Source organism: Schistocerca cancellata, chromosome 2 (assembly GCF_023864275.1).
Source record: "Schistocerca cancellata isolate TAMUIC-IGC-003103 chromosome 2, iqSchCanc2.1, whole genome shotgun sequence".
Lineage (NCBI taxonomy): Eukaryota > Metazoa > Arthropoda > Insecta > Orthoptera > Acrididae > Schistocerca > Schistocerca cancellata.
The window spans coordinates 899,372,452-899,444,540 of record NC_064627.1 but is presented as its reverse complement, the minus strand read 5'-3'; the positions used below and the strand labels follow the sequence as shown (position 1 = coordinate 899,444,540).

The following is a 72,089-nucleotide window of genomic DNA, read 5'->3' as shown; positions in this document are numbered from 1 at the left end:
GTTCAGTTGAAGAGGAATGGACATCTCTAAAAAGGGCCATCACAAAAGTTGGGAAGGAAAACATAGGTACAAAGAAGGTAGTTGCGAAGAAACCATGGGTAACACAAGAAATACTTCAGTTGATTGAAGAAAGGAGGAAGTACAAACATGTTCCGGGAAAATCAGGAATACAGAAATACAAGTCGCTGAGGAATGAAATAAATAGGAAGTGCAGGGAAGCTAAGACGAAATGGCTGCAGGAAAAATGTGAAGACATCGAAAAAGATATGATTGTCGGAAGGACAGACTCAGCATACAGGAAAGTCTAAACAACCTTTGGTGACATTAAAAGCAACGGTGGTAACATTAAGAGTGCAAAGGGAATTCCACTGTTAAATGCAGAGGAGAGAGCAGATAGGTGGAAAGAATACATTGAAAGCCTCTATGATGGTGAAGATTTGTCTGATGTGATAGAAGAAGAAACAGGAGTCGATTTAGAAGAGATAGGGGATCCAGTATTAGAATCGGAATTTAAAAGAGCTTTGGAGGACTTACGGTCAAATAAGGCAGAAGGGATGGATATCATTCCATCAGAATTTCTAAAATCATTGGGGGAAGTGGCAACAAAACGACTATTCACATTGGTGTGCAGAATATATGAGTCTGGCGATATACCATCTGACTTTCGGAAAAGCATCATCCACACAATTCCGAAGACGGCAAGCGCTGACAAGTGCTACAATTATCGCACAATCAGCTAACGGCTCATGAATCGAAGCTGCTTACAAGAATAATATACAGAATAATGGAAAAGAAAATTGAGAATGCGCTAGGTGACGATCAGTTTGGCTTTAGGAAAAGTAAAGGGACTAGAGAGGCATTTCTGACGTTACGGCTAATAATGGAAGCAGGGATAAAGAAAAATCAAGACACTTTCATAGGATTTGTCGACCTGGAAAAAGCGTTCGACAATATAAAATGGTGCAAGCTGTTCGAGATTCTGAAAAAGTAGGGGTAAGCTATAGGGAGAGACGGGTCATATACAATATGTACAACAACCAAGAGGGAATAATAAGAGTGGACGATCAAGAACGAAGTGCTCGTATTAAGAAGGGTGTAAGACAAGGCTGTAGCCTTTCGCCCCTACTCTTCAATCTGTACATCGAGGAAGCAATGATGGAAATAAAAGAAAGGTTCAGGAGTGGAATTAAAATACAAGGTGAAAGGATATCAATGATACGATTCGCTGATGACATTGCTATCCTGAGTGAAAGTGAAGAAGAATTAAATGATCTGCTGAACGGAATGAACAGTCTAATGAGCACACAGTATGGTTAGAGAGTAAATTGGAGAAAGACGAAGGTAATGAGAAGTAGTAGAAATGAGAACAGCGAGAATCTTAACATCAGGATTGATGGTCACGAAGTCAATGAAGTTAAGGAATTCTGCTACCTAGGCAGTAAAATAACCAATGACGGATGGAGCAAGGAGGACATCAAAAGCAGACTCGCTATGGCAAAAAAGGCATTTCTGGCCAAGAGAAGTCTACTAATATCAAATACCGGCCTTAATTTGAGGAAGAAATTTCTGAGGATGTACGTCTGGAGTACAGCATTGTATGGTAGTGAAACATGGACTGTGGGAAAACCGGAACAGAAGAGAATCGAAGCATTTGAGATGTGGTGCTATAGACGAATGTTGAAAATTAGGTGGACTGATAAGGTAAGGAATGAGGAGGTTCTACGCAGAATCGGAGAGGAAAGGAATATGTGGAAAACACTGATAAGGAGAAGGGACAGGATGATAGGACATCTGCTAAGACATGAGGGAATGACTTCAATGGTACTAGAGGGAGCTGTAGAGGGCAAAAACTGTAGAGGAAGACAGAGACTGGAATACGTCAAGCAAATAATTGAGGACGTAGGCTGCAAGTGCTACTCTGAGATGAAGAGGTTAGCACTGGAAAGGAATTCGTGGCGGGCCGCATCAAACCAGTAAGTAGACTGATGGAAAAAAAAAAAGCTCCACTTCTGTTTAAACCTTCGGCCTCAGAGGTGGCCTTTGATATATGAAACTATTCACAGACGTTTCTGCAAGAGGCATCTTCTGACGTGTATCGGAAACTGTATCGAAAGGGGGTCAGAATTACACTGAGGTCACAAAAGCCATGGGATACCTCATAATATCGTGAAGGACCTCCTTTTACCCGGTGTAGTGCAGCAACCAGACGTGGCACGGATTCAAAAAGCATTTTGATTCTTGATGCTATTGACAATGATAACGCTTCCGCACACCACATCGTGTTCAGTGATGAAGCGACTTTCCATGTTAGTGCTCAGGTAAACAAACACAATGCTCGAATTTGGGGCCTACATAACCCACATGCAGCCACTGAACATGTCCGAGATTCGCCCAAAGTCAATGTGTTATGTGCGATATCCCGATCATCTGTTTACAGCCCAGACTTGCTTGATGGAAACAAGGTTAACAGTCAGCAGTATCTCGCTATGTCACAAAACTGGTCTTTCCGAGGCTGCATGAAAGCAACTTCATTTTTCAACAAAGTGGGGCACCGCCTCACTGGAGTCGCCAAGTGCATGAATATCTGCATGAAACTCTACCGAACCGTTGGATTGGTCGTCAAGGACTGGCGACTTAGCATGTCTCAGCTGGGCTCCACAGTCACCGGATTTGACACCCTGTGACTTCTTCCTGTGGGGTTTCGTTAAAGACAACGTTTTATGTACCACCACTCCCATAGAACCTGGAAGAGTCGAAGAACCGGATCCGTACGGCCATAACATCAGTGACGAAGGACATGGTTGCCCAAGTATAGGGGGAATTTGAGTATCGATGTGATATTGTTCGTGTCGCTGATGGAGGACATACTGAATATCTGTAATGTGAACTTGAGAGGTTCGTAAATATGTGCGTAAACTTTCATATTCATATGTCTTAAAATTTCATAAATATATGCATTAGAAATACGTACCGTATATTCTTTTTGAAACACCCTGTATTATTCTTGTCAGCAGCTTGGATGCACGATCTGTTAAGCTGCTTGTGAGATAAGGTTAATACTTGTCAGCTCTTCCTACCTTTGGAATTGTCTGGATGATGTTTTCTCCAAAATCCTGATGGTATACCGCCAGTCTCATACATTCTACATGCCAAAGTAAATAGACATTTTCTTGCTACTCCCCCAATGATTTTCGATGGAATGTTATGCAACCCTTTTGCCTTATATGATCTTAAGTCTTTCAAAGCTCTTTTAAATCGATTCTCATACTGCATCCCCTATCTCTTCCGTACCGACTTAAATTTCTTCTTGTATCGTGCCATCAAACAAGTTCTCCCCTCATAGTGGCCTTTCGTATACTCTTTCCATCTATCTGCTCTCTTCTCTGAATTTAAGAGAGAGATTTACTCTGCACTTTTAATGCTAGCATCATTGCTTTCATCTTCTTCAGCTAAACAACCTTCAGCATCATTCTCAGCAGAAAAAAAACGAATATTAGGAGATAATTGTTCGTGTCCTAGCGAGTTTCTTCAGATCCCTGGAGAAATACTGAGGCACGCTGCCTCTCTAGAAAGTGTTTCCTGTGCTGGATTTTGTGCACGAACTGACGTCTCGATTATGTCCCATGAATGTTCGATGGGATTCATGTCAGGTGATCTAGGTGGCCAAATCGTTCGCTCGCATTTCCCAGAATGTTCTTCAAACCAATCGATAACAACTGTGGCCCAGTGAAATGGCGCATTGTCATCCATAAAAAATTCATCGTTGTTTGCGAACATGAAGTCCATGGATGGCTGTAAATGTTCTCCAAGTAGCCGAACACGTCCCGGATCCAGTCCGTTCCCTATAGACACAGGGCACAACTTTAAGAAGCCACTACCGCCTTGCACAGTGCCTTGTTGACAAATTGGATCCATGGCTTCGTGGAGTCTGCGCCACACTCGAATCCTGTCATCGCTCTTAACCAACTGAAGTTGGGACAGATCTGTCAAGTTGTAAGCGTATTGTCATGTCGCTGGCTTAGTTGTGGAGTATCTTTGCGGGCAGCCGCGTCTGTAGAGAGTCGAGCGCGGGACACGGAACTGTTATGTTGTGTAGCGTGTAGCTCTGCATGTGCGAGGCATTGTTAGTATGGAAATTGAAGTGTTGCTACAAGTGCTATTACAGTAAAATAAGTAAATGATTCAGAGGAAAGTGCGCCAAGAAGTAATTTTAAAACGAGCAGTGCTGCTGATAAAGTATTTGTGTATCCTCTCGAAGGGTGTCGTACCGTACTGTATCAATAATCCGCGCCGTGTTCGGTCTCCGAGAATTAACTGATGTGAATCAGCAAAAAATTAGTTACCATAAAAGAGTTCAGTCAAGTTCAAGTGTCTTGTAGCGAGTCTGAGAACGTGCGTTCGGTCATCGCGTTCCGCATTATCAACAATCAGCCGCGCCGCGACGGTTACGCGCGCGCTCGTACAAGTGAGAACTGAGAACTGAAAAATTAACTTTACGAATAGTGTTATATCATTACTAGTGTCAAGGAGGACTGGTACTAAATATCTGTGTATGCGTGACGAGCGTAAGAACTTTCGTGCGATCATTCGGCTTCCGCATCATCAACAATCACCCGCTTCATGTCGGTTACGCGTGCGCTCGTCCGAATGATATTGTGGACTGTTAATCAACCATTAATTGGGATAACACTTCTGAATTAGAATGTTAACAGTGCAACCTGCGACTTTCTTTTATCGTCTCAGAATATAGTTGTTCATACCAGACGTCGGACAGTGTTGTGTTTTAACGTTGAGTGGCTCCCCTAAATCCGCTTGCATGTTTCGAAAATTTCAGGCAAGCCAGCAGCAGTGTGGAGCAGAACAGTACGACCGCCGCGGGATTATCAGGTACGTGTTGCGGACAGGGCGCACGGTCAAGAAAAGCAGAAACGACAACCAGTTTAAAGGTACCCCACCCGTTTGTACCCCCGGGCGTGTTGCAAAGTCAATGGTTTCCAGCCGTCTAGGGTCCAGTCGGTATGGTCACGAGCCCAGGAGAGGCACTGCAGGTGATGTCGTGCTGTTTGGAAAGGCACATGCGTTGGTCATCTGCTGCCACAGTCCGTTAAAGCCAAATTTCTCTGCGCTATCCTGGTAAAGTAGTCCCCCATTCGGATCTCCGGGCGGGGACTACTCAAGAGGACGTCGTTATCAGGAGAAAGAAAACTGGCGTTCTACGGATCGGAGCGTGGAATGTCAGATCCCTTAATCGAGCAGGTAGGTTAGAAAATTTAAAAAAAAGGAAATGGATAGGTTAAAATTAGATATAGTGGGAATTAACATCGAGTATAGATTTAAGTGTCAGGAAGTCGTTTGTGAAAGTATTTGTATGGAGTGTAGCCATGTATGGAAGTGAAACATGGACGATAAATAGTTTGGACAGGAAGAGAATAGAAGCTTTCGAAATGTGGTGCTACAGAAGAATGCTGAAGATTAGATGGGTAGATCACATAAGTAATGAGGAGGTATTGAATAGAATTGGGGAGAAGAGGAGTTTGTGGCACAACTTGAAGAAAAAAAAGGGATCGGTTCGTAGGACATGTTCTCAGGCATCAAGGGAGCACAAATTTAGCATTGGAGGGCAGCGTGGAGGGTAAAAATCGTAGAGGGAGACCAAGAGATGAATACACTAAGCAGATTCAGAAGGATGTAGGTTGCAGTAGATACTGGGAGATGAATAAACTTGCACAGGATAGGGTAGCATGGAGAGCTGCATCAAACCAGTCTCAGGACTGAAGACCACAACAACAACAACATCCTAATGAGTACGTTCATCGTACATCTCACATTGTTTTCGAGGTTATTTCACGTAGCGTTGCTTGTCTGTTAGCAATGACAACTATAGACAAACGCCGCTGCTCTCGATCTTTAAGTGAAGGACGGTGGCCACTGCGTTGGTCGTGGTGAGGAGTAATGACTCACTGCGCCGGCCGGAGTGGCCGTGCGTTTCTAGGCGCTGCAGTCTGGAACCGCGCGACCGCTACGGTCGCAGGTTCGAATCCTGCCTCGGGCATGGATGTGTGTGATGTCCTTAGGTTAGTTAGGTTTAATTAGTTCTAAGTTCTAGGCGACTGATGACCTCAGAAGTTAAGTCGCATAGTGCTCAGAGCCATTTGAACTTAGTAATGACTCAATTTGGTATCCCCGGCACATTCTTGACACTGTCGATCTCCGAGTATTGAATTCCTTAATGATTTCCGAAATGTAATGTCCCAAGCGCTTATCTCTATCTACAATTTCGCGTTCAGAGTCTGTTAATTACCACCCTGTGACCATAATCACTACAGAAATCTTTTCACATGGGTACAAACGACAGTCCCGCCGATTCTCTGACCTTCTATACCTTGTGTGCGCGATACTACTACCATGTGTTTGCACAATGCTCTCTCATAACTTTTGCCATCGTAGTGTAATGTAGCTTTTTAGAGAGCAGTACCATTCGTCACTTGAAGCTGAACGTGTGATAATCTCCGATTGTTTACATTGTTCTCTATTTGGAACCACAGACAATGAAGCGTTTGGCGCCAAATGACGAATGAATGTGTTTGCTCTGTAGCTCTACAAATTCTGGGCCCCTTGAGCTTCGGATGCAGTTTCCGATGATCCCTCTCGCAGGTGAGAACGAGACGTAAGTAAATAATTTTATGCATCGACCACGGCTTGGTCGTCTCAACGGTACGGGACTACAAGTCCCACCGTCACACCTTCACCTGCCCATGTTAGGCAATAAATTCTGCCTGACTCATGTAGTACTATCACCGTCAGAGGGTGGTACGGGACTACAAGTCCCACCGCCACACCTCCAAAGTGAATTGCAGTGACGCAGTCACTGCACAGTGGGAATTTACTGGCTCACCAACACAGTTAGACCGCAATAGACCGGTGATGCTGTATTGTAATATATCACCCCGGACTACAAGTCCATTTAAAAAAAAAAAAAACGGCTTGGTCGCGTAAATCTACACTATAGTACAATAATTCAAATTGTTAGAAAGAATGTAGTAATAATTTAGTACCAGTCCCAGTAAGAATACTTATCACACCACCAGGTAACACGGCATTGTAAGTAAATACAAGTCTGATGAGCAATATGGCTAAATACCCGGAAACGATACACGTGTACAGTTCAGAGGCACTGAAGAGGAAGTTCTGTTTACGGCCGGAATCAAATCACCTGAGGGGAAAATTTAGTATGTTTGATAGTTGCCTGTTCATTCATCAGTTTCGTTCCTTCTCTTTGTATTCTGCTTTTAGTAGATTGCGACATTTTCCTTTGCAATACTTTACGCGTTTCTACTATACTCAGCTTCGACTGATCGACATAAGCTTTTCAGGCAACCTCTTTACATGGTCACTAGGTCAATTTTACGCTTTTGGGCAGTCAGTTTGTCTGTCAACCTCCGCTGGCCAGAAGCCACGAGGCCATCTTTGTTTGTAATGGCATTCACAATATTCTAGTCCTGTGCCGTGCTCTAATGCGGAGATGCTGTGTTCTGGCTGCGGAGGAAGACAGGCAATCTGTGCTGGTGTGGAGATTCTACAATTATGAAAGAATCGGATGGCATCATTTCAATTATTTGACGTAGTGAACCTTTGGTGAAATGGTTAGGCTTTTTCGACACTGCTTGAGCACGATGACACTGCAGATATGGATGCGGCTGTATCCTTCGCCTGGTAAAATGGAAATTCTTAGGTTCCTCAAACTAGTTTGAATGGAAGGCGGTTATAACGACGTATATTACCTTTTCAATCGGTCGTTCTGTAAATTCAGATTTATCATCCTGTCCTGGGTTATGGAAGAGTTATTACCTTGTTTATAAAGTCGTGTACCGAGAAAAATAATATTTCGATCACTGACTGTGAAACTGAATTTTATATCTGTTGCTTTGAGCACCGATGTGGGCCTGTAACTCAGTTCCTTTGTCTGGCAACAATACATGTGTTTATTAGATATATGATACGTGCGATGAGTGGCAAACAATTAAATGTTCCTGACCAAACTCTCTGAGCTGCCGTGCCGGCAACCACTAGACCACCAGGCTCTTAATTAACGGACCAAGGCTGGGGGTAGCATCTCCAACGTAGACTATGCCTATTAAGCCACTGCAGCGTTTAAACGAAGCATTGGGTAGATGGAACCTTGACTTTCAGGTCTTGTTTGGTAGGCACCAATGAAGGGTTGCAATTTTACACCACTGAGTAACCTGTGTGTTGGAGAAGAAATAAAGGGAGTGAAGAAGTGTCTTAAAAGAAGAACAAAAGTACACGGTTGACGGATACAAAATTAAATTACGCAGACGACGAAGGTATTAAGGCCGAAAGTTCGGAAGTTCTACACTAACTGTTTGATGGAAACTCAGTATCAAAACTGGGGACTATGTATTAAAAGAACTGAATGAATTCTGATGCCTTGGAAGCTAAATAATGCTGGAGAACCGAGAAACGAAGATATAAGAAGAAGACTAGTACAGACAAAAGGAGCAGTCCTCACTAAAAGTTGTCAACTAGTATCAAAAATAGGCTTTAAATTGAAGAGAAAGTTTCTGAGGACATACGGAAGCAGATAATGGGCCTTACGAACAGCGGAAGAGAACAGAATCGATCTTTGAGATACGATATTGTAGAAGGGTGCTGAAAATTAAGTGTACTGATAAAACACGAGTTTCTCTGCAACATCGGCGAGGAAAAGAATATGTAGAAACTTGTAAGAAGAAGGGAGGATTGGACTTGCTTTAAGACATCAAGGAATAATTTCCATAGTGCTGGAAGGAGCCGTAGTGGGCAAAAGCTGTAGCGGAAGCAGAGATTGGAATACATTCAACAAATAATCTAGGATGTTGGGTGTAAGCGCTTCTCTGAGATCAAGAGGTTGGCACAGAATAGACCGCATCAAACAAAATAACTGATGAACTAGAAGAAAAATCTGACCGGCCTTAGAAGTTTTGAAAACGGATGGAATACACATGTGCGCTTCATGTTTATTCCAGCTGATAACCTGTTCTAGCAGCAGCGCACTTGCATAAACATTATTATTTTCATGAATATTTCAATATTTGCATTATATTTTGATACGAAACAACCTGATCATAACCACACAAAAGTAGGTACTACTATTAACTTCCATGGCACCCTAACATATCTGTATGAGCTAAATCGCCTTTTCACTATGCCAAGCGATATGAACGGTTGTTTTTTGAGCTTAGCTGGATAATTACTGCCCTCAGCTGAATTTCCCACTTTCAGACTTAAAAGTTAGTACCGTTAAAAAACATGTATCCAGTAGTCAATATAAAAAATTATCTCAGGCTTGCTCATGTAATGAAATGGCGAAGCTTCTGAAATAGTTGTTTCTCATGCTCTCCACGGATTTAAAACAGTTTCTCCAGCCTACATTTGGTTAAAAATTGTTCCGAAAATTGTGAGTAGCGGACATTTTTTTATGAAACTAGTGAAATGGTAAATAATGTGAACCACTTACAGAGAACAGAATCGGGTCTCTGAGATACGATGTTGTAAAAAGATGCTGAAAATTAAGTGTACTGATAAAACACGAGTTTCTCTGCAACATCGGCGAGGAAAAGAATATGTGGTAACTTGTAAGACGAAGGAACAGGAGGATCGGACTTGCTTTAAGACAACAAGGAATAATTTCCATGGTACTGGAAGGAGGCATAGTGGGCGAAAGCAGTAGCGGAAGGCAGACATTGGAATACGTTCAACAAATAATCTAGGATGTTGGGTGTAAGGGCTTCTCTGAGATGAATGAAACCTCATAATTTTTTAAAATGAGTTGTCTTGAACACACAATAAAATTTAAGATCGTTATAAATGCAGAATAAAGGTGTTCTTAGAATGCAGAAGAGTCTTATGCTTTATGTACAAAGCGTTAATTAAATTGCATGTCGTTTGTTTCGGGTAGCTAAGTTTGAAGAGTAAAAATCCTTTCGCACAAGGAAAAAAAAATCCTGTAAACCAATTAATTGGTCTTAATATTATTATATCACGGTCGATTTTGAGAATTATAGCTCCACCATCAGATGTATTTGATGCATACATGTTGAATCTATGTGTTGTATGTTCATCTTAGGACTATAACTTATTGGCATCAGTTGTCCTTCCATACCGTGTACTGTCAAACCAGGGATCCACAGCACCATTCACGAAATGACACTCCAGCGACTGCTTCTACTATTTATATGACAAGACACAAAGCACAAAGATTCGATGCATATGCATTAGTTACATCTGATGATGCGGTTAGAAGCCTTGAAATCAGTCACGATCTATTAACATACAGACAGTTTAATTGCAATATGAGTCAATTTCGTTTTTTTTTTTTTTCTAGTTAACCTAGCGTGACCAAAAGCCACATCAATGACAACACCTTTCGTACTGTTCACGCTACTGATGCCAAAATTACAGACTGACTTAACGATTCTTTCGTTTTTCGACATAATTTTTCGCGACTCTCCAAAGTCGACTGGAACAGCACTGGTATGCACTGTACAGCGGCTTACTGTATATACATTCTGTGCTTTCAGTATCACTAGGACATCATTTGAAGAAGGTCTCCCGAAATTTTTCATTTCTCCTGCACTTTATGAAACAACAAAAGCGCTCGAGAAACTAACAGTAAGATTCGGACCCTAGAATATGAACGCTTCAGTATTTGCGTTTAGACGTTTTCACCCGAGGCATAACCTTAACTGCCTGCTTGGCGCCAAATTAAAAATAAAGAAACTTCACAAGGTTGTTTATAGACTGTCGCATTTTAGGTTCGACGCAGTAACGAAGTTTTGCCTCCACATTTTGTCTACATGAAGCTGGAACGACGATTCCTGTTCTCAGCAAATACATACTACGTACTTGCATGAGATCATCGTAACGTCATAAGCGTTTAGATCCTGAGTCACTGCCAGCCGACTGCAGCATTACAACATGGAACTATTTCACTGGACTGTCATTGTTCGTACAACTCCTAAGTTAGCAACATGAAGCTAGTGCAGGTAAGTAATCATCTATCATTTGACGATCACGAGATAACTCGACGATACAAAAAAGTTTTAGAAGGCATTTAGAGCTTTTCGATAATTCTCGGTAGTGCCTTAGCGCCAGCAACTTGTTGCAGATTAGAAAATGATCTGATGTAGGAGCACAAGAATCTTCATCAGGATTAACAATGATCGAAAAGTAACACGAAAGTGAAGCACGTATGGTTTTATCCATGTGTAAAATGCTCTCTTTGTTCAAGCTCCGTTATGTCTGACTTAAATTTCAAGCTCTCGAAGATATTCACCATCTTCTTCGTCAGAAGACGACTGCCTCGTCCGATGCGCGTGTTTTATACACTACTAACTGCAGTGCCCGGCGTTGCCCTGGATGTTTAATATCTGCTACACAAAGTGATTGGCCCTGTCCTTTCTTGATACTCAGCGAATATAAGATGCATGGGAAACTGCAGTCACTTCAAATCAAAGGTCATATTTAAATTATTGGGTGTCAACGGAATGCGACTAATACATACGTCTTCACCTGCGGCATTCATAGAAATCAGGTTCTAGGCATCGGATTCTGACTTTTGTAAACAGTCAAATAAAAAATGGCAATGTAAATGACTTTAAAACTTTTGCTTCTGGAGAAAGTTGAGCTGTGCTTTGTTATCAGCCTTCGATAAACAGAATTTCGATAAACAGAACCGTGATGTTTCTGCTATGCTTCGATAGGAACTAAATGGTTTTCTATTAGCATTTTGGACTCATTTCTTCAAGTAAAATTTCGTAAAGTTTTTATTTTCCCTATATGAAGAGACGATTAGTTGCGCCATCTGTTGTTACATTTTGCGATAAGTATCTAGTTGTGACTTGGAGAGCTCGTCTTCCATTGTTTCAACTCGTTTTCACTGTTTCATGTAGGACTGTGCTTGAGCACTACTCGAACTCTTCAAACAGTTTCGTCACAGTTCTAGAAATGTCGGGTTTTGTTCGATCTTTTGATCGGCCTACGATCTGGTGACTTTTGTTGGTACTATACCCACGTCCCGCCTTAGCGTTTGTATGGCCAGTGGATTTTAACAATTGAAACACGGAGTTTGTGTCACAGCTAAACATACCCGCAATGACATTATCTTTGGGCGGCCAGATCTTGGTGCCACCATAACAAATCTATGTTCTTCAAATCTATCTCGTATATCGTCCAGTGTTTGTCTAGACGATGGTTTTGATCTAAATTGTCTTCCACATTCATTAACAACTGCAGTAGCACCACTTTTACTAAATGTTATTAACACGAAAGTCCTTTCTTTTTTCTCCAACATCGCGACAGTTCGGAAAGCTACCTCTGTGAACACGTCTCACGGATCACCTTTTCGACAATTCACTAGTTTTATTATTGTGTTTATTTTGTTTGTCATTGCACTGTACACCAAATTGACAAGGCGTAATTATCACGATTTGGTAATAACAACTTACCAGGTTACAACTTCCTACGGTACTAAGTCATGCTATTACTTTTGTTTTCTTTTAACCAACTGTCCAGTGACTCTTGCGCTCCCTTTGTTACCTACATACATCTTTCAAGTCAGACTACGAAACATTATGTAGACGATGATCTTCTGCATTTGAATGTGAAGTGTGCAAAATTTCATCAAGATCAGAATAAAACTATAGATTTGTATGGATTACAAATAACCCGAAGAGTCACGATTTTGCCTCTTTTGGAGTGATGTGAGGTGTCGAGAGTACCAAAAGTCCAAAGAGACGTCTAACCGGCAATGTCTGGAGGGTGCAGTTCAGGCCGGAGGTTGCTCTGTGATACTTTGGGAGCATTTTTCGTATCATAACAGGCTTACTCATTCAGGTTACCTTGGACATGAAACAGGATGTTTATTTCAGCATTCTTGTTGACCAACGGCTGCACTTTCTCCTACGTTTTCTTGATGCGTTCGCTGGGACAATCCCATCTTCCGTGATAGCAACAGTCGTGTCCACTGCTCTACACGCCTACATTCCTGGTCTGATGAACACTTTGGCACCTTGTCAGATCTCGAATGGCTCGCTAACTCCCTGAAGTTACTACCATAGAAAACTATGGGACTAGACGGAACAATGGGTGATCAGCTGCAATCAACATCCCCGCAGTCTCTTGAGTATACAGGACCTAATCGCGAATGAGCGTCTTCAGATGGACAGAGCATATCTGAATATGACATACCTGAAGAAACATGCAAACTCTTTCCTTCGGTGAACTGAGCCTATTACGAACACTAGTGGCGGTGTTACACGTCATAAAGGCGATGTATCCTGCGGGTGACTGATGTTTTGTGTAAAGTGCTAATATAAGCCCTCTTTTTATTCTGTCGACTACACAACAAATAGTTGTTTTATACGAGGGTCACTCCAAAAGAAATGCACACTATTTTTTTAAACCCATCTTTTATTCTACATGATTGAAAGTTTTACAGTGTGTAGATACATCCTTTAGGAACATAATTTTCATTTCTCCACATAATTTCCATCCCTCTCAACTGCCTTGCGCCGTCTTGCAACCAGCGCCTGTATACCCGCACGGTAAAATTCTGGACCAACCTGCTGAAGCCACTGTTTGGCAGCGTGTACAAGGGAGTCATCATCTTCAAACCTTGTTCCACGAAGACAGTCTTTCAGTTTCCCAGAGAGATGATAGTCACATGGAGCCAGGTCAGGACTATAAGGCGGGTGTTTCAGTGTTGTCCATGCGAGTTTTGTGATCGCTTACATGGTTTTTTGACTGACATGTGGCCGTGCATTGTCGTTCAACAGCAAAACATCCTGCTTTTGCCGATGTGGTCGAACACGACTCAGTCGAGCTTGAAGATTCTTGAGTGTCGTCACATATGCATCATAATTTATGGTGGTTCCACTTGGCATGATGTCCACAAGCAAGAGTCCTTCGGAATCGAAAAACACCGTAGCCATAACTTTTCCAGCAGAAGGTGTGGTTTTGAATTTTTTTGCCTTGGGTGAATTTGCATGATGCCACTCCATTGATTGCCTCTTCGTCTCTGGTGAAAAATGATGGAGCCATGTTTCATCACCTGTCACAATTATTCCAAGAAATTCATCTCCGCCATTCTCGTACTGTTCCAAAAGTTCGCTGCATACCGTTTTTCTTGTTTCTTTGTGAGCCACTGTCAACATCCTGGGAACCCACCTGGCACAAACCTTTTTTAACACCAACACATTCAGTATTCTGCAAACACTTCCTTCCCCTATCCCAAGGTAGCGTGACAATTCGTTCACTATGATGCGTCTGTCAGCAGTTACCAATTCGTTAACACTCTCCACATTGTCTGGAGTGTGTGCAGTACGAGGCCTGCCGCTGCGAGGACAATCCTCAATATTGCCGTGCCCGCTTTCATCACGTAACCTGCTTGCCCTCCGACTAACTGTACTGCGATCGACATTCGACAGCAGCATCTCCATACACCTTTTTCAACCTCTTGTGGACGTTGCTCACAGTCTAGTTTTCACAGCACAGGAATTCTATGATAGCACTTTGCTTCTGACGAATGTCAAGTGTAGCAGCCATCTTGAAGACATGCTGTGACGGCGGCGCTCAAGGGAACAGGTTGAGCTAAGTTTGAAGACAAACGGGAAGGATATATCTACACACTATAAAGCTTTCACACATGCAGAATGAAAACTGTATTTTTACAAAAATAGTGTTCATTTCTTTTGGAATGACCCTCGTATTTTTATTTTAACTGCACTACAGTAGATATTCCGGACAATCGTTTGAAAATTGTCAAACAGGTGAAACAACACATAATTAAATGGAAGTACACTGCGAAAAAGAATTACAAAGTCATTTTATTCCAACACCTGTCAAAGATTGTCAAGAACGTCGAACTGAGGCGCACCACAGCTGTCGCTTTGGACTCCGAATTACGCACACACACAAAATGACAACGACGCATCAGGAAGGAATTATCCGAATGGGGCCGAAATCCCCAGATGTGATGTGCGTGTACAGACAAACAAATGTTTACAATTTCGGAAAAATTGAATGATATATTCAAGAGAAAGAACTTCAAAAATTCAGCAAGTCAGTAACGCATTGGTCCAACTCTGGCCCTTACGCAAGCAGTTATTCCGCTTAGCACAGACTGACAGAGTTCTTCGATGTCCTCCTGAGGGTTGTCGTGCCAGATGCTATCCAACTGGCACGTTAAATCCCGAGCTTGTGGTGAGGCCTGGCCACAACGCTCCAAAAAGTCTCTGTTGGGGAGAGATCCGGCGATCTAGCTGGCCAAGGTAGGTTTTTCCAATCATGAGGACAAATAATAGAAACTCTCGCTGTGCACAGCCGGGAATTACCTTGCTCAAATATAAGCCCAGGGTGGCTTCCCATAAAGGCCAACAAAACGCGGCGTAGAATATCGTAGAAATATCACTGTGCTGTAACGGTGCCGCGGATGACGACCAAAGGGGTCCTTCTATGAAGTGAAATGGATGGCACAATAGACCATAACTCATGGCTGTCAGGACATTTGGCGGGGGACAGTCAGAATGATATCCCACCGCTATCCAGTACGTCTCCAGATATACCTTTGCTGGTCATCGGGGCTCAGTTCGAAGCGGAACTCGTCACTGAAGACAGTTTTACTCGATGAGGTTCTAGGCCGAAGACATGTCTGGAGACGCCTCAGACAGTGATGGGATACCAGTCTGACTGTCGCCCGCCATATGGCCCGACAACCAGGTGTGATGGTCTACAGTGTCATTTCATTTCATAGCAGGACTGTCATCCGCGGCACCGCGACGTCACAGCTGTACGTCAAAGATATTTTATGCCCCGTTTTGTTGCTGCTCGTGGCAAGCAATGCTGGCTTATATAGTAGCAAAACAATACGCGTCCACACACGGGGAGAGAGTCTATTGCTTGTCTTCGTGCTTGCCATGCCCTGCCTTGAGCATCACGGTCGTGGGATCCCTCCCAAACTGAGAAGGTTTGGGGCATTAAGGTCTGGGCCCTCGAACTAGCTCGGAATTTTGACGATCTAACGCACCAGTAGTGCAGAATTTGGCACGAGATCCCTGTCTTGACCATCAAGATTTGAGATCCCTCCCAAATTGAAAAAAAATTGGGTCCTCCAACCAGCTTGGAATTTTGACGACCTAACGCACCAATAGTGCAGAATTTGGCACGAGATCCCTGTCTTGACCATCAAGATTTGAGATCCCTCCCAAATTGAGAAGGATTGGAGCATTAAGGTCTGGGTCCTCCAACCAGCTTGGAATTTTGACGACCTAACGCACCAATAGTGCAGAATTTGGCACGAGATCCCTGTCTTGACCATCAAGATTTGAGATCCCTCCCAAATTGAGAAGGATTGGAGCATTAAGGTCTGGGTCCTCCAACCAGCTTGGAATTTTGACGACCTAACGCGCCAATAGTGCAGAATTTGGCACGAGATCCCTGTCTTGACCATCAAGATTTGAGATCCCTCCCAAATTGAGAAGGATTGGAGCATTAAGGTCTGGGTCCTCCAACCAGCTTGGAATTTTGACGACCTAACGCACCAATAGTGCAGAATTTGGCACGACATCCCTCAGAAGGACATCCAACAACTCTATCAACCATTTCCAAGCCGAACAAATGCTTTCATAAGGGCCAGAGCTGAACCGATGCGTTATTAGCTTGTTCAATTTGCGAAGCTCTTTCTTTTGAATGTATCATCCACTTTTTCTGAAATTGTAACCATTTATCTGTATGTGTACATGTACATCACATCTACTGATTTCCGTCTCATTCGGATAGTTCCGTGGTGTGCTTTTTGTTTTGTTTTTTCTTTGTTTTTTTTTCTTAGAATTTATGTGTAAATGGGCGCCCCAATGGAGGGGCGCTGTCATTGACGCCCTTTATGCCACTTCCTGAGGCACCAAAGTGGTTCAAATGGCTCTAAGCACTATTGGACTTAACATCTGAGGTCATCAGTTCCTTAGACTTAGAACTACTTAAACCTAACTAACCTAAGGCCATCAACACACATCCATACCCGGGGCAGGATTCGAACCTGCGATCGTAGCGCCTGGAACCGCTCGGTCACAGCGGCCGGCTGCTGAGGCACCAGAAAATTGAAGATCTCTCGAAAATCCGTTGTTAATTGTAAGATTAGTTGCAATAAAAAGACTGTAAACGTTGTGCTGGTAGTTGAAGAATTATTGTAGCTTTTGTCTTATGAAAGTAAGTCATTTCAAGGCAATGGGATTTTGAGGTTCCATCAGAAACGCAATGTTTTCGGTACAGTTTATCATAACTAAATGTCATATAATAACATAACTTCGATTAAAGCTTTCAGGACATGGTAAGACGCAAAGTATGGTCGTGCAATAGTCGTGGTCGGGTAGCACAATCCGCTGTACCGTAGAGATGACCGATTTCAAATGGTAGGTTTCTAGTTCGGGCTTCACTGGTTTCAAATACGAGGGTCACTCCGAAAGAAATGCACACTATTTTTGTGAAAATACAGTTTTCATTCTGCATGTGTGAAAGTTTTACAGTGTGTAGATACATCCCTCCCGCTTGTTTTCAAACTTAGTTCAACCTGTTCCCGTGAGTGGCGCCGTCACAGCATGCCTTCAAGATGGCTGCTACACTTGACGTTCGTCAGAAGCAACGTGCTGTCATAGAATTCCTGTGCTATGAAAAAGAAACAGTGGGAAACATCCACAGGAGGTTGAAAAAGGTGTATGGAGATGCTGCTGTTGATCGCAGCACAGTTAGTCGAAATGGCTCTGAGCACTATGGGACTCAACATCTTAGGTCATAAGTCCCCTAGAACTTAGAACTACTTAAACCTAACTAACCTAAGGACATCACACACACCCATGCCCGAGGCAGGATTCGAACCTGCGACCGTAGCAGCCCCGCGGTTCCGGACTGCAGCGCCAGAACCGCTAGACCACCGCGGCCGGCCACAGTTAGTCGGTGGGCAAGCAGGTTACGTGATGAAAGCAGGCATGGCAATATTGAGGATTGTCCTCGCAGCGGCAGGACTCGTACTGCACACACTCCAGACAAAATGGAGTGTGTTAACGAATTGGTGACTGCTGACAGACGGATCACAGTGAACGAATTGTCACGCTACGTTGGGATAGGGGAAGGAAGTGTTTGCAGAATACTGAAAGTGTTGGCGTTAAAAAAAGGTTTGTGCCAGGTGGGTTCCCAGGATGTTGACAGTGGCTCCCAAAGAAACAAGAAAAACGGTATGCAGCGAAATTTTGGAACAGTACGAGAATGGTGGAGATGAATTTCTTGGAAGAATTGTGACAGGTGATGAAACATGGCTCCATCATTTTTCACCAGAGACGACAATGCACGGCCACATGTCAGTCAAAAAACCATGGAAGCGATGGCAAAACTCGGATGGACAACATTGAAACACCCGCCTTACAGTCCTGACCTGGCTCCATGTGACTATCTTCTCTTTGGGAAACTGAAAGACTCTTCGTGGAAGAGGGTTTGAAGATGATGACTCCCTTGTGCATGCTGCCAAACAATGGCTCCAACAGGTTCGTCCAGAATTTTACTGTGCGGGTATACAGGCGCTGGTTCCAAGATGGCGTAAGGCAGTTGAGAGGGATGGAAATTATGTGGAGAAATGAAAATATTGTACCTAAAGGATGCATCTACACACTTTAAAACTTTCAAACATGTAGAAAAAAGGATGGATTAAAAAAAATAGTGTGCATTTCTTTTGGAGTGACCCTCGTATTATTTTACTGACCTCATTTTCTGATAGGTTATGATACTTTCTTATTAGTTTAATAGAAGTATATTTTATAGTATTCGATATTATGTAAATGGAAATGCACTCTTTCTGAGGAGTGACTTTGTTCGATTGGCTTTATTTACAAGACAGATTACACTGATTGCAGTAAGGTGTGTTACAAGTCCTTGTTTCAGGTTTTGCATTTCACATGTTGTAAAGTTTCTGCTACTGAATAGGAAGAATGTCCATGTAACAATGACCTTAGGGTTTTACCAAAAATGCGAATGATGAATAATTTTATCTTATGTGGATAACTAGTTTAAATTTATATTACACTATTTGTAACGGAAATTTATAGTTTACTAACATGGTATCTGTTCTTTCGGACATGTCCGAAAGAACAGTTCAGTTCGAACATGTCCGAAAGAACAGATATCATCGGTGACCAAGCAGCTCGTTAAAATGAAATTACAGTGAAATGAACACCCTTAGCTGCTTACAAGCGTTGACATACGTCAACGGGGACAGATGAAATTGTGTGCCCCGACCGGGACTCGAACCCGGGACCTCCTGCTTTCATGGCAGACGCTCTATCCATCTTTTTTTTTGGTCATTTTGTTCGTTATAGTTCGTTGCGTTCGGTCTGGGCGGACTCACAAGACATCCGTTCAAGTTGATCGTTGATTCCTTGACTCAGTTTATTTATTACAGAGAGCACGCAGCCCTCTGAGCCCATCTGAGCCACCGAGGACATGTAAGCAGGAGATCCCGGGCTCGAGTCCCAGTCGGGGCACACATTTTCACCTGTCCCCGTTGACGTATGTCAACGCCTGTAAGCAGCTAAGGGTGTTAATTTCATTGTAAGGAAATTTATAGGCCAAAGTCCATGTTGACTGTACCTGCTGCTTTCCCTTTTACCTCATAACACGTTTACGGATACTGAAGTTTTTATTTATGTATACTACTGACAGCACAACATGACTAGTGGATGGACAAGGGAGGGAATGTGAGGAATGTGCGTTTTCATAGAGTTAACGTAGGAATTCTACGCCCGTCCATGTCGTAAACAGTGAGCTTTACGAGCCAGATACAGCCGACAACTGCCGCTGGAGCGCGCTGCGATTGCGTATAGCACATGGAGGTAAGAATAGAGGGAGACGCCGTGACGTCACAGCTGTGAAGCTATGTGAAGCCGAGGGTAGCCATCTCAATCCGACCAAAACATTGCTGCTGTAAGCTTGTGTGCATAGGCTTGTCGCTCGCTTTTGGAAGGATTTTGCGCTATTATGGTGACTTGTGTGGTGTTCGGATGTACGAATCGTTCTGATTGTGATGCGAAATCGAAGGGAATAACATTTCATGTGTAAGTTGTCTCGTTAAGTGTGATTTTACAACTTCATTGTGAGTGAACGTGTGCTACATCGGTACTTGTACTATAGCGTGTTTTTCTCCTGTATGATTTTAGATTTCGTAAAAATGAAAGTCGGAAAGCTCTGTGGGAGAATGCCGTGAGGAGGAAGAATTGGCGCGCGTCTAAATGGATCACTATATGTTCTCAGCATTTCCGAGAAGATGACATAGACCGAACTTCCTTTTCAACATAAGGCTCCGAGAAAATGCTGTACCATCAGTTTTCCCTACACACCCAAAACATTTGCGAAAGGTATGTTAATTCAAAGAATTAAATTCTTAGTTTTCAAGTTCACGTTTCGGTATAATACGTACGTATCGTCGATAATCGAAGTGTTGAGTAACTCACTTTGTCTTCATCATGTACCAAATTAAAAGCTAACACTACATTAACTGGGGTAAAGTATAGGCCTAAACAGGACACTGTGATGATTTGCCATTCTATGTACCGTATTTCAGTAAATATTGGTGGTAATGAACAGTGTTTCCCAGTAGTGTAACGTAACTGAATTGTCCCAGTACGTATTACAAACGAGATGTATTTATGGGGCTTTGGAGGGAGGGTATAGCTAACTTAGTTTTCAGTTTCTATTATTTAGTTTGTGATACACGTTTATTACTGAATCAACAAAATTGTATCGTTTACATTGAAGGCTAGCTATTCGCAATATTACATTAAAAACTATTTTTAATCAGAAGAAACGCGGAATTTCGCCTTTACGAGATTTTATTTTAAACAAAAACTTCGAAACAACCAATCTGATGACGTTACATGCGTATATGGTGCAATTAGCGACTGTAATACACGCAGCGCTATAGCGCACTGGCAATGTTTTGGTCAGAGTGTCATGGCAGCGAGCCACACCCCCATGGCTTCAATACGTAGTACGGCTGGGATACGTAGCGCCATCTCCCCTTATTCTTACCTCCATGGTACACCACGCTGACGCACACGTGCCGTATACACAAGTTCCTGGGCTTTCAGCAGCGTGGTGACGTTGCCGTTCGAAAGCACAATCCTTGTGTATCGACGGCATAAGACGTGACAGGGCGCTTCCGCGCAGGGAAGTAATCTTGCGGAACTGCATCGTCATGTGGCCAGCCAGCTAGGCGATGACTGTTGGCGCTGCCCGGGCAGTCCGACCGTTAGCCGGCGTGGCTCGCCCTTCTGGGAAGGAAGCCGTATGGAATCCCGCGGCGCCGGGTGGTGGGGGGTTCATTGATGGCCTCCAAGGCCGCGCTCGGCCTGGCCTCAGCTCGCAGTGTTCCTACCTGCGTGGCGCGCACTCTCGCCACGGGAAACCTGTTGCTGTGAGTGCCGCGAGCTGTTGGCGAGGCGCGGACACTTCGAGGGACCAGCCGGCTGAATGACGTGCGGCGCACCAGGAAGTGGCGGCCGCCGTCGTCATCCTCATTTCTACAAGGGTCTCTCGTCTTACGAAATAAATTCCGCGGGCGTCAGGGAAAATCCTGAATACCGAGCCGATAGCGACTGGTCATTTATACAAAGAAAGATATGTTTCATTTACGTGATCGAGACCTAGCATACGGACAACAGTTCTCTACAATTTATTCATTTAATCTGGCAAGGTATAATTAGAGAATGTAAGCCCATGGTAAAGTCAGATATTACAATGGATGAAGTGCTGTTTGCTGATGACCAGCAAACCTTAAAAAATTTGTGTGTTTGTTTTACAAAATATGACTGTGTACATGTGATGTGTTACGACAGTGAAAGGAACCTGTGACCACTGACGACAGTGTCACAAGTTCCTCCAAAAAATCGTAACACAACACACACACACACACACACACACACACACAAATGTCATATTAGCATAAGTAAATCCACCTGATGATGGAGGTTTAAACCTTTGTAACTCTTCGTGGAGATAAATAAACAGTGACTGGTGACAGTAAACTTGTTGTTTCATTTAATAAAATTAAAATCTGTGTATTATTCATCCCGAGGTTTAACTCTGTGTATTATCCATCTTGAGCTTGAACGTCTTTTGTCCGGGGTTGTTTAGAAATAAATTTATTTTTAGCTGGAATTAGTCTTGAGCAAACACAAGGTTTTGCTGAAGTTTTTTTGTTTTTCTTTTCTTTCTATTTAATGGAGAGGAAATCGCACTATGATGGTGCAACTTGAGCGAAGCACATCTGGGTAAAAGAAGAAAAAAATGTGTCTGATCACGGCGGATCTCACGCAAAAGAAAATTTGTGTACTACCTTCAACAGACTTGCCCAAAGGAGGCAAATATCCAACATAGCGTGCCCTATGAAACTGGGGACTCAAAGCAAACGTTATTGAAGGACAAATAATGTCATTAACACGTCCTAACGTAAATATACTGCATATCGATTCAATATGTATCAGGTACATCTGGTGGTAAGACTAGAAGCCTTGAAATAGATCATATTATGAAGAGCCTTTAATTGCAGTGTCAGATTATATTTTTTTTCGTAGTTAATTATACGACTGCGTTCCTTGTAGGAAGTTGTGGAACGACGAGGGACAGTATATGCATTGTCTTACAAAGTAGGTAATAGATAAGGAATATTGTACTACAGTAGTGCGCAAAACTTGAGGACGAAAGTAACTGCCGGCCGCTGTGGCCGAGCGGTTCTAGGCGCTTCAGTCTGAAACCGCTCGACCGCTACGGTCGCAGGTTCGAATCCTGCCTCGGGCATGGATGTGTGTGATGTCCTTAGGTTAGTTAGGTTTAATTAGTTCTAATTTCTAGGGGACTGATGACCTCAGATGTTAAGTCCCATAGTGCTCAGAGCCATTTGAACCATTTGAAAGTAACTATCACATGGCGTGTTCTGGCCTCGATGAAAGTTGGACCTCACATAGAAAGAGCTGCTACAGTACAGTACAGAAGTAACGGAAAATGCTCAATGAGACGAACAGAAAAGACACTTATTCAAAGATAATAATTAGAACTGACACTTTTATTCAAAGAAAACTCACCACGATTCATGATGATCCTCTGGTCATTACAAAAAGCTGGTAATGGTTTTTAATAGTGTGTGTCATCACCAAGGACGGAAGTGCATTCTCTGCAACGTGCTGCCACGCCGGCCCCGAGTTTGATGAGGAGATATTTTCGTAGCGTCCTTTGTAATGTATAGGGGACCATTATCAATTGCAATGACTTCAGTGTAATTATTGTCTTTGAAAAAAAGTGTCACTTCTGTTGGTCTCATTACTTATTTCTCTGCGCCACCTTCTGTACTACACTGTAGCAGTTCTTTCTATCTATGGTCCAAGTTTGATCGAACTATGCTAACTGGCAGTGACAGATCATGCTATAGTGACATTCGTTCTTTAACGTTGCACAAGATTGTATTTGCCGCTATATTCCTGTATACAAGTTCAGTTGCAAACCCGAGAAGCTGCATAATGCTTTTAACGAAGTATTTCACAATTTGTAAATGCTGCTCGGTTAGCTTATCGCGCTTTCGGTTTCCGTAATGTCGAATAGCATAATGAGTAGCACTTTCCTCGCTCGCTTGCGCTGCCGAAGTCGCTAATGCAAGGTTGTACGGTGGCACTCGACTCTGACGTGGCCAGTTCGAATCGTGCCGATAAAAAGGTGGATTGAGGACATGTGACAGTATGGAAGCAAAGGAACGGTTTAACGTCCCGTCGATGTAAGTTCATATTGGGAAAGAAAGGGAAAGGAAATCGGCTATGTGCTTTTCAAAGGAACCTTCCCGCCATTTGCCTCAAGCGGTTTGAGAAAACCACGGAAGAGTAAGTCAGGAATGCCTGATGGGAATCTGAATCGTCGTTCTGCCGAATGTGAGTCGAGTGTGCTAAACATAGCGCCACCTCGCCTGGATACACTGCTGATGGCGAAGCATCCGTCGGATGGGAAAGTTAAGCTCGGTGACTCACTTGACGCAATTGGAGAGGAGTAGGCAACAACAACAATACAAACACGGCCCGGCTCTGTAGTACGTACACGTTCATTAGAGTTACTTACACAAGAGAGTTACATTTTCCACAGTACGGCTATTTTTTTTTCTTCTTTGCTAATGGCATGTCACATCAAAGCTATTCAGGAAACAGCAGATAACCGCTCTGCACATGAAGCAACTAGTTTGGACAGCGAACGTCCGAAAAATGGCTATACTATGGGACATAACATCTGAGGTTATCAGTCCCATAGAGTTAGAACTACTTAAAGCTAACTAACCCAAGGACATCACACACATCCAGACCTGAGGCAGAATTCGAACCTGCGACTGCAGCAGGCGCGTGGTTCCGGACTGAAGCGCCTAGAACCGCTCGGTCACAGCGGCCGGCTGCGAACGTCCGATTATCGGGCGATACTATTGAAAATGACTACACAGCTGAAACTGGGTAGTGGTGAAAAAGGCCAAATAAAAGGATATTTTATGTGTGTGTGTGTGTGTGAAATCTTATGGGACTTAACTGCTAAGGTCATCAGTCCCTAAGCTTACACACTACTTAACCTAAATTTTCCTAAGGACAAACACACACACCCATGCCCGAGGGAGGACTCGAACCTCCGCCGGGATCAGCCGCACAGTCTGTGACTGCAGCGCCATAGACCGCTCGGCTAAGGATATTTTAAACTAAGAAAAACAGCCAGTGAGGCAGGTTATTGTCATTCATAACACACAAAATACGTGACAGATGAGCCGCCCAGTTGGTGATAATTAGAGGAAAAATTTTGGCAGCAGGTTGTGAGCTGCATGAGTTCTCTCTCATTATTTTCAACTATAGAGAAATATCAAAGGACACAATCATAATCTACATTTCATCAAGGCAACTTTAAAGTAGAATAAAGTCGCTTAAGCAGCTTAATAAACGTATTTAAACGTAAAAGAGGCTTAGGATTTGGCGAGTGGGCGAAGCGATGGCGACAGTAGACGAATTCTGACGGAAATACTTGTTTCCGGGTTAGAGACGAGAGTACGGTTAAATTTACGCTTTGAGGTAATAAACTGGTGCATTCAAGGTCATCGAGCCGCCTTACCTCTCAATCCAAACTATAGTGTGTTACGTAAGATCCAAGCTGCGCGAGGAGTTTCGTTGCTTCTGTCTGCTTTCCTGTCAATTTTTTATACTGCTCACTGACGTGCGTCACGAGAACAGCTGTAAAAGTTGACTATCTTCTGACACGGAATGCACAGAAAACTAATTCCGCAGAGGGAGAGAGAGAGAGAGAGAGAGATCCGATGTCTTGCCAGCAACGCTGCAAGTGCGATCTCTGCTGACACATTTCGCAGACTTTGGGCCGCCCTGCGGCCCGGTATCTGCTGCTCTCGCAACAGCAGTTCCCGGTAATCAGCCGCGGCGTCGCGACCTCGGCAGGCGGGCGGGTAAGGCGAGTTCTTCAGAAGCGCTTGCCGTCACTGCAAAGACCCGTCCCAGCGGGCCGTTTGGCAACGGCACAGCCTCGGAGCTGGAACGCCAAGGCGCAGAGTTCTCCCACCGTTGCTGGGGCTAACTGAGCAGTTATTCTCCCGCAAAAGAAACTGTCTGTTCCCTAGCGTTTGTTACGCGATACGGGGTCTGCTATATTTTTTATGATTTCGCAAATTTATTTTGCTTCTAACTGTGATGTCAGACTCCTATTTGTCGCCACAGTTAACCTAAGGAAGGAAACTTGGGTGTGAACTTTGTTCTGCGTTAGTTTTATCCAAAATGAAGTATACATGCAGAATGAAAATTGGTATCGAGGCAGGGATTCGAACCTTTTTTTTTTGTAACCATATGTATTTATTTAAATATATTAACAACGATACATTTAAAAAAAGACATTTTATTCTATTAACCTATTATATTCCTAGTGCTGGTTAATATTACTGTCCTTTTATAGGTTTTCGTTTTTATATATTTTCCTGTTTCGTTTTTCTCTTAATGTTGTTCCTTGAACCCTTTTACATGGCCATTTGTCATTTTTTTTTGGGGGGGGGGGGTAGACGTTGCAGGACAGGCATAACAGTCTATATTTAGCATCGACGTATTGATTTTGAGTTCATGTTTCAGTATGTGATGCACTTGTGATGCCACAGGCACATTGTGCATTCTGGTCTGATCTCTTCCTCTAGTTTACACTGTTAGGTGGGACAGTATGAGGGAAACATCACCATGATAGATGGAGCAGAAGTGGAAGAAACTTTTTTACATATATTACAGATTATACCTAAATTGGAGAAGAGAGAAAATTTTTTGTCATATTGTATAAGAGAAGCAGAAAGGAGAGTGTGAGTAAACAATAGAATTTTATAGCCACAAAGTAAAGGAAATCGTTTAAAAAAAATTATGAGTAGTTGGCACTTTCCACTAAGTCATTCTTGTCTCCTAGACAATATAGTACAAATAATAAAAGAAAATTAATTAAAAAAAGATTGATAGTCCTACTGGGCATACTTTTGACACTGTTTTGGCTGCGAGCATGACAGATGTTTGCTGAGAAGCACTTTGTATCACTGATTTCACTAAGAGGAAACACTTTATACTACCCGGATCTCCTACTCGCTACGCAGTTGCGCTAACCACTACGCCACCCTGGCACAATGGCTTGGCTCGACTGCACGTACTACCCCAGCACGCTTCCCTCCTTAATCCAAATTTCCATTTACGTCTCAGCCCACGTGGTATTCCCCCTTAAACTCGAACATTACAGAGTTCACCAACTGGATTGGAATAGCGCCTCGGCATCGGAGAAAACGAGGGATCCTGCCTGAAACGCAAGCACTGGTGCTTTAATCAAATGGAACAGTATTGTTCCAGAGACCTTTTCGAGTCTTCAACAAGCCGGCCGCTGTGGCCGAGCGGTTGTACGCGCTTCAGTCCGGAACCGCGCTGATGCTACGTTCTGTATTTCTTTCAGTGAAATTCTGTAAGCAACGGTACCGACCGGTCGCCATGTCATCCTCAGCCCACAGACGTCACTGGATGCGGGTATGGAGGGGCATGTGGCCAGCACATAGCTCTCCCGGCCGTATGTCAGTTTCTGAGACCGGAGCCGCTACTTCTCAATCAAGTAGCTCCTCAGTTTGCCTTACAAGGGATGAGTGCACCCCGCTTGCCAACAAAATGGAAATGAGCGTTTGGCGTCATTGGCTGGGAGGCCCCTTACGGGGCAGGTCCGGCCGCCTTGGTGCAGGTATTATTACATTCGACACCACACTGTGCGACCTGCGCGCCGGTTGGGGATGAAATGATGATGAAGACTACAAGACACCCAGTCCCTGAGCGCAGAAAATCCCCGACCCAGCCAGGGATAGAACCCAGGCCTCTTAGGACGGCAGTCCGTCACGTTGAACAGCGCTCGGCAGACAGGATGGTCACCTATCCAAGTGCTAGCCCAGCCGGACAGCGCTTTACTTCGGTGATCTGACAGGAACCGGTATTACCACTGCGTCAAGGCTGTTGGCCCGGTTTGCACACCAGTATATTGTAATTTGACATTGTAGTTTTATAGTCACGTAATAATTTTCGTAACATGTAACATCTTCAATGCTTCCTTGTCGATAACTTACTAAATTCCATTAAGACATAAGCACAAACTAGTAAATAAAAATGGAAATGTATGTAAGTGTCTACAGATGCTGTCGCTAAAATTCTGCTTGTTTTTGTTTTTCTTTATGTTTTTTTTGTTTTCATTTGTGTTAAGAAAACAATGTCCTATTGAAACTGTTAACTGAGATGTTCGGATAACGCTGTAGTTTGATTTACGTTCCTTACTAAAGTTATAGACGAGCACAATTACATCTTGCCACAGCAGAAGTATACATAGTGCATGTTTGGAGAAGCGTAGTGTCTGATCTAATAACGCTAAGATCTTGCCGGCCTCAAGCAAATTTTACTGGGCTCGCTACAGTGTCCACTACGAGTCACATCTTTCGCGTCCTAACACTTTCGTCCTGTGAGCTGCTAATTAATTTCACGTTTGCGTTGAGCAGATACGCTGAAAAGTTCGCGGGAAGCAGGTACCGTTTCTCCTTGGCAGAGCAATCGTCTCTGGGGAAAGGGAAAGAACCGCGACTGTGATGTCACTGGGTAAGAGGAAAGTGAATGAATGGTCACTGGAGTAAGGTGTGCGGGACGGGGTCTGCGCCGGAAAACTAGTTAGTGAGGAACACAAAAATGAGTCACGCGGGGCGAAAGCTTAACCGGTTGGCGTGCCAAACTATAGCCCACATGCAAACATGTCCTCCTAATTCTGCTCCCGTCGGTGAATCATGTCCACAAAATGCTAATGTAACAACGTGACTAACTACGGACGCGCTTTATCGTTACAGGATGTCGGTTCTTAAGCAGGTATCAATTATCTGGCCTGTTCGGAGGTCCCGCCTGCTGTTAAGGCCCTGCGCCAAGCGAAACTTTCTCACCGCTCTGATACGACGCTACGGGAAAGCCACCGAGCAGCTGCTAAAATATCGTCGAGCCTACGTTAATAAGCTGACGCAGATTTCAGTGCTTCGACAAGCAGACACCCTAATCAGCCAGTGAGGACAAACCGATATGCACATGTTTACATCCTCTCTAATAAATAATAGGGAGGTAGCGCAAACGTATTTCACGAGTATTACAAAAGAGAACGCACTTAATTTTAGGCGTATTACTTTCCAGTCATGACCTTTTAATACCTACCATACTGAGGAAAAAAGCAGCATTTCGTGTACTTGTGACGATTTTGCTGTTTTGCATTTTCTACGAGCTAGAAAAAAAGGGTACAAATAGCATCGACTGATCAAACCACCAGATCGCCACGTGGTACTGGAAGGTATTTTTTGATCCTGTATTGCATGGTGTTGCCATTTGGCAACAAAGCACAAATTTACGTATAATGTTAAGGCAACCACTCTTTTATCCATGGTATTGCCGTCTGGCTACGCACACTATCTGGCTGCCTATAACTAGATCGTGTTTAGCGCCATTATGTTGGCAGATACAGTTCAAAAACGATAATCTTTGTGAAGGTCGAGTGTACGAAAACACACGCGAATGCTGATGAAACAGTGATTTAGTTCTGCCATTTAGAACACATTTAATTAGATTTTTAAGGTATCTGGAGTGATGCTTAATGATAGCACAGATTGCATTTCTATGTCTCTGTAACCGAACTATTAATAATTAATCAAAATTAAATAAAAAATTTTATGTTGAAGCTGTTACATAGTATTTTGTGTGTCAGACTCCTACCCCAGATATTTTTTTCACAGAAATTGGTTTCCTAAAAAAAGTCATACAATAGACGGTTAAACTGTAGTAGAGATACGACGAACGTGTCACTGAGTGTGGCAGATTCTGTGTATTTTGTTTAAGTAGCATTGTCAATAAAGATCTTTACACGAGAGCTCGTTCTTCATTTTTCGAATTAATTTCCTACATTAAGAGCGAAGAGGTGAAAGTTACACTTAATGTTCCGCTAATGAGAAATGTAAGCGGTATCTTGCGACTGCTTGCCAGAGACATACTATGGGAATGTCTGGTAAGAGGAATGAACCAGAGTCTCTTATCATTTAAGTAAAAATGTTGTACAACGACTTTCAGAGAGCTCAACCCATAAAGGAGATGGTCATTCTGATTGGTTTACCACCAGCAAAGGAGTGCAACAGGATAGCGCATTGTCACAGATCCGAATCATCATGTGATGGATGAAGTAATGAGGAGAGTAAAATATAAGAGTGGCTATGAATTCAGCATCTTACGCAGATAGTGTAGTGATGTGGTAAAGCTCAGAAGAAGAAGCAGTGCGTGAGAAATGAAACACGTGGGATCACCAACTGAAGCAGTTTGGGCTGAAAATAAGCTACAGAATATCAATTGTGAAGCTGGTCAGCAGACGAGGAGTACATGTGAACCATGAGCTAGATGGAGAGAATTTAGAAAACGTACTCACTTTCAGCACTTTAATAGTATCGCAGCTCGAGATATTTAACCATTCTTCTATGGTACAATTAGATCCCCTTAAGATGCAGTAAACCCTTTTATCGGGTATGCTTTTATTTTTTTATCGATAACTATATACGTCCAGGAAATCTGTACTGTCGATAGTATAGACTGTAGTAGATTCCAGACTGCAGAAATGAACACGCTGAGTTCAATTCTCCAAACAAAGACTGGTAAGATCGGGAATAAAAAGATTTGTCAAGAAACACAAGCTCAGCAGCAACTATGGGAAAATATAAGAACATTAAGGCTGAGATGTTTTGGACCTGCAAATAGGAAGGGTCAAGAAAGGATAGCGGAGAAATAGTTGAAAAAAAAAAAAAAAGAACTGAAGGCAAGGGACTTAATGACCAGCACAGGAAACACCAGGTCACTCAAGTGAAACAGCATCTGGAAGGAACAGGAATGGAATGGCACAGAATCGGCGGGGAAGGAGCGTACCTGGACCGGCAAAGACTCAAAGCGGCACACCCGGGCAGCTGGAGATGGTACGTGGATAGTGGCGACTTTCTACTGCTGACGAGGCGTCGACATTGGGTTACAAGAAGCTCTCCCACTTCAGTGTTATTCCACGTCTTGTTTATGATGTAATCAAAAGCAAAGCATTTATAGATAACTAATAAAAAAATGTCCCTGCAGTACTTGGAGATCTGTCAGTTCTCGCGATGAAACATCGCCCCTGCGAGAGTGAAGTAACGGCCCATGGACAAAATATTGCAGGCACAGGGAATACCGGTCCTCGAAACACGCCCCTGTTCGCGGTAATAGCAATACTTCCAAATAAGCCCTACGTCATTAATTAGTTTCCCCTGAATTTGCTATCAGATCAGAGAAGCGCTCAGCGGGGAATTCTGTCTGAGTTTATAGCAAGAAGCGTGACGTTTCCAGAGCACGCTTCCGTGCAGGCAAGTACGTGGAGCGCTCGAAAAACAACATCGGTCCCCGGGTTAGCTGCCATTCCAAATAACGAAACGATTGTAACTTCCCGTAATTATGGACTGTGGTTGCCTTTTGCACTATTAGAACAGTTGAAATGGAGTAAAAGGAACTTCAGTGCTACATTCGACTAAAACCAACGAGCAAATCATCTGTCACCGAGCACTGCCTAGAGCATAGTCATGAAATGGAATACGGGGAGATCAGTATCGTGTTGTAAACGAATTTCTGTGACAATGTAATTAAGGAGTTTATCGAAACGAAGACGTCGCAAAACGGAATGAACTGGGAGGGAAATTACAATTTAAGCAAGATTTGGTATTCGGCACTCAAATTGTGAAGATGTCTTGGGCGATCTCATCCATCAGAGGTGGAAAATTCTGACAGAATGTGCGTTTCGAGGAGTAACAGAGCGGGCCCCGAGAGACAAAGACTTCACATACTGGTTACCGACCTGGCAGTGAGTACGCATAATTAAATAGCTCGCAGCACATGAAGAAGCCGACTAGGTAGGTCGCCAAAATATTGTGCAAAACAATGGAATCAAGGATTTGGTTGTACAGTCAAAAGCACACGTTAATCAGTCAAGTCGAGGAAACCTGTGAGATTATTGTGCTTTAGAAGCTATCACCCCGTGTTGAATTCATTTAAGGTTTTACTTCTGTCAGAGTTGACACGCTCTGTGGCTGGATGTCACTGCCACTGTCATACAATAAATTCAAAGATTCGATGCTTGATCAGTTCTAGGAGTTTTCTTGCCACTTAACGCGACATTTACATTGCTATATTAATTGATTACGTGAAATGTGACAAACTGTATCGTGACCGAGTTTCCACATTTAACCATAGGTCTGTCTATAGTTGGCTGGATGAGCTAATGATCAGGATTAATGATGGGAAATAAATACCATACCTATTGGCCTACAGCTGAAACCTTTCGATAACAGAAGCGCCAGCATGCAAGGGTAAAAGAATAACAATGTAAAAAGTGCAGTTTATCAGCTATATAGTCACAATAACGGGAAAGCAGAAACAATCAAAAAGAGGCAGTGCTGCAGAACTACGGGAAATATAAGGAAGATTAAGCTGGGTTTACCTAGGGACAGGAATTTACACCGCGTAGTAAGTAGTGCGTCGTCGTCTCGACATCGACAAAATACCGAATGTGTTTTCCGACAGCACTTTACATCAGGTGTGACTGGCCAACCAGCTATGAACGAGTCTAATGCGTTGTAAGCTGAGTTCTAGTGAAGCAACTGTTGCAAATCAGATAAAGTTCGTATGAAAAATAGGTACAAAATGTACTAAAAGCCGGAAGGGCGTTTCAATGCACAGGAAGATGTGGTGTCTGTACATATCTGGGTACACGACATGACGAATCCAGATTTTAAAAATAAAATGAAGAAAGAGGTGATTTGAATAGAATTTGGAAAACTTGTCAACAAGAAGAATTAGTAAATAATAAAATAATGTTAGCGTAAACAATTGTTCATCACAAAACTCCATATTTGACCTTCATTTGTTTATTCGTTATTAATGCTTTTTTATTTTCAACAGTTTTCATTTCTGCTGGTAATATTTTCAGTTATAGATTTTAATAACGCTTTATTCTAATAAATTATAATACAGAATTGTCATCAAATTCAAAATATTACAGTTCTATCAGTATCTAAGTAAGTTATTGTGTTATTACTACCATCTTTACTAAAAGACGACGAAGGCAGTCACATGAGAAATACATATGCATCGGGAAGAACAAAACTATAGTAACATGTTGATAAGAAAAGTGCAGTTCATTATTTTTTTGTAAACAGTGACAGCAAACTTAAGTTGTGCTACTGAAGTAATCTGTGAAACGGCTACCCACATCAAGTCCTTAGGATAGAGCAAAGCTGCCTGTACCTGATGTTTTCCTGAGGAAACTTCTGAGTGATTTCCAGTCCATCAGCGCCATGTGGGTTTGCAGATAAATATTTCTATCTGAGCATATTGCGTAAATAACAACACAAAGCAATTATCAGTTTCGCAGTTTCAGTCTTTGTATGTACTGAAGTGAAGAAAATTCCGAGAGCGGCACACATTATTCCGAAGGCGCTTTCTGGAGCTCACCTCGCGCTACTCGTTCTCTTGCATCTACCAACAGTTGCTTTTTGCAATACCGTTTCATGTCATGTTCGAGCAGTCCAAAGGTAAATATTCATGCATCACTCCCCTTGTTATACGAACCTACACCAGTAACCAAAAACGAGCAGTTGTTGTCAACCATGACAAGAAGCACAATAGAAAAATATAGTTTGTAGTTGAAGATCAAACTTACAGCATTTGCGGGTGACACCCATTTTACATGCTTTCCATCAATGGCTGCAGCACAGTTATTAAAGCCCCTATCTGTCCAAAAATCCTGCGCTTTTCGTTCCGAGTCTGCTTAGGGAGGTAGAAATACCGCACAAGCTTTTGTTTCGAAGAGCTATCAGTACGTGTGGTACAAACGTGCATATAGCCGATGGAGTGAGGCGCCAAGCAAATGCCAATAACCGGTACGATTCTCCTGCGGTAACGAACCTGAAACGAAACTGATTTGCTTCCATAAATTTTTTCTTTAACTGCCACACAGCTCATCATTAGTGTACAGTATATTAGTACTTTGGTTAAAGTAACAATATCTTGGTTGAACACTCTTACCAGACAACACATGTAGACTGATTAGTTAAGGAGCTTCCGGCTTCATTTTCCTGGAAAACACAAATGCGCTACGTACTTAAATTTTGCTTACCTACCGACGCTGAACTACCTGTCCTGTTCGCACAGCGCAAAATTCCTGTTCCTAGGAAAATCCGACTTCAGTGTTTTATGAATCGTCGATCTTAAAGAGACAGACCACAAGCTCGGAAAGTACAAGAAAGGGAAACCATGCAAAACCTAAATCTGGATGGCCGGATGGGGTTGGAACTACTGGCCCCCCGAATACGAGTCCCGTGTTGAACCGTTGTGCCACCTCGCTCGGTTTGAAGAATAGACTGAAATAAGACAGTTCATGTAGAACAGTGCAATTTCCTCATTGCTGCACATGGGGAAGTTCTGTGAACGTCATTTTTCATCTTTTCCTCCTGCCTTAAATAACCTTCAGCTAATCCATATGAGACGTTGCGCAACTCAGCATATTGCTGCCATCCAGGTGACATGCATTCACACACCGGGGAAACTTACATCGAAGCGAAGACTACGGCAAAGATTCTTGAACAGTTTTCGATGTGATCTTTTTTAAATTTGTTCAATTAAGGGAATCTGTGGCGTCTGCTTCGGATTCCACTCAATGCGTTATCACAAACGAGTAATACCCCCGAATTTTTTACGAGAAAATTCCCAAAGGTTTATAAAATCATCTCAGCTATGCATTTGTGTAATTGAAATAACATTTATCAGGTGTACATCGCCCCATCATCAATATTAGCAGCACATCACTAATAATGACAACATACATATCATATCTGGGTATATTCCCATGGGAAAAAATACGCATTTTAGTCGACACTGTATGTCACGACGATGTCATCTGTATGAGTAGTACGTATTCTTGCGGGGGTTTGTTAGACTAAAGTGTGTCTGTCTGTATTTCGACTAATGTTATACAATAACCACAAAATGAAAATGAATTATTAATTTTGTAACATAAGAGACGCATTTTGAGTTTGGCACGTCTTTGCACTGCCTTAAATGCTTCACTGAATAGTCCTGAGCTACTCTGTTCAGTACACGACGCGAAAACGTCTGTGAGGTTAAATGGACATAATATTACCTATATACCGCTCATATCAATGATGGAACGATGTACATCTGATGATGTTATTTCAATTACCCAAATGCATAGCTCAGATGGCATTGTAACTGCTTTGTTGCATTGATATAAGACGTGATGTATTTAATACTGTTTTACGTAACAGCTGCTTACTTTAATGTAACATCCTTTGTTTTATGTATCTTTAGTGTTCTTTGTTACAGTGGACCCGATGATGGTGTGATCCTAGACCGAAATCGATCGTCTCAAATAAAATATACCGTTTCAGCTATGTATTCCATAATGCAGCTCTTAACATTTTTTTAGTCTCTCATCCACTAATTCCCTCAGCATCACTTTAATTTGACCGCATTCCATTATACTCGTTTTACTTTTGTTACTATTCACCTTATAATCTCGTTTCAAGACAGAACCCTTTCCGTTCCACAGATCTTCCATGCCCGTTGCTGTCTCTGGCACAATTACAATGTCATCGGTGAAACCTCAATGTGTTTATTTATCCTTCCTGTATATTAACTCCCTTTCCAATTTTCTCTTTGGTTTCGTTTTACGTACTTGCTCAGTTTGAATAACACGTTGGATAGATTAAATCCCTGTTTCACAACCTTCTCAACGACTGCTTCCCTTTGCTCTCCTACGAGTCATAACTGCAGTCTCCTCCCTTAGCAGATGTAGAGTATCTTCTGCTCCCTGTGTTTTGATCTGTGTTACGGCCAAGGTTTCGTAATGTTTTCCAGTAAACAGCGTCGAAAGCGTTCTCTAAATCTAGAAATGCTCTAAACGTAGACGTACCGTACTTAAGTCTGTCATCTAAGATAAGTCATCTGGTCAGTATTGCCTCACGGGGTCCTGCATTTCTCCGGAACAAAAATGGATTCCCCCCCCCCACCCTCGAGGTCGAATCTACCTGTCTTTCCATTCTTCTGCCTATAATTCATGTAAGAATACCTATGACTTACGAGTATTAAACAGATGGTTAGATGTGAACCTGTCAGCCCTGCCTTTTTTAAATTGGACTTGTGAACAATGTAACTGTCAAAAAAGTATTTCGGTATAGTCGCCGCACACTAATAAAATTAGCAAATGAAATAGCACCATGCCCTTTTTTTGTATCATCAGACTACGCTCCTCTGTTAGTTCCTCACCTGTGCCAGTTTCTTCACCTCAGTTTGTACTTACATAATTCATTCCATGTTTTGGATCTTTGCGCTACTTAACAGCATATACTAAAGAACGAAGATTATTCAATAGCACATCAACGACATAAAGTTTACTGAATCGCGATTTCGCTGAATATTTGCAATACAGTAGCACGCCGGTTTCTTCCTTTGTTATCAACGCTGACGCTGTTGGAACGCAGACATTTTTTATATGCAGCTGGGAATCATGAATAGCCGCAATTGCAGCTCTGATTAGTGATGCAGGCTTCCATTTGATTGCAGCGATAGCTATAAAATGAGTAAAAATGGTTGTTGCCGACGTTCGACTGGAGCGTAAAACAATTTCGGTCCAGCAAAATTAGAACTATGCGTGTCTCACTCTACCGTTTCGCTGAATGCGACGTATCAGCGAAACACGTGGAAAATAAAACACCTATTGTGACGCGATGACGCTGGCTGTAAGCAAAATCGTTTCTGCAAAATGAATTTCGCTCCAAATTGCGAATGTATGTAGAGAGCAAACGACAGACTAGCGACAACCGCACGCCGATACTTCATTTTCTCAGCGGCGAAAGTTAACTTCGTTTTGCCGAACAGACTTTATTTAATTTACTTTTCGATTGCGATAGAATTTCGGGATTGCGATGCAGTTAGACAGATAATGGGCTACATCGTTGCTGGTACTTTTATTGTGAGAAATTTTATAAATGTCTATTAACATCCGTCGACGATTCGTGGGAGATAACAGAAAGAATTTTATGCGTGTATTTTTGTGTCCAGTGTCATCAACTTCTTCACATTGTTTACTGTCCCCACCGCAGATGACCACAACTGACGTATTTATTTTTTTCTTTTTACGTGCTTATAAGGGAGGAGGAGGAGATTAGTGTTTAACGTCCCGTCGACAACGAGGTCATTAGAGACGGGGCGGAAGCTCGGGTGAGGGAAGGATGGGGAAGGAAATCGGCCGTGCCCTTTCAAAGGAACCATCCCGGCATTTGCCTGAAGCGATTTAGGGAAATCACGGAAAACCTAAATCAGGATGGCCGGAGACGGGATTGAACCACGTGCTTATAAGGTTCATTGCTTTTTCAGCTACAAGGTATTTGCAACTGAAGTCAGCGTCAGACGGTATTATTATGGGTGGTGTGAACGTTTTATGCCCATGGTTTCCGGTTTGCTATTGTAAGGGTACACGGCTTTGAGGTTACAATTCTTCTCGTATCTAAAGATATGTTGTCACTTACGGTATCAGTGGGCAGCGATTTATTTTACTGTTCTGGCTATTAGAATTAATATACTGACCTTGAATTTAATGGTTTCTCAATGATTTACTTCACTTCTTATTTCAGTGTGTGTGTGTGTATTAAGTTACGAAGTTACTCTCTCTGCAACTTTTGTAGTCCTGTATTCCTCCGTTGCGTGTAATATTACGGTATATTGATAATTATTACACTCGAAAGTTGTGAATAATGTTTAATCTTTGACAATAACATCCGACAGTCGGCAACACAAACCTAAACATTGCAACACAACAAGTGTTCAGTTCCTAGTGCTGTGAAATGTGGAAAAATCCCTAAGTCGCAATTATAAAAGGAGGAACGACACCAAGAATGGAACAGAAACGTAATACACTCCTGGAAATGGAAAAAAGAACACATTGACACCAGTGTGTCAGACCCACCATACTTGCTCCGGACACTGCGAGAGGGCTGTACAAGCAATGATCACACGCACGGCACAGCGGACACACCAGGAACCGCGGTGTTGGCCGTCGAATGGCGCTAGCTGCGCAGCATTTGTGCACCGCCGCCGTCAGTGTCAGCCAGTTTGCCGTGGCATACGGAGCTCCATCGCAGTCTTTAACACTGGTAGCATGCCGCGACAGCGTGGACGTGAACCGTATGTGCAGTTGACGGACTTTGAGCGAGGGCGTATAGTGGGCATGCGGGAGGCCGGGTGGACGTACCGCCGAATTGCTCAACACGTGGGGCGTGAGGTCTCCACAGTACATCGATGTTGTCGCCAGTGGTCGGCGGAAGGTGCACGTGCCCGTCGACCTGGGACCGGACCGCAGCGACGCACGGATGCACGCCAAGACCGTAGAATCCTACGCAGTGCCGTAGGGGACCGCACCGCCACTTCCCAGCAAATTAGGGACACTGTTGCTCCTGGGGTATCGGCGAGGACCATTCGCAACCGTCTCCATGAAGCTGGGCTACGGTCCCGCACACCGTTAGGCCGTCTTCCGCTCACGCCCCAACATCGTGCAGCCCGCCTCCAGTGGTGTCGCGACAGGCGTGAATGGAGGGACGAATGGAGACGTGTCGTCTTCAGCGATGAGAGTCGCTTCTGCCTTGGTGCCAATGATGGTCGTATGCGTGTTTGGCGCCGTGCAGGTGAGCGCCACAATCAGGACTGCATACGACCGAGGCACACAGGGCCAACACCCGGCATCATGGTGTGGGGAGCGATCTCCTACACTGGTCGTACACCACTGGTGATCGTCGAGGGGACACTGAATAGTGCACGGTACATCCAAACCGTCATTAAACCCACCGTTCTACCACTCCTAGACCGGCAAGGGAACTTGCTGTTCCAACAGGACAATGCACGTCCGCATGTATCCCGTGCCACCCAACGTGCTCTAGAAGGTGTAAGTCAACTACCCTGGCCAGCAAGATCTCCGGATCTGTCCCCCATTGAGCATGTTTGGGACTGGATGAAGCGTCGTCTCACGCGGTCTGCACGTCCAGCACGAACGCTGGTCCAACTGAGGCGCCAGGTGGAAATGGCATGGCAAGCCGTTCCACAAGACTACATCCAGCATCTCTACGATCGTCTCCATGGGAGAATAGCAGCCTGCATTGCTGCGAAAGGTGGATATACACTGTACTAGTGCCGACATTGTGCATGCTCTGTTGCCTGTGTCTATGTACCTGTGGTTCTGTCAGTGTGATCATGTGATGTATCTGACCCCAGGAATGTGTCAATAAAGTTTCCCCTTCCTGGGACAATGAATTCACGGTGTTCTTATTTCAATTTCCAGGAGTGTATGTAGAAAATCGCCCACGCACCCTTTAAGTAGAAATTAAAATATTACTACATCAAAGCAAACGCCAACCACCAGCACTGTTTATAACCAATAGGTACATTTCCCCAAAATGTAAACTAAATAGTAAAAACATGTACATTTTCCAGGCCACTGAAGATGCCTTACAGAGCATAAAGGCGAAAAGGGTATGGCACAAAAATTGTGTTTCATTCAGGTGCAGTCAGACGGTAGTAAAAGTTATCAGTATATCGTAATATTACTCTCTCTGGTTTATAAGAGACGAAGTTAAGACCTTGTTCTCATTACCAAGTTTTGTGAGGATTTACGTAATTTTTCAATACGACGTCTGCGTGAGTTGTGCTGGAACTTTTTCCCTGTAGTCGTCTTTTAATATTCTCATTACAGCTGATAAAAGGGGACTCCAGCGACTCGGAAAATAAGTTGCCAATAGAAAAGTACTTTGTCGACCTTCTTGCAGGGACTGTGCTTCCTTCTAGACGAAGAATTGTGTCGCAAAATGTTTGTATTACTTTATCATATGACGTAAACAAAAACTATGTTTGATGCAACTGTGTGAATTTCTGCGTGGGCAAGTTGAGGCTGTGAAAGACACTATGGATTGTTCAGATGTTGCAAAAAGACTGATAGCGCTTCATCAGCGGCCTAGCCATTTATTTATTTATTTATTTACTTGTTGTTCCGTGGGACCAAATTAAGGAGAAGTCTCCATGGTCATGGAACGAGTCCATACATGGAATTATAACACGATAGTAGAAACAGATAAAATGAAATATAAAAAAAAAACATATTCAGGCGATAAGTCTTAATTTTAAATAAAGAAAATCAACAATGTAACAATGGAATTTGCTTAATTTTTTAGCTCTTCCAGGAGCTCCTCGACAGAAAGAAGGAGTGAGCCATGAGGAAACTCTTCAGTTTAGACTTAAAAGAGTTTGGGCTATTGCTAAGATTTTTGAGTTCTTGTGGTAGCTTATTGAAAATGGATGCAGCAGAATACTGCACTCCTTTCTGCACAAGAGTCAAGGAAGTGCATTCCACATGCAAATTTGATTTCTGCCTAGTATTAACTGAGTGAAAGCTGCTAACTCTTGGGAATAGGCTAATATTGCTAACAGCAAACGACATTAAAGAAAATATATACTGTGAGGGCAATTTCAGAATTCCCAGACTATTGAATAGGGGTCGACAAGAGGTTCTCGAACTTACACCACATATAGCTCGAACAGCCCGTTTTTGAGCCAAAAATACCCTTTTTGAATCAGATGAATTACCCCAAAAAATAATACCATACGACATAAGTGCATGAAAATATGCGAAGTAGACTACTTTTCGTGTTGAACTGTCACTTATTTCAAATACTGTTCTAATGGTAAACAAAGCAGCATTTAGTTTCTGAACAAGATCCTGAACGTGGGCTTTCCACAACAGCATACTATCTATCCGAACGCCTAGGAACTTGAACTGTTCCGTCTCGTTTATAATATGCCCATTCTGTCTGATCAAAATATCGGTTCTTGTTGAATTGTGAGTTAGAAACTGTAAAAACTGAGTCTTACTGTGATTTAACATCAAATTATTTTCCACAAGCCACGAACTTATTTCATGAACTACATTATTTGATAATGTTTCAACATTACACACAAGATCATTCACTACCAAGCTGGTGTCATCAGCAAACAGAAATATTTTTGAATCACCTGTAATACTAGAAGGCATATCATTTATATAAATAAGAAACAGCAGTGGCCCCAGCACTGACCCTTGGGGAATGCCCCACTTAACAGTGCCCCATTGGGACTGAACGTCACTACCACTCTCAATATTGCGGAGAATTACCTTCTGTTTTCTGTTCTTAAGGTAAGAGGCGAACCAGTTGTAAACTACTCCCCTTACTCCATAATGGTCCTACTTCTGCAGTAATATTTTGTGGTCAACACAGTCAAAAGCCTTCGTTAAATCAAATAAAACAACTAGTGTTTGCAACCTTTTATTTAATCCGTCCAAAACCTTACAGAGAAAAGAGAATCTAGCATTTTCAGTTGTTAAACCGTTTCTAAAACCAAACTATACATTTGACAGCAAATTATGCGAATTTAAATGCTCCAGTAACCTTGTATATACAACCTTCTCGATAACTTTAGCAAACACCGATGGCATAGAAATAGGTCTAAAATTGTCAACATTATCCCTGTCTCCCTTCTTATAAAGTGGCTTCACTACCGAGTACTTTAATCGGTCAGGAAACCGACCACTCCTAAAGGAAAAGTTACAGATATGGCTAAGCACTGGGCTAACATACGTAGAACAATACTTCAGTATTCTGTTAGATACCCCGTCATATCCATGAGAGTTCTTGGTCTTTAGTGATTTAATTATTAAGTCAATCTCCCTCTTGTCAGTATCATGGAGGAGCATTTCAGGAAGCAGTCTCGGAACTCTTTTTTCTGAGAGCGCTATGTGATTCCCTGTTGGGACTATGTTTCTATTTATTTCACCTGCTATATTCAGAAAGTGATTATTAAATATTGTACATATACGCGACTTATCAGTAACACGGACATTCCCACTACGCACTGATTCTATATCCTCGACCTGTCTCTGCAGACCACCACTTCCTTTACGACTGACCATATGGTTTTAATTTTATCCTGAGACTTAGCTATTCTATCTGCATACCACATACTTTTTGCCTTCCTGATAACATTTTTAAGCACCTTACAATACTGTTTGTAATGGGCAGCTGCATTTAGATTTTGCCTGTTTCTAACGTTTTGATATAATTGCCACTTTGTTCTAAAAGATATTCTTATCCCTCTAGCCAGCCACCCAGGCTGCCTGTTTGTGCTAGTACCCTGTTTTAAACGTTCTAACGGAAAGCAGCTTTCAAAGAGCACCAGAAAAATCTTGAGAAAAGCATTATATTTATGATCTACTGTATCAGCTCTATAAAAATCTTGCCACTCTTGTTCCTTGATGAGGTTTAAAAAGGTCTCTACAGCAACTGGATCAGCTATCCTAAACAGCTGATGACTATATTTAACACGTGATGCAGCACAAAAATCTTTTAGAGTTAAAATTTGTGCATCATGATCTGAAAGGCCATTCACCTTTTTGCTAACAGAATGCCCTTCTAGTAATGAGGAATGAACAAAAATGTTGTCTATGGTTGTTATACTGTTGCATTGCACTCTCGTTGGAAAGAATACGGTTTGCATAAGATTATATGAATTAAAGAGGTCTACCAGCATCCTCTTCCTTGCACAATCACTTATACAATTAATATTGAAGTCACCACATATAACTAACTTTTTGTATTTCCTACAAAGTGAACCAAGAACCTCCTCTAGCTTTAGCAAAAATGTTGTGAAATCGGAGTCTGGGGATCTATAAATAACAACAGTTACAAGTTTAGCTGCGTTAAATTTAACCACACCTGCACAACATTCAAACACCTTTTCAGTGCAGTACTTTGAAACATCAACTGACTCAAATGCGATGCCGTTTTTCACATACATGGCTACTCCCCCCACACCGCAAAGAGCTCCTCGAAAAGCTGCCAGCCAACCTGTATCCTGGTAAAGGAAGTCTCTGAATTATCTCCTTATTTAAGAAGTGTTCAGATATACCAATAATTTCAGAGTCAACATCTATAAGCAGTTCACTAACTTTATCTCTAATACCTTGTATATTTTGATGAAATATACTAATTCCCTCACTACTCGGATACCTAAGCTTTGTCCAAAGTGGTTCCTTTGTTAGAGAGACTTCCCTTAAGCAGGAATACCTATCAGCTGACTTCAATCTAAAAAAGGTGCAGCTCTAACACCCACTACTGCAGGAATTTTCCCATGAGTGATCCCACCAACCCCACCTATGCTGTCACCTATAAGCTTTGCCAACCTCCCCTTACCATACCTGTTGAGGTGCAGGCCATGTCTAGTGAAACTCGTCCTGTGATAGACTCCACCGACACCACTGAAATGTGACCCATGCTTTCTGTCATCAGCGCACCCCCAAGTCTCATGTTATTACGCCTGACGGCTGTATTAAGACGAGGCCGATCGTGACGCTGAAACAGTTCCACGAAATGCACATTCGTGTTGCCAGTCTGAGTGGCTATCTTTTCCAGGTCACCATCTATGTTATACTCCCCATCCCTATCAATACTATTACCAGCCCCACCCACAATCACTACCTGATCCTCTTTAGTAAAATCCCTACATAACCCCCCTATGTTAACAGTCACCTGAACCAATCCTGCATTAGGCTTCACAATGCTGGTGACCTGGTACTCACTCCCCAGCACTTCCTGCAACTGCTGGCCTACACCTCTGCCATGAGAACTACCTAACAGCAGAACCCTCTTCTTCCTCTTCGACTTTGCAACTGTTCTAGCCACTGTAACTACTGAGGTCTGCTGCATACTTCCTACATCTACAGCTACTAGAGATTCCTTTCCACTAGACTCTGACAGTTGGCCATATCTATTGCAAACGCCAATAGTAAAACTATCTGAAAATCTTCTTCTCCTAGCAGATCTCTTGCCAACAGCCAGCTCCCATTCCCCAACCCCCTTCTCCCTCCTCATCCTATCTAGCTCCTCCTGTGCGTTTTTCAACTGCACCTGAAGGGCACAGATCTTACGCTCCTGCTCCTCTGTCAACTTACTCTTGCTAAATAACCTGCAGTTCCAGGAGAGGATCTCACCAGAATGCCCACTGGCTTCCCCACTGCATTCCCCCCAGTGAAAAATACTTCGAACACGTCTCACACCGCAATCCACTACTCACGAACCTACGGCAAAGCCCACACTTCTCACTCATGGTAAAATTTTACGCTTATTGAAACAAGAAAACTACTTATCTAAGTTCCGCTACTACAATAAGAAGATGTTAAAAACCTGACTACAATAATCACTGACTTACCATACAAGGGAAGTAACTAATATTATTAACAGTATTAATCAACAACAAATGAGAATATAACAAAAGCCTAATACAGAAAGAGAATCAAACGTCTAATGACACAGTAACGAAACTGAAAACTGTTCCCAAAAGGTTCTTCTGAAATTATTTCACCAGAAAACACCAAGAACACCGGTTGAAGACTACTAAAGTTCCTAAATAAAACCACTATACACACACAATTAATTAGAACTTAGCTTTCGATGCGCCGCTACAGCTGTAACTGGTCAGCGCGGAATGTAAACACAGGTAAGAGGTTAAGTTGCTCGATACGAAACACTCACAAATATCAGGTCACAACACAAGAAAGGCAGAGGTGAATGAAGAAACCACTAATAAGTCACGTATATAGTAAATAATATCACAAAAACCGTTAAAATATGTATCCGAAACCTAAAAATATATAAAAACTTAGAGAGCGATGTCACACGCAGTCACTCGCTTATGACGTCCATTTATCTGTCATGCCACTCGTCTGTTAAACCAACTGACTTTCGGATAAGAAGAGAGTTTTCCATTATTTGGGGCGTAATTAAATTCTGTTTACTTGTTTACGTTTACTTCCATCTGTCTGAGTAACACCGTCTAGGACATAATATGCAGGATGTCAAAAAAAAAAAAAAAAAACACGACAAACTTAAGTGCCAGGTTCCTTATACAGAATAAGCATAAAATGTCGAGTAAACACGGGTTCTATAATACATACCTTAAGAGGTATGGCACTTGTTCATCTTCGATACTGTGAAACAGATCTCTTCTACTGTAAGGTTTTTGCTTTCCGTATTTTGGGAGGAGGAAATATTGACTAAAAAAAACTAAAAACTAAACTCCTCCCGCACAGGCCATGAAGGACCAACGGTACCAACTGGCCGCCGCGTCATCCTCAGCCCACAGGCGTCGCTGGATGCGGATATGGAGGGGCATGTGGTCAGCACACCGCTCTCCCGGTCATGTGTCAGTTTACGAGACCGGAGCCGCTACTTCTCAATCAAGTAGCTCCTCAGTTTGCCTCACAAGGACTTAGTACATCCCGCTTGCCAACAGCGCTGGGCAGACCGGATGGTCACCCATCCAAGTGCTAGCCCAGTCCGACAGCGCTTAACTTCGGTGATCTGACGGGAACCGGTGGTACCACTGCGGCAAGGCCGTTGGCAATATTGACTAAAACAAGGAAAAAATGTCAAGTAAACGTCGGATCTAAAATGCATAGTTTAAGAGCTATGAGCACTCGTTCATCTTCGATAGCGTGGAACACATCTCTTCTGCTGAACAAGTGTCCATAGCTCTTGCGGTATGCGTTCTAGAGCCCATGTTTACTATGGATTTTTTTCTTGTTTTGGTCCATTCTACCTCCTCCCAAGACACGAAAAGTAAAGAGCTTGCAACAGAAGAGATGTGTTTTATAGTATCGGAGATGAACAAGAGCTAGTCTCTGTTAAACTTTTTCTTGTTTTAGTGTAAGAAACCTGTGCCTAAAGTTTATCGGTGTTTTTTTGGGACATCAGTTTCCGCCAATAGAGCCCATATTCAAATATGATTACCTGTTTACGTCTGTTCATCGACTTGGATGAAGCTACATCGCAGTACTTCCCACCTCGATTGAAATTATATTACGAGATGAGAAGGTCAGCACAGGAGAGCAAGTCGTGTGGGCCACATCGAAACGCCAAGGAGTCAGACGACTCAAAAACAGTTTGCAGCTGTCTGTCACGTCAGATAAAATGCTACAGCACAGTTCTTGTCGCACTTTATACGACGCGCAAATGTGGGGAAGTGTACACTTTCACTGGAAAGCAACCACATCTCGCGGGCGCGTACACCGCTGCTTCGACGCCTGTTTTGCTCCGGCGTTGCGTGTAGGTACGCGGCGCAGTGATCGCTGTAGGAAAAACACGTACCGCTGGATGTTTGGCCGACCTCGCCGTCGCAGAGGCGGCGAAATCTTTGCGGTCGGCACCAAGAACGGCTAGCCGCTGGTCCACATCTTACGCCAGGTATGACGGATGCTGATGCTGCGCGTCGGTGGCAGCCTTAGGGAGCCAGTGGTGGGCCGTATTCCTCTGACGGTACTTCGAAAGTTTGTCACATTCGATCTTAACCGTGAATTACTTATACACTACTGGCCATTAAAATTGATACACCAAGAAGAAATGCAGATGATAAACGGGTATTCATTGGACAAATATATCATACTAGAACTGATATGTGATTACATTTTCTCGCAGTTTGGGGGCATAGATCCTGAGAAATCAGTACCCAGAACAACCATCTCTGGTCGTAATAACGCCCTTGATACGCCCTGGGCATTGAGCCAAACAGAGCTTGGATGGCGTGTAAAGGCACAGTTGCCCATGCAGCACGATACCACATTCCATCAAGAGTAGTGACTGGCGTATTGTGACGAGCCATTTGCTCGGCCACCGTTGACCAGACGTTTTCAATTGGTGAGAGAGCTGGAGAATGTCCTGGCCAGGGCAGCACTCGAACATTTTCTGTATCCAGAAAGGCGCGTACAGGACCTGCAATATGCGGTCGTGCATTTTCCTGCTGAAATGGAGGGTTTCGCAGGGATCGAGTGAAGGGCAGAGCAACGGGTCGTAACACATCTGAAATGCAACGTCCACTGTACATAGTGCCGTCAATGCGAACAAGAGGTGACCGAGACGTGTAACCAATGGCACCCCGTACCATCACGCCGGGAGAAACGTCAGTATGGCGATGACGAATACACGCTTCCAATGTGCGTTCACCGCGATGTCGCCAAACACGGATGCGACCATCATGGTGCAGTAAACAGAACCTGGATTTATCCGAAAAAAAAAAGTTTTGTCATTCGTACACCCAGGTTCGTCGTTGAGTACACCATCGCAGGCGCTCCTGTCTGTTCAAATGGTTCAAATGGCTCTGAGCACTATGGGATTTAACAGATGTGGTCATAAGTCCCCTAGAACTTAGAACTACTTAAACCTAACTAACCTAAGGATATCACACACATCCATGCCCGAGACAGTATTCGAACCTGCGACCGTAGCAGTGGCACGGTTCCGGACTGCGCGCCTAGAACCGCGAGACCACCGCGGCCGGCCGCTCCTGTCTGTGATGCAGCGTCAAGGGTAACCGCAGCCGTGGTCTCCGAGCTGATAGTCCATGCTGCTGCAAACGTTTTCGAACTGTTCGTACGGATGGTTGTTGTCTTGCAAACGACCCCATCTGTTGACTCGGGGATCGAGACGTGGCTGCACGATCCGTTACAGCCATGCGGTTAAGATGCCTGTCATCTCGACTGCTAGTGATATGAGGCCGTTGGGATCCAGCACGGCGTTCCGTATTAGCCTCCTGAACCCACCGATTCCATATTCTACTAACAGTCATTGGATCTCGGCCAACGCGTGCAGCAATGTCGCGATACGATAAACCGCAATGGCGATAGGCTACAATCCGACCTTTATCAAAGTCGGAAACGTGATGGTACGCATTTCTCCTCCTTACACGAGGCATCACAACAACGTTTCACCAGGCAACGCCGGTCGACTGCTGTTTGTGTATGAGAAATCGGTTGGAAACTTTCCTCATGTCAGCACGTTGTAGGTGTCGCCACCGGCGCCAACTTTGTGTGAATGCTCTGAAAACCTAATCGTTTGCAAATCACAGCATCTACTTCCTGTCGGTTAAATTTCGCGTCTATAGCAAGTCATCTTCGTGGTGTAGCAATTTTAATGGCCGGTAGTGTACTATTCCTCTGAATTGCCATGGAGGTTGTAGCATAACAGTAGCAACAGTGGTTGGTATCATATTAGCCTATATGAGAGTAGTTAGCTAGGGACATGTTCAATAGATCATTTGAACGAAACTTTTATCGAAATAATGTGGAACGTGTCGGTTTACAGGATAGGTATAATTGGTTAGTGTTGACATTAATGAACACATTATCATTTTATTCCTACTCATGCAAACTGGCTAGCAGTTTTAGAAAAAATTCGTCAATGGAATAGAAGAAGTTGTGCAGGAGAACTGATTTTAAATTAAAAACTCTTATGTCAGTCAGTACGTCCACTTAGTTTGTGTCGCACGCCGCATGTTGTCTAGCGTTTGGGCTCTGACCGCGATGACGAGTGTCCTCTGCGTGACGCCCCGCTATCTCTGAAGAATGGACTAAAGAAACGTTTCAAAGGTGGTCTCGTATGCTGTAGGGAAAAATCAGTTTCGCATTTTGCCTGCGCCTGTGGCGGTACCGTTTGCGATGAGCAAGCAGCCACCTGATGAGATCCGCGGTGTTCCGGAGCGCGGCGGTGTGGTGTGCGGGTGCGACGCGTCGGCCAGAAGGGCTGGTGCGGCGGCGGCGGCGGCGGCGGCCGCGGGGTGCCGTGCTCTTGCGACCGGCGCTCTGATTTCCAGCGCAATTTCCTCCGCTAAATTGGTTGAGCGGTCATCAGAGCAGAGCGGCGGCCGGTGTGCGCGGGTATCGGCCCGGGGACCCCCAGGGCGCGCGCGGCTCGTTTTACCCGCTGGGAGCAGTGATTGGGCTGTCCGTTTATGTCAGGGCCGCCTCCCCGGGAGCGCCGCCATTAGCGCGGGGGCGGCCGGGGCCGCGCTGCAAGCCGCCCCCGCCGCCGCCGCCGCCGCCGCCGCCGCGGAAAGCAGGCATCGTGCGCGCTCATTTGCCGAGTCGTCATCGGCTACGCTGCTGCTCTGACAGGTATGACACACGAAGAGAAATGGAATGGGACGTCAACAACGATTCTCCGCGAGTAATTCATCTGGCCAGAGCACCGAGCGACAACGTCGCGTATTGGCTGTCTCATACGGCTTGCCTGAAGTCGATGCTGCCGAAGCGGTTTTTTTTGTTTTTTTGAGGGGTAGAGGAGGGGGGCAGGCGGGAGAGAGTCATTGATCTTCTGAATGGTTTGATAAGTCGTCACGCATTCCTCTCTTCATGTCAGAATAGCACTTGCCCCCACCGTTCTCTATTATTGGTTCAAATGGTTCAAAAGGCTCTGAGCACTATGGGACTTAATATCTGTGGTCATCAGTCCCCTAGAACTTAGAACTACTTAAACCTAACTAACCTAAGGACATCACACACATCCATGCCCGAGGCAGGATTAGAACCTGCAACCGTAGCAGTCACGCTGTTCCGGACTGAGCGCCTACAACCGCGAGACCACCGCGGCCGGCTTCTCAATTATTTTTTGAGCGTATTCCAGTCTCTGTGTTCCTCCAAAGGTTTTACCCTCTACAACTCCCTCAAGTAAGCAAGTACTATGGAGGTTATTTGTCGATGACTTTAAACAAGTTACATACCGGGTGATCAGAAAGTCAGTATACATTTGAAAACTTCATAAACCACGGAATAATGTATATGGAGAGGTAAAAATTGACACACATGCTTGGAATGACATGGGGTTTTATTAGAACAACAACAACAAAACACCTCATATTGCTAGACGCGTGAAAGATCTCTTGCGCGCCTCAATTGGTGATGATCGTGTGCTCAGCCGACACTTTCGTCATGCTTGGCGTCCCAGGTCCCCAGACCTCAGTCCGTGCGATTATTGGCTTTGGGCTTACCTGAAGTCGCAAGTGTATCGTGATTGACGGACATCTCTAGGGATGCTGAAAGACAACATCCGACGCCAATGCCTCACCATAGCTCCGGACATGCTTTACAGTGCTGTTCACAACATTATTCCTCGACTACAGCTATTGTTGAGGAATGATGGTGGACAAATTGAGCATTTCCTGTAAAGAACATCACCTTTGCTTTATCTTACTTTGTTATGCTAATTATTGCTATTCTGATCAGATGAAGCACCATCTGTCGGACATTTTTTGAACGTTTGTATTTTTTTGGTTCAAATAAAATTCCATGTCATTCCAAGCATGTGTGTCAATTTGTACCTCTCTATCTACATTATTCCGTGATTTATTCAGTTTTCAAATTTATACTGACTTTTTGATCACCCGGTATATGTCGTGTGACGGGTAGACCGTTCGCCGGGTGCAAGTGTTTCGATTTGACGCCACTTCGGCGACTTGCGCGTCGATGGGGATGAAATGATGATCATTAGGACAACAGAACACCCAGTCCCTGAGCGGAGAAAATCTCCGAACCAGCCGGGAATCGAACTCGAGCCCTTAGGATTGACATTCTGTCGCGCTGACCACTCAGCTACCGGGGGGCGGACAAACAAGTTGTGGAGAGTCGTTAATCTTTTGAATAGTTTGATTCGGTCCGCGACGAATTCCTCTCCTGTGCGAACGTCTTCATCTCAGAGTAGTACTCGCGTCTTCCTTCTTAATTATTTTTTGGGTGTATTCCAATCTCTTTCTTCCCCTACAGCCTTTACGCTGCACACCTACTTCACGTAATGAAGTATTACGGAGGCTATTCAAACATGTTCTACCGTCCTGTCTCTTCTTCTTGTCAATATTTCTCCATAGGTTCATCTCCTCGTCGAGACGGTGGGGAACCTGCTCATTTCGTATCCAAGTTGAATAGTTTTAAAAAATGCAATTGGAAATGTGTTTAGCATTACTCTTCTGACTACAGGTCGTGACCCATATCCCAAACATCTACACTGTGTGGGATTTGTAACACAGCAGTCTATGGTTGTGGAGAAGAAGGTTCCCCCGTTCATGTCCTTTTCAATTGCTCCCGCTTCCAGGTAGAGGCACCATGCAAAGACTTAAACTGGGACTTGGGAAGAACTGTAAAAGACAAAAATTTATGTACTGCTTTTAATTTAGTTCTACGTTGCCTATCAAAAAAGATGCTCCTAAACTTACAGTCTTTAAAGTCAAGTGGAAAGTACGAATATCAAACTCTCATCAGAAGATAAAGAAGTGTTACCTTCCAAGTCACGAAAACTGACAACAGCCGGGAGAGCGGCATTCTGACTTCATGCCGCTCCATATTCGCATCAAATGACGCCTATTGGCAGAAGATGACAAGGATTCGGTCTTTACCGTTGGGAATGTTCGCCCTTCTCTGCCTATTCGGACGGAGTTTGCTTGTTTATAGGAAGTGTTACCTCCACAGTAGAGAATTTCCTTCATAGTAGACAAATGTAAGCAGGATTAATATGTAATTAAGGTAAACTAAAAAAGAAATGCAATGGTCACCCTGATGGGTATGACAGAAATGGCGACACGTGGTCTTACGCTATGTTGTTGAAAGGTAACTAAAGGTGTTCGTATTGTGTACCCCAAAGCACCTCATTCCACCACACCAAAGACAAGGCCAGGATGGCGCTAACGAGTACAATTTGCCTACGTTCGTTCTCCTTGCAGCCTGCGCATACCGATACGTCCATCGTGATGGTGTACACAGAACTGGGACCCGTCTGAAAGGAGCACTTGGTGCCACTCCTGATCCAGTGCTGTCGTTGGGCGCAACACAGACAGCGCGACTCTCTCCCTGTTCCCGAGGCAAGGGAACCCACGACAACGATCACCGTGTTGATAGAAGTACACCGCACACATCGTCGCATTCTCCGTGTGGATATTTATCATACTGCAAACGGGCGCATTCCCTGACCCAACGTGCTGACGTGCTGACGTGCTTCTACGACCCTACACGACCGAGAGAACAGTATCTACATTTATATACATGCTCCGCAAATCACCATACACTGCATGGCGGAGGGTACTTTGTTCCAGTGCCAGACATTTCCTTTCCCGTCCCATTAGCAAATTGTCGAAGAGAAAAACAATTGTCTCTATACCTTCGGGAGATACCTGATTTCTCTGATCTTCGCTGTTCTTATTCGAAATGTACGTTGGCCTCAGTAGAAATACAATTATTAAACTATTCCTTTTGGAAGGATTTCACATTAACATCCATCATTTCGTCCCCATCTCGGGGGATATTTTCAGGAGGCATCGCAGCTTCTTTGAGTGTCCAGTACACATCATGGCTCGTTACGACTGCAGCATAATTCCTTTTACGCACGCCCTCGCAGTGGCGTGACGTCACGTGCTTTGAATATCTCGGCGCATAGGCGTTGTCGCCGTCGGCGACTGTTGCTCTCACCCCATAGAGGATCATTCATACACATATTTTTCAGACGGGGTCCAGACGTCATGTAATTTCACGCTCTGTCCCTTCTTATTGAACTTCCTGGGGTGTTAAACAATCTCTATGGCCTCTCTGTACAGCCTTTCATTGTATCCACTTGTGGATGTCAGTACTTGAGTCCTATCAAAATGAATGTGTTGGTCTCCTGGCTGCAAAGCACATTAGGCAACAGCTGATCTGTTAGCCTCTCGCTTTCTACAGTTTCTCTTGAGTTCTTACAGTCGTTTTTGGACTGTTATTTTTGGTAGTATCCACGTACACCTCTCCTCACTACACGGATCCCATAAATTCCTTTTTCCTGCAGTTTTGAGAGCGTCCTTGGCCAGTTTTAGGCGATCCTGTATTTTCTGGATGGGTTTGTAGCAAGATTTTTCCTCTGCGGTTTGTTATATCCTTAACGAAACGGAGGGAAACTTTCGAGTGAATCGCTACGGTTTTTGTTCGGCGGTCTCAGTGTTCCATGAAAGGCTGTACAGAGATGCCACAGAGACTGGTAGACACACCAGGAATTTCATTACGCAAGAGGAGGGCATGAAACTGAATGATTTCTTGATGCCGGTGCTGAAGAAGATGTGTTCAGGTCTTCCACATGGGATGATAGCAACAGCGGGTTACGACAACCGACAACGGCCAATTGCGCCCGGATATTCGAAGAATGTGACGTCACGTCACTGCACACAAAGCCAATGAGTTGTACGGGCCCTGCAACGAACTTGTGACGTCACACTACTAGGCTTGTCCGCCACACTTTGGAACGTTCGGCTCCATGCAGGGTCCACGGAAAATCAGTATTTAATTGAAAAGTTCTCAATTTTGTCAAGAGCTAACGAGAACTTGAATGCATTTAAACACGCAGTCAAAAATTATCAAACTCGACTGAAATAATTATTCGCTTGCCGCCAGAGACGGCTGCTGGCACTTGTAGGACCTGCAGTGTCACGTGATGTGACGTACGCGCCGCGGACGGTCCCTCTCGTGCGCCTCCGCTGCATAGGAGCACGCGTAAACGGAATTATGCTGCAGTCAGTAGCGAGCCAGGGTGTGAATCCGACACTGAAAGAAGCTCCGATCCCCCCTGAAAATGTTCTCAGCAGATGGGTCGAAACGTTGTGCTTCAAAGTGAAGTCCATCCGACAGCGGTATAACACCCCGGCATATTTTACTGACTGTGACATTTCCGGTCATGCCAGTAGAATCGTTCCGCAGACAGCCGCATATAGGCCCAGTTCTCTAAATTTTCTGAATCGTTCAAATGGCTTTGAGCACTATGGAACTTAACATCTGCGGTCATCAGTCCCCTAGAACTTAGAACTACTTAAACCTAACTAACCTAAGGACATCACACACATCCATGCCCGAGGCACGATTCGAACCTGCGACCGTAGCAGTCGCGAGGTTCCGGACTGAAGCGTCTAGAACCGCTCGGCCACCGCGGCCGGCTTTATGAATAGTGTTTCGCGCAAAGAAAGTCGTTTTGCCTCCATGAACTCTCATTTTCACCAAACATCTTAATATTTACGTGTTAATATTGGGGTACGATATACTACGGTCACCACAGGTCGCGATTCTGCTGCTTTCGAATTCCGGCAGATGTTAGTGGAAGTTTCTCTTCCACGAGGCATAACAACCAATCAGTTTTCAAATGCGATTTCTGAAAGGGAAACCCTTTGCGTAATCTTTAACTTATATGCAGAATGTAGATGACAGGCACTGAAAGGATAATCTTGGAATTAAAAACAGTATTGTTTGCAATTTCTTCTTTTATTAACAACACCTTTCACCTTCATGAGAACCTTCAAGTTGTCTATAGGGATAACAAGATAAGCAAATTAGGGTATGGTCCTAGCATGCACAATTATAAATACGAATAAGAAATTGCTACTAACGTTAAAATTTTGCTTCCACAACATTTTAAAATTATAAAACGGTTCTGTGCTAGATTGAAGAAAGCATCGATGCATGTGGATCCGTGGAGACCTTTTCCTTTTACAACGTTTTAAAAATCTCTGTGCTAGATTGAAGCACGTGTCGAATTAGGTGAACAAGCAGAAACCGAGTCAAAAACTGATATAATATCGTTTGACCGCGCGATAGAATGTTAAATAAATAATAAAACTGAACTAAACATAGCTTAATAAAGTCTTACCAGAAGGTTAAAATGGTGCAATGGTACGAAAACTCAAAGAAAGAGCACACATGTCGCCGTAACTTAATGTCAAGCAGGTACACAGGCAGTAACACAATATTCTAGTAGTGGTTTTTGACTAGGTGTCTTTGGATTCGTATGATTCGACGCGTGCTCCAGACTAGCACAGAGCTGTTTTAATGTTTATAAAATGTTGTAGGTGGAAAATGTTAAGGTTAGAAACAAATCCTTATTCGCATTTAGACTCGTGCATGCTAAGACCATACCCTCAATTTTGCTTGTCTTGTTATGTTGCTGTTGTGGTCTTCAATCCGAAGACTGGTTTGATGCAGTTCTCTATGATACTCTATTCTGTGCAAGCCTCTTCATCTCCGAATAACTACTGCAAACCTTCTGTCCTCTCATGCTCCTTACTGTATTCATCTCTCGGTCTCTCTCTACAAATTTAAAGCCTCGTATTCCCCTCCAGTACTAAATTGGTGATGCCTTGATGTCTCAGAATGTGTCCTATTAACCGATCCCTTCTTCTAGTCAAGATATGCCACAAATTTCTTTTCTCCCTAATTCTGTTCAGTACCTCCTTATTAGTTACACAATCTACCTATCTAATCTTTAGCATTCTTCTGAGGCGCTGCATTTCCAAATCTTCTGTTGCCTTCTTGTCTAAACCGTTTATCGTCCATGTTTCACTCCCATACATGGCTACACTCCATATTAAAACTTTCAGAAAAGACTTTCTAACACTTAAAGCAATATCTTCAGAAATGCTTTTCTTGTCATTGTCAGTCTACATTTTATATTCTCTCTACTACGGCCAGCATCAGTTATTTTACTGCCCAAATAAAAGAACTCATCTCCTACTTTAAGTGTCTCGTTTTCTGATCGAATTTCGTCAGCATCACCTGATTTAATTCAACTTCATTCAATGATCCTTGTTTTGTATTTATCGATGTTCATCTTATAGCTTCCTTTCAAGACACAGTCTATTCCATTCAACTGCTCTTCGAAGTCCTTTGCTGCATCTGACAGAATTACAATGTCGTCGGCAAATCACTAAGTTCCGAACTTTAATGCCTACTTCAACTTTTTCCTTTGTTTCCTCTACTGATTGCTCAACGTACCGATTGAATATCATCAAGAATAGGCTACAATCCTGACAACATCAAGAATAGGCTCACTGCCTTGTCAATCATAGCTTCCCTATCGCGCACTTCGACTCTATTAACTGACATCTGGTTTCTGTAGAAGTTGTAAGTAGTCTTTCGCTCCGCACTTATCTTGGTACCCTTATAGATAAGCTGAAGATGCCTCATGAAGCCGAAACGCGATGCTGATAAAAGAAAAGAAAAAAAACTGCAACCAAGCCTTATTTTTTAATTCAAATATTTTAGGTGCGGTTGCTGTATCAGACGGCCTTATGGAGTAGAAGATATTTTACGAAATGATAATCAAATGGTTCAAATGGCTCTGGGCACTATGGGACTTAACATCTTGCCGGCCGAAGTGGCCGTGCGGTTAAAGGCGCTGCAGTCTGGAACCGCAAGACCGCTACGGTCGCAGGTTCGACTCCTGCCTCGGGCATGGATGTTTGTGATGTCCTTAGGTTAGTTAGGTTTAACTAGTTCTAAGTTCTAGGGGACTAATGACCTCAGCAGTTGAGTCCCATAGTGCTCAGAGCCATTTGAACCATTTGAACTTAACATCTTAGGTCATCAGTCCCTGGACTGTGCGGCTGGTCCCGGTGGAGGTTCGAGTCCTCCCTCGGGCATGGGTGTGTGTGTTTGTCCTTAGGATAATTTAGGTTAAGTAGTGTGTAAGCTTAGGGACTGGTGACCTTAGCAGTTAAGTCGCATAAGACTTCACATACATTTGAACATTTTTTTCATCAGTCCCCTAGACTTAGAAGTACTTAAACCTAACTAACCAAAGGACATCACACACATCTATGCCCGAGGCAGGATTCGAACCTGCGAGCGTAGCAGCAGCGCGGTTCCTGACAAGCGCCTAGAATCGCAAGGGTCACAGCGGCCGGCTGAAATGATATTCCTTTCCATATGCAAGCACTTAATAATTTTCATGCCAATGTAATGTCATTGCATTGCCTTCTTGATTGTTTTTTAGTTTCAGTGGTCAGCAATGTATTCAGGACTGGCTCATATTCCACGCCCACCACTTACTTGTTAGATACCTACATGTCAGGTAGTACAAGCACGTTAATGTACACTGAAATGTCGGAATGAGTGCTAAGCTAGAACAGGAATAGGTCGTTACTTTTATCGCGACATAACACCTGCCCGCAAGACGCGAGGCGTGAGAGAATCGCCTGCAGCAGCCGCGAGACGCATTCCCGGGCGTTCGCCGGGGCGCGTGCGCGCGCGCGCTCGGGCTTTTAGCCGCCGCCGCCGCCGGGGCTCCGTAATTAACCGGCAGAAACGCAGCACGGTAGCAGCGGCCCCAGCCCGGATAAACGATTACAAGAGAATTATTTCGCGATATTGGAAATCGATCTGGCTGCCGCTAACCACTGCCATTACTGCAGCAGCCGGACTTGTTTTATGCCGAGTGAGCGGGTGAAAGTGCGCGCGCTGGTCGATTTTCATTGAAACCCAAATGAGCAGCTAATACAGTTATGCACCTCACAACCGCGGCGATCGGCGATGGGTGCAGCTGGCTGCCGTGCTGCGATTAGGCCGCCCCTTCCGGCCGCCAACCCCCGTGTCTGCCCCACCGCGGCCCCTGCCGTTCGGCTCACACGCATGCCCTCCCTGGTGCTCCAGTTTAAAGCCAACACTTGCTGTTATTTATGGGAGACTGTAAACAACTTTCTAACATTCTTCGTATGCCCGAGGGGTGTTCAGTAACTAACGCAACACTTTCTGAAAGCAGGTTGGTTTTATTCAGGATGCCAGTTGACCACAGTATTCCCCATTTTTTGACGACAAAACACTGTCAGTACTACCAACAGAGACCTCCAGTTGTGCAGCGAGGCGTTTGTGATTCGTCGATCACCTCCATAGAGGGTGTCCGCACGTTCCAACATTGCGGGAGCCGCAGCTGTGTGCAGCCGGCTGCCACGTGGGAGATCGGACGGGTTTGCGCGACCTTGTTGCGATGATGACAGACGCCTTTCCGAACGACTCACCGCGCTTTTGTCCCCTGCCAGGACTCTGTAGACACTCAGCAAGCGCCTATGATTATCTGCGTTGCTCTGGTTTCCTGCCAAAGAAACTCAATGACAGCTCTCTACTAGGAATGGACCTGCTTTACAGACGCCATTTTGAACGATACGGAAGACGTTTCCGCCTATATGAACCTTATAAAACTGAAGGGGTTAAGACGGGAATATTCCACGATGTCCCACAATAAGTTCCAAGGTTTTTCAACCGAAATTGTTTGAGAAAAAAAGTGTTGCATTAATTATTGAATGCCCCTCATACTCTTATATAGCCGGCCGCGGTGGCCGAGCGGTTCTAGGCGCTTCAGTCTGGAACCGTGCGACCTGCCCCGGGCATGGATGTGTGTGGTGTCCTTAGGTTAGTTAGGTTTAAGTAGTTCTAAGTTCTAGGGGACTGAAGACGGATGTTAAGTCCCATAGTGCTCAGAGCCATTTGAACCATTTTGAACTATTATATAGTTTCCTTTAGCGCTCTTATTTTCAAATAACTTGGTACGAGGTGCAACCGCAGATGGGATAATACATTTCTACTCATCAAAACCGCAACAGTTGCGTGAAAATGAATTATTAGTCACGATTCGTTTCATGACATTATAATTACATTTCCAGATGACTAACTGTTGACATTTCAGTACTGTTGTTTAGTCTTAGTGAGATTTTAAGAGTAATACATACTGAAAGGTCGACAGTTTCTCACCTGAAGACGTGACTATAGTCTCAAGAAGCTATTTGTGATTAATAAATCATTCTGACGCAGCTGTTGCGGTTTTCATCAATTATATCTCTCATTTTAACTTTGATTCATGCATTTACTGTTATTATTCACTGCGTTTAAGGAATGGCCATCCGAGGATGGCGGAAATAAATGAGAAATTCAGGAATAGAAAATGGGGTAAGGTTTGGCTACAAGAATATCAGTCTTACACTCGACTGTTTAGACTCTGAAGATGATGTAGAGATCTCCTCAGACTCCTTAGATATAGCACCAAGAGAGCTTAACCAAATGAACACACATGCAGTGAAGACTAGACTTCAAATCAACTTTGAGAAGACGCTCTTCATTGCTAATATAAAGTTGCCGTCAAGAAAACTGGAGGTCGGACTGGGAAAAATTAAGCAAGCAGAAAAGTTTTAAATATGTAGGTGAATGGATATCAACGAGTGGTGTAGGCAGCAATCTTAGCAGTTCATCGACCCATGTTGCCTGGCACTTTTTTCCTTAACCTCACTTCCTGAACAAAGATCGATCTTGTTTATGCATACCCTGTAATATTCCAGAACATACTTCTATTAAATTAGTAAAAATATCCCCAGAATCTTTTAGAAAGTATGGCGGTGAATAAAAATACCAACATATATTGCCAGAAAGAAGAACGCGAACCAGCAACCTTTCAGCCCACAGTAACTATCTGCATCCACTTGACTACCGATGTAGCATCTATGAATTTGACCTTACGAAATCATTAGGAATTTATCCGACATCTAACTTTTAATTATAACAAATTTTACCAAACACGAGGCGTTTTCGAGAGATCCTAATCTACCAGTGCCATGAAACGCCATATGCAGGGTATTTAACAACGAAAGGGGCGAGCAGAGGATAATGAAACAAGCAAATATTCCTAAAATATGTGCCCTGAAACCAAAGACTTCCCCGATACGACGTACACACAACTTCAGTTACGCCAGAATTAAGACACCGTTAATGTCGAAGGCTATGTTTATTTCGAAACACCGCAAGTGAGCTGTAAATTACAGCGATAAATTGTCATCGTTTGATTTTATCGTCATTCTGGATGTATAATTAATGGTAAACAGAGTTTTTCAGCAACAAGTTTACAGGTCTTGGCCCGCCAATACAATGGCCTCCCGAGTCCCTGGACTTGAAGCCGTTGGATTTTTATGAGTGGGGAAATTAAAAAGGCTTCATCTATTCCAGCCTCTATTCCAGCCCTGTTGATGGAGTCAATCAACTCCGGGAACACATTGTGGGCGGTTCTCAATGCATTTGGAACGTGCCTTGGATTTTCGAAAGTACATGGGCATCGATGAGGAGACATACTGAAGCCTATCTTCCCATGGATGGTGACAATGTGGAACGCTAGGTGTAATATGTTTGTTCTTCAGTGCATATCTGAAGTTTGGATTCTCGTGGCCTTTGTTATAAAGTGTCCATGTACTCAGTCGTAAAACGTCATATCGGAGAAACCGTTGGTTTCCAGACCTGTATCTATCAGGTTTACTTGCTTGTTTCATTTTCCTCTCTGCTCATCGCTGCCATTCATACCTATAACAGTCACACAACCAGTACTTATAGAAAGGGCGCTTCAACTGCAAACGATGTAATAAAATATGACGCGTCCTAAACTGTGCTATTCACTCAGAAAGAGATCTGTCATCTCATTGCCCATGTTGTTCCCCAAGTTGCAAAAATCTGACGAAGTGATTCTTCTTTTCGCGTTTTGGAATACTTCGCAACGTGAAATTACACGTTGCGGAGTCACGAAAGTCGTCCAGTTTTACGTCCACGTTCGCCTCCACTCCCCACGCTCACTTTCACATCGTGTGTGAAGACGGCTGAAACACGTACGCACGTTAATCAATTTCTTCGTTGTATACAGTATGAAACAGACCTTTTACGGAGAAAACCACACAGATGGTAGAGGATCGTGAACTGAGTATTATCAGATAAGGAGATAATAATCAGAAATGAATATTTCCTATTTTGTCCTCATAAACTCACCGTACCTTACAACAACAAAATGTTCAAAGTGACTTCTACTAGTCTCAATGCCAGCATTACAAGAGCACATAAAACTTTGCTTCATTCACTCAAACATCCCTGTTGTCTGTTGTACAATGAGACTGACAGCTAACACCCTACCAACCAGTTTTTCAGCTTCTACTGGTCTTTTGTTCAAATTAGACTTCATGCAATTCTACAGGAAAGAGTCCATACTCACAAGATACGGTGATTGAGCTGTCCGTGAGAAAGGTCCTCCTCTTTCAGTCGACTGATGAATCTGTTATTCACGTGTTTATGGTAATTAATGTAGGTGGGGGACGGTGACCCGTCATGTTGAAACATACTGTCACAGACAAGATGTACTGTGTCCAGCATGTACGGAACCAACGGAGTGATTTGGGATGGGTAGGGGGCGGGAGGAGGTGGGTGGGGGTTGAGAGGGAAGGAGAAGATGAGAGCGGTTATTTGAGATCCCAAATATCACAGAGAGGAAGGGATAAGTAACATTCCTTCGGACGTTCAACTTTGGCTACTCTATGAGACTGGAGATATACAATCAAAATATCGAAGAACATCATCCATACAGCCCCAAGATAGCAAGGGCACGTAAGTGGGAGACTATCTTACGATCAGCTAAATAATCTATGCATCAAAGTAACTGACAAGAATAATACACAGAAGAATAAAAAAGAAAATTCATTATCTAATAGTCAGGTATGGAGTTCGCAAAGTTAATGGCACGAAAGAGGCAGTTCTGAAGTTGCTCTTGATAACGGAAGCTAGACTTCCGAAAAATCAAAACAAGTTCAAAAAATTTTTCGACCTATAAAGAGCGTGTAAAAAAATTTTGGAAAATAGGTGTAAGCTATAGGTAAAAACAGGTACAAGAACCAAGAGGGGACAACTAGAAGGCAAAAGTAAGGTTTAAAAAAAGCCCAAGACATGGACGCAGACTGCTATTTAATCTGTTCGTCGAAGAAGCAATGACGAAAATAAAATAAAGATTCAAGAGTGGGATTAAAATTCAGGGTGGAAGGATGTCAGTGATAAGATTCGCTGATGATGAGATTTCTGCCCTCAGTGACAGTGAAGAAGAATTGAAGGGCCTGTTGAATGGAATGATACAAAGAGAATGTGAACTGAGGGCAAACCGAAGAAAGGTGAAAATAATGCGGAGTTGCAGACATGAGATTAGCTATACACTTAACGTGAGTATTGGTGACCAAGTGGTAGATGAAGCTATGGATTTCTTCTACCTAGGAAGCAAAATAAAATATGACGGAGGAAGAAGGGAGAACATTAAAAGCAAACTAGCGCAGACGAAGAGGATATTCTCGGCCAAAAGAAGTCTGCTAGCGTCAAACATCGGAGTTAATGTGAGAAAGAAATTTCCGTGAATATATGTTTGGAGCACAGTATTGTAGTGAAGCACGGACTGTGGGGAAACCGGACGAGAAGAGAATCGAAGCCTTAGAGATGTCGTGCTATAGAAAGATGTTAAAAATTAGGTAGACTGATAAAAAATGGTTCCGTGCGGAATCGGCGAGGAAAGGAAACTCGCATATGGGAAACAATGAGAAAAGAAGGTGCGGGATGGTAGGACATCTGTTAAGACATCAGAGAATAAGTTCCGTGGTACTAGAGAGAGGTGTAGAAGGTAAAAACTGTAGAGGAAGACAGAGATTGGAATATATCCAACAGATAATTGAAGACTTTAACTGCAATTGCTACTCTGAGATGAAGTGGTTGGCACAGGTGAGGAATTTGTGGCACGCCGCTTCAAACGAGCCAAGAGACTGATGACCTGAAATGAAGTTCGCGTTGTGCACCTCCACTGCTCATTGGAGACCTTGTGCTACCTGAAATATTCTTTCCCGACCTTTGATTCCTTACTGTGAAATAGTTTAAGATCCTTGACCATCTTTATTACTTAAATCTCAATTGTTTAGGACACCTTGTATATGCTGTTACTGTGTCGATATAAACCTTTGGGATAACAGATAGGGAGGCATGGTGTGGAACCAACTAAGTCGTAAGTTTATAGACGAAAAAGAGAATATTTAGAATTTACCATTCGTCTGCTGTAGATGATAAAAATTCAGATACAGATATTTTTGTGGTATCTTTACCTGAAAAACTTGCACAAGGTGCTAATTTATGCAAAGTGGCATTCCCTAGCTTCCATGTACTGATGCCATCGCCACACTAAGTTGTGTCGCATCCGATCGATCAACGCCGATGTGACCACTGTGGTTCAAAGACTTCTTAAAGGTAATAGAATCCAGCACATTATCCTCGACGGCGAGTGTTCATCAGAAACAAAGGTGTCGTGAGGAATGCCCCAGGAGAGAGAGTGATAGAACCACTCTGTTTCTCTATGTATGTAAATGATCTGAGCAGCAATCAGCGACTTTTTTTGCTGATGGCACTATATGATGCTGGAAAGTATTCTCTTCGAGTGAGTGTAGGAGGATACGGGATGACAGACATAATTTCTGTACGGTGTAACATGCTACAGATGTCGAAAAATCTAAGTTAATGCAGATGAGTAGGGTAAAGTATTCTTTAATGTGCACCAATACCGTGATGATTGTGTGCTGCCTGACACGGTGACGTCAATTAACTATCTATGAGTAATGTAGTAAAGCGATATGAAACGGAATGGGCACATAAGGACGGTAGAGGGAAAGACAAATGATCGATTCCAATTTACTGGGAGAGTTTTGGGAAAGAGTAGCTCATTTACAAAAGAGACCGCGTCTATACCATTTGTGCGACCCATTTTTGAGTTCTGCTCTAGTGTTTCGGGTCTCCAACGGATCGTATTAAAGGAAGATATCAAAGCAGTTCAGAAGCGTGTTGTTAGATTCAATCAACATGCGAGTGTTACGGAACTTAAACGGGAGACCCAGGACGTTCTTTTCTCGATACACTATTGAGAAAATTCACAGAATAGCGGCTGACTGCAGAACGAATCCACTGACACCAACATACATTTCGCGTAAGGACCGCGCAGACAAGATAAGCGAAATTAGAGCTCGTATTGAGGTGTATGGACAGCCGCCATACACCATACACCATACGGTGGCTTGTGGAGATGAATTGTAATGGACAGAGATTGAGCATCATCCTCTGTAGATGAATTTGCGGATGAGTGCCAAGAAAATTCTCTAGCGGCCTTCGAGTGACGAGAACAGGTTCAGTGGAAGACCCAGTGGATGACTGACATAAGATATTAAGCAATACAAACTTGGATCCATGAAGCTAAAGATCGTAATACACGGTATGTGGAGAAACCTGGTAGGGAGCGATGTCCAACAGTAGTTGAAAATGATTATGACAGTGGAAGGGATACCATTACATTAGACTTTATAGTGCATTCTGAATATAGTTTTGGCGAGTATGCCTGGCAGCTTCTGGCGAGTGAGTGTATCATTGGCTGATATGAGAGAATTCCATTTTCAACTGACCATTGCCGTTTGATAATTAGACTGCTGTGTGAATACACTTCTTTCTATACTTATCACAACTGGCAAGTTTCTTTTCGCATTAGAATACGAACCTTCACAGTTACGTTCTTGTCTCTGAAATAATATTCTACAGCAAAATCATGGACAGATACATCCATATTTTGTGACCTCTACATGGCGCCTGTTGTCAGTTCTTAAGATGGTTTGTTGCCGAGATCTGTATGACAAACAAGCACTGTTAGTCCGAAGCTCACTCCAAGAATTACAGAAGGTTGTCCAGTCAGCCTTCTGGGTTTTCCCATTCGCTTGCGTCTACCTGCTCATTCGATTCGTGGAACACTTGGCAATTCGTATCTTTGTCTTCAAGTTTTGCATCGCCAGCATAAGTCCTGGTGCGACACACCGGTTGAAAATATTCATGCACTACACGAGTAGAATACTGATTAGTGTGCAAATATAGTGAGCTCGGGTTATCGTCTCCGCCTGTGTAGACTTGGTATAAAATAGCCGATAGCCCTTAGAGACCCTCTGGCTACAACTGTGTACGTTAACTTTTATTGTATCTTAGCTGTAACAGAAATATTTTTTCCCGATGAAAACCTGAGGTACACGTGTGTGAATGTTCAACCTTTTCATCGTGCTAAAGTGTAGCCAACTGTTGGGCATCACTTTGAAAATATCAGCTAGTCAGTGTAGCAGTGCGCAGCAGTTGATGGCCAGCAGAATACCCAGATGTCGTTGGTTCACTATATTCCACTGTATAACTGAGTGTTGTTAGTTTTATTTTCCTTGCCAATAGTTGAATGACCATTTTACTATTTATTGCAGTAGAGAATATTTTATAATTAGATTTTTTAGTCCATAAAATGTTTTGAAAACGGGTACATATTTTTGTACAAATTTTGCATCTAAAATCATTAGAAAATCACCTACGGGCATTACCACCGGTCTGAAAGGGCAAGAGCATTCCACAAACTGTAGTTTAGAACGACATCCTCGAACGATCGTTCGATTTAGCACTTCGTGTGGCCGTTCATGGAATTTTTCCTGTGTGTCCGAACGCACCAAGTATCTTGGCGCAACACAGTTTGGTGCGGACGGCAGAACGTCATTTAGTACTGCCCAGTAATGTTCAGTCATGGCTCACTTAATGTGGTCTGGTGATGTGCGGTCGGAGACGCAAATGGAGAGCTATAAGTCGTTGACTCTATCGATTACTGGCGACGTGAAGGCAGAAGTTATTTCCACACCTTCCCAATAAAATTCCGTTTGGGTCCCAGATTGCAGAGAATGTACAACCCTGATGCCGAGGCCACTTTTATCACTGACTGGTTTAAACGGCCGCAGTGTAACGTTGTGCTTTTAAGCAGAGAGGTAAGAAAATGCAGTTAGTTGCTACGGGGCGGCTATCCAGTGAGATGCTGTTTTGAACAAAAACAGCCCAAATCGCTTAATACACAGAGGATGTATAAGTAGGTATTCGGTCGATACGCTACATTTTAATCCTAAGTTTTTCTATTTTTTTTCAATATTCCGACAGTCGGCTTGTAATATAAGCAACGACCAGCTGAAGAAGATAATTAAACAATACTGGAAGACAGAGAATGCTGAGCAGGTTCGATGAAAATGGACAGAAGAATTAAATACATCTCCAACAAGTAGACTATCAATTTAAAGGGTGCGCGAAAAAATATGATCGAAGTGGGTCTGCCTGTAATGCGAAGCATGTCAAGACATTTATAACAATCAATAGCTCTGTGCCAAAGTGTGCATGAATGTACAAACTATAGCAATGTGTTAATGCTGAAGGCCAGCAATTTGAGCACCTAAGACATTGCATTTATTGTGACTTCATGACTCTGTTTTCTGTAATTTTATATAGTAAATATTTCAGTCTCATTTCGTTAGGTAACTGACCTTAAAGTAATATACGAAAGTGAAGTATTATATATAAGGTTATTCTTATTAACGTTTAAAAACCTCTGTAGTTACGTAGATGACACTGCGACAACCACAAACGTAGAAATGAGCGTATGTATGGCATCATTGGCCGGGAGGCCCCTATGCGGGGAAGTTCGGCCGCCAAGTGCAAGTCTTTTTTTCAGTCGACGCCACATTGGGCGACTTGTGCGCCGGTATGAGAATGGAATGAGGACAACACAACATCCAGTTCCCGAGCGGAGAAAATCTCCAACCCTGCTCGGAATCGAACCCGGGCCCGCTCGCATGGGAGGCGAGCACGTTATCACCCAGCTAAGCAGGCGGACCTGAGACAACTCATTTAATATAAGACACACGGAGCGGCAAATATCGGGAAATACCCCAAAATTGGATGCCAGATCTCGAACATGTGACTGTAGCAGAGGACGTACCCCGCCGCACGTGCAGCGGTTCAGCCTGACTGTCTGTCACACCGGATCGACAACCCTATCCAGTGTTCGTATCAGTGTGGCTCCAGGTCCACGTGCGCAATTTCAGCGCTTGGGGCTCAGCGTTAGAGTCTTGCGTGTGGCAGGCAGCATTTTTTTTTTATTGAGCTAGATCATTATGTGTTAACTCTGAGGCAAGATTTATTATATTATCTACCGGTCTTTTATTACAAAGTACATTATAACAAAAACCTTCCGTATTGCGTCGCGAGCAAGTAAATGAGTAAAGCTTCCAAACTACACTATTACTAGTAAATGACCGACGTTTTCTTTGCCGGCCGGTGTGGCCGATGGGTTCTAGGCGCTACAGTCTGGAACCGCGCACCGCTACGGTAGCAGGTTCGAATCCTGCCTCGGGCATGGATGTGTGTGATGTCCTTAGGTTAGTTAGGTTTAAATAGTTCTAAGTTCTAGGGGACTGATGACCACAGATGTTAAGTCCCATAGTGCTCAGAGCCATTTGAACCATTTTTTGTCCGAATGCAAGTCGCGCGGTTCCGGACTGTAGCGCCTAGAAACCATCGGCCACACCGGCGCGCGTAGAACCGCTAGGCCACATCGGCCGGCTGTAAGTGTTGCATCGCACAGTCATCCTTCACGCCCAAGCCCAGGTGCTGCACGTGCGGTGAAATTCGTCATGTTCAAAATTTCTCATCTGTTTTTGGGATATTTCACGACATTTGCGGCCCCTTTATGTTTTACATTAAATTCTACATCGCTTCGGGGCTTTTTAAACGTTAACAAGAATCACGCTTTATGCATTATTTATATACAATATACACTGATGGGGAAAATCATTATGGCCACTGCCCACCACGAGACTGTATGTCGCCTGGTGTTGAGGGCACTTCACATGGTAAGGAAAGTGAAGACGAATGGGAAATCATTCTAACGACTATACGGACCGCAGATGGGGATATACACTGACATGAACGACTAAGACAAAGCGCAGACTATTAGCGTCCAGCGCATGGGAACGAGCATCTTGGAACAGCGAAGCTGGTCCTCTGTCCACTTGCTTCTGTCGTATCTATGTCAAGTTGCTGAAGGACTGTGAATCCACGAGTAGGCGGCAAGGTGCTGGACGTCCACGCCGTATCACAGAAAGTAGAAGTTAGAGGTTTTCCCTCTATATAATGCATAATAGACGGCGACTGTGGCAGGTCTGACGACAAGGTACAATGCTGGCCCAGGCTCAATTGTTTCAGGACACACAATTCAGCGCACATTTTTGAATGTGTTGTGCAGCAGACGACCCTTATGTCTTTCCTTAATGACCCATCGACATCGCCATTTACAATTACAGTGGGCACATGATCATGGAGACTGAGCCGTCGAACATGGAAGTGTGTAGCCTGGTGAAAAACTGTGCTTCTTCTTATACCTGGTCGATAGTCGTTTCCAAATACACCGTCATTCTGATGAACGGCTGCAGGAACCATGCACTGCCCCATAGACGCAGGCTGCCTGGGGCAGTATTACACTACTTTATACACTACTGGCCATTAAAATTGCTACACCACGAAGATGACGAACTACACACGCGAAATTTAACCGACAGGAAGAACATGCTGTGATATGCAAATGATTAGCTTTTCAGAGCATTCACACAAGGCTGGCGCCGGTGGCGACACCTACAACGTGCAGACACGAGGAAAGTTTCCAACCGATTTCTCATACACAAACAGCAGTTGACCGGCGTTGCCTGGTGAAACGTTGTTGTGATGTCTCGTGTAAGGAGGAGAAATGCGTACCATCACGTTTCCGACTTTGATAAAGGTCGGATTGTAGCCTATTGCGATTGCGGTTTATCGTATCGCGACATTGCTGTTCGCGTTGGTCGAGATCCAATGACTGTTAGCAGAATATGGAATCGGTGAGTTCAGGAGGGTAATACGGAACGCAGTGCTGGATCCCAACGGCCTCGCGTCACTAGCAGTCGAGATGACAGGCATCTTATCCGCATGGCTGTAAAGGATCGTGCAGCCACATCTCGATCCCTGAGTCAACAGATGAGGACGTTTGCAAGACAACAACCATCTGCACGAACAGTTCGACGACGTTTGCAGCAGCATGGACTATCAGCTCGGAGACCATGGCTGCGGTTACCCTTGACGCTGCATCACAGACAGGAGCGCCAGCGATGGTGTACTCAACGACGAACCTGGGTGCACGAATGGTAAAACATTTTTTCGAATGAATCCAGGTTCTGTTTACAGCATCATGATGGTCGCATCCGTGTTTGGCAACATCGCGGTGAACGCACATTCGAAGCGTGTATTCGTCATCGCCATACTGGCGTTATCACCTGGCGTGATGCTATGAGGTGCCATTGGTTACACATCTCGGTCACCTCTTGTTCGCATTGACGTCACTTTGAACAGTGGACATTTCAGGTCTTGCTTCCATGCTCAATCGCAACGTGAGATCTGCCTCTCTGACGACTGTACCTTTCCTAAAGCCAAACTGATTGTCACCTAACACATCCTCAATCTTCTTTTTCATTCGTCTGTATATTATTCTTGTCAGCAACTTGGACTTCGGGAACATCATTGCGAACCATCTGCATTCTTCCAAGCTTGATGTCTTCCCTGACGAGGCTGGTGCCTTTCAGCCGGATAACTGTGCATGCCACAAGACCAGAGTCGTGATATACTGCTTTGAGTATCATGACAGTGAACTTAAATTCGCGTCTTTTGTACCAAATTCGCCACATCTGAACCTAAAGGAACAAGCCATCAGGTGCCAGCTCCGTACGCACAAGCCACTGGTCCTTAGTTTCGGGAACTGAATGGCCTGTGGCTAGACATCTGGTGCCACATCTACCAGGAAATCTAATGAGGACTTGCTGAAGCCATCACTCGAGGAGAACTACTTTACTGCGTTTCAGAATTGGACTAAAGCGCTGTTAATCATGTGGTGATAATATATAGATTGAAGCGGTGAGTGAAAATTTGTACCAACGCCGGGAATCGAACTTCGGTCTTCTGCTTGCTAGGCAGGTACGCTAGCCACTAAGCCACCATGTCACACGGTTCGCAACACTGCACGAATTATCCTGGTATGTGTCCCTCCTCGATCCAAATCCCCCTTTACACACGAACAGAATTGCTGATGTCCTGTAGCAGCACCTCAGCACCGAACGTAAATGGGGGATGCAGCCTGAAACCCAAGTACAGGTACTTAAAAAAATGAATCGACACAATTTCAGAGACTTCACTGGTCTCTGCTCTTGTATAATGGGGGATTGAAAGTAGATTGGGGTGGCAGTGACAATTTGGATCGAGGAGTGAGGCGTGGCAGGTAATTCGTGCAGTTGTGAACCGCTGTACCAAGATAGCTTAGTGGACAACGCACCTACCAAGTAAGCAGGAGACCTGCGTTCGATTCCCGGCCTTGGTTCAAATTTTCACTCACCGCTTCATTCTATATATTCATATCGTATCTCTATGAGACTACTAAAGTATCTGAAACTGTCTCATTTCATTTGTACAACATTTTGGTTCGTTACAATGACAAGAAGATACAATGATTAGTCTCATCTAGGGAATTTCTTTCTTTTATTAATAATTTTCGGTGCCTTTCGCTGCCACCTCAATTAGCTTGGTGTCAACTGATAGCACGGCGGCATTTTGGCGACGCCGCGCCGTCCTCGAGCACTATCAAGCCACTCGACGGAAATAGCTTAGCCGGAGTGCGGCCGTTTCAAAGCCGCCACGTAGGGCGAGAGCGGAAGTTGGCCCGAGCTCCAATCAAAGCGGAAAGAGCGCCGCCGAACTGGCCTTTCAGCTTCCGGCACACCGCAGGTGGCGGCCGCTCGCCGCTTTGGTTTGCTACCCTCCCTGCCTCGCACCCTGCAAATTAAAGGCAAGGGTTCGCCCGCCCAGAGTTAACGCTCAACTTGCTCCTCTACCACCTGTTCTCTCGTTACTCACGCTCTAAGCGAGGGGTCGTACTGTGTTAGTGACAACACTTACATAATTTTCTGCACTGTTCTCCCGTCCTGCCGTTATCCCCCAAAGTACTTAATGATTATTGACTTTAAATGCGAACATTTTAGGTTAGGCTTTACCGTAACTGTTATTGACATTAAATGAAACAACAAGTTTACTGTTCCCAGTCACTGTTTATTTATCTCCACGACGCGTTTCAAAGGTTTAAACCTCCATCATCAGGTGGATTTACATTTGTATTATGGCAGGTTATATTTGTTTACAAAATAAGACAGTATACATGTGATGTGAGAGGAACCTGTGACCACTGGAGACAGTGCTACAAGTTCCTCCAAAATATCGTAACACAACACACACACACGTCATATTAACAAATGTAAATCCACCTGATGATGGAGGTTTAAACCTTTGAAACGCGTCGTGGAGATAAATAAACAGTGACTGGTAACAGTAAACTTGTTTTATTTATAGATGATTATTGGGTCATATCTGTCTATCGTATACAACTGAATAAATACAATTTGCGTTGTGCCAGTTGCGTTGCATATTACTTCATATGTGGCATATTCAATGGCCTGATACACACCAGAATAGTGAAGAAATCCGCAGGACAGAGTTTAATCCACAATCTTTTATTGGGTACGCGAACGGTCCCGGAATAGTTACGGTTCCATCATCTGGTGTAAACTGAAGTAGTGTAAATGTCCTGTTATATGCGAAAGGAAGGGGATGTCTGAAATATCAGATAAGGAAATATGCGGCTGTGTCCCCGGTCGCGCAGCACGGGGGAACGTCTGTTATGGAGTTTTTGTAAGTAATTCCAAGCAATATGTGATTTTCCCTCCTCCCCTACCCCATTTTAATTGCGTTCTCCATGTTTCATTGTTTTGGTAACTTTTGGTGTCTGGTCGTGATGTTTGTTTTTTTCGGATTGTTTTAGGTCCCTTTTACTCTTTTGACATGGAACCTTTGGTTTCCTGACAACACTGAAGTGAAAATGACCTTAGATGATTAAGCGATTTTGTTTGTAAGAAACGTCGGACAACAGTTATGATGATTTTATTTCATATAGTTTAGTAATTGTCACCCTGCATCTTTGCACCAGACGATGGCCTAACAGCCTAAAACCGGTTAGTCAAATAATATTAGGTTGGCGCGTAAGTTCGTAGCGATTTTGTTTCACTTGTTCGTATTCTGGTATGGATTGTCATATTTTATTTGTAGTTCACTGCTGCTCCTTAAATTTACAGATTGTCATTTTGTCGTTCCGAGATAGTGAGTGGAGCTGTAGTCGTTAGAAAAAGGAATGCCACATGGAGAAATCGGAACATTTTCGACGTATTCTTCTGTTTGAGTTCAGTAGAGAGGTGACAGTAGTGGAGGCAGCCAGAAACATTTGCGCCGTTTGTGGGGATAATGTCACTGGACAAAGCACAGCAAGAAAATGGTTCTCTCTTTTTAAGGAGGATTGTTTTGACATAGTGACTCTCCACTTTCAGGAAGACCTTTGCGGTTTGATGAAGATCGTTAAAAGGCATTAATCCAGAATGAGCCACGTCTCAGTACTCGAGAACTGGCAGATGTGATGTATTGTGATCATTCCACCATGGTGCGAATTTGCAAGCAAAGGGGAAGGTTAAAAAACCAAGTGTATGGGTGCCTCATGCTTTAAGCCAAAAGCACAAAAAACAGTGGCTTCTTACTCGTCATCAATTGGCTCGTGAAAACACTGACCATTTCTACCCTGTATTGTTACTGGTGACGAAAAACAGCGTCTTTATGCTAAAATAAGGAAAAGAAAGGAATGGTTGAATCCAAAGAAAGCAGCAAGTCCGTTACAGGGCCTCGCGCGCATCCACAATAAGTAATATAATGCTTCTGGTGGAACAGCGACGATGTGGTGTACTATGAATTGCTTCCCTGAGGTGTGACCACCACTGCTGAAATTTATTATCACAAACTTCCACGTATTAGAGATGCAGTCCAAGAACAATGACCGGAAAGACTGCCTGAGG

At 43.6% G+C, this 72,089-nt stretch overlaps 1 pseudogene; it reads right to left on the bottom strand.

Moving 5' to 3' along the window:
• Positions 1-45,113: 45,113 nt before the first annotated feature.
• Positions 45,114-45,231, bottom strand: LOC126164119 (5S ribosomal RNA; annotated as a pseudogene).
• Positions 45,232-72,089: the final 26,858 nt, after the last annotated feature.